The 69,916-nt window shown below is 49.2% G+C and overlaps 3 protein-coding genes across 22 annotated transcripts in view; 2 read left to right on the top strand and 1 right to left on the bottom strand.

The window, feature by feature from the left end:
• Nucleotides 1-2,755: 2,755 nt before the first annotated feature.
• Nucleotides 2,756-5,980, bottom strand: CETN2 (centrin 2). 2 transcript variants are annotated; one of them, XM_002763385.7, is made up of 5 exons: nt 5,931-5,980; nt 4,881-5,039; nt 4,432-4,560; nt 3,889-4,026; nt 2,756-3,323 (listed from the first exon to the last, which is right to left on the bottom strand). In XM_002763385.7, exons 1-5 carry the CDS (start codon nt 5,931-5,933, stop codon nt 3,234-3,236), a joined length of 519 nt encoding a protein of 172 aa, XP_002763431.4. In that variant the 5' UTR covers nt 5,934-5,980; the 3' UTR covers nt 2,756-3,233. The 2 variants fall into 2 exon arrangements, with proteins under 2 accessions (XP_002763431.4, XP_078219213.1); XM_078363087.1 differs by having other exon boundaries at nt 5,795-5,980.
• A 250-nt stretch (nt 5,981-6,230) lies between these two features.
• On the top strand, nt 6,231-33,991 carry NSDHL (NAD(P) dependent 3-beta-hydroxysteroid dehydrogenase NSDHL). Of its 2 annotated transcripts, none has more exons than XM_002763383.6 (8): nt 6,231-6,340; nt 14,039-14,189; nt 16,184-16,342; nt 24,985-25,131; nt 28,642-28,770; nt 31,360-31,502; nt 33,083-33,185; nt 33,412-33,991. In XM_002763383.6, exons 2-8 carry the CDS (start codon nt 14,082-14,084, stop codon nt 33,742-33,744), a joined length of 1,122 nt encoding a protein of 373 aa, XP_002763429.1. In that variant the 5' UTR covers nt 6,231-6,340; nt 14,039-14,081; the 3' UTR covers nt 33,745-33,991. The 2 variants fall into 2 exon arrangements, with proteins under 2 accessions (XP_002763429.1, XP_008988303.1); XM_008990055.5 differs by having other exon boundaries at nt 14,039-14,153.
• Nucleotides 33,992-60,557: 26,566 nt separating this feature from the next.
• ZNF185 (zinc finger protein 185 with LIM domain) overlaps nt 60,558-69,916 on the top strand; it is a 77,085-nt gene continuing 67,726 nt past the window's right edge. For 13 of the 18 annotated variants that reach the window (XM_078363509.1, XM_078363513.1, XM_078363518.1 and 10 more), the window contains exon 1: nt 60,558-60,717. The gene's annotated coding sequence lies outside the window, so the exon portion shown is untranslated. Of the gene's footprint in view, nt 60,718-63,255; nt 63,390-69,916 lie in introns of all 18 variants that reach the window. The other 5 variants (XM_078363510.1, XM_035288228.3, XM_078363520.1 and 2 more) reach the window with 1 other exon arrangement.

Here is a 69,916-nt window from a genome sequence, read left to right on the forward strand (position 1 = left end):
CTTGCCTCTCCCTACCAACAGCAAAATTGAAGGCAGGGCCCAGTCGTTTCACTCATCTCCAATACTGTCACCTCCACACCCCTTTCAACTCACCCAGTCACTCTCCCTACATCTCCCTGATCCAGCCCTCCCTCATGAACTCAGCTCCACTGCCTTTCCTTCCCCTTCCCCACCATACATCTCTGGTCCAGCTACACATGAACTAAGCTCCATTCCCTCTCCTTTCCCTTGCCCCACACTCTGGTTACCTCTGTAGATACAGCCACACATATGCTGTCCTCAGTGGCTTTTCCTTTCCCTGACTCTGCATCTCTCCAGTATTTCTTGGTACATCCTACATGAACTGACTTCCGCTCCCTGTGAGTGTCCATCGCCACTCCATCCCCCTCCAGCTCCCTGGACCAGCCCCACATGAACTGTGAACATTTCCCCTCATTCCCCAACAACTCCACTGTCCACATGAATAAGCCACTAACCCTACAAACCCACCCAGCACCACTCCCACAAAAACTCAGCTGCATGCTCACAGGAACTGATCACTGCTCCCTCTCACTCCCTTCCCCCCACCCCCACTCTGCGCACCTCTCCGGGATGCCCCATGCCCAGATCTCTTCTACTTCTCTGTCCCTATCCTCTGCGATTTCCCTACATCTCTTGGTTCAGCCCCACGTGGACTGACCTCAGTTCCCTCTCCAACCACATCCTCCCCCGCCTTCAGGACTCTTTTTCTGCCTCCATATGAACTGAGCCCAGCTCTCCCTCCTTCCCCATTTTCCTGATCCCCTTACAACTCTACTCCAGTGCCACTGACTCATGCTCCCTCTCTGTCCCCATCCCTTCCACTGAACGACCAGGCACAGATATGGTGAACATAATCAGCTTGTTTTCATACTCAGGGACAACCTATTACTTGCCACTCTCTGTCCTCCCTCAAGAGACTCCTGAGAGGTTTCATTTATGAGAATATTAAGCAGGAGGAGATAGCAATGTTTCCAGGAGTCAATTAGCTTAATTTAGCCATTCAACAATGTATACATCTCTCAAAACATCATATTGTACACCGTAAATATATACAATATTGTCAATTTCAACTTTTTTAATTAACTTTTTTTCCTTATCCCTGTAACTGTTTTTTTTTAATTTGTGATTTGCTGCATGTATCAACCCATCACCTAGATATTAAACCCTACATGCATTAGCTATTATCCTGATGCTCACCTTCCCCCCACATCCCCCCACTCCTTGGCCGCCACCACCACCATGGGCCCTGGTATGTGTTGTTTCCTTCCCTGCATCCATGTGCTCTCATTGTTCAGCTCCCACTTATGAGAACATGCCGTGTCTGGCTTTGTGTTCCTGGATTAGTTTGCTGAGGATAATGGCTTCCAGTTCCATTCATGTCTCTGCAAAGGACATGATCTCATTTAATTAACTTTTTTTAAAAAGAGTGTTTCCAGGGTTACAGTTCACAGTAAAACGGGAGGCAGTCTTTTATCCAATCATGTGCCTATTATAAAATCACAACACAACAGAGGTCAAATCATACTAGGAAATGCTATCAACTGACTTCGGGGAACAGTAATTATAAAAGCTTCGTGGACCTGTATTTAACAAGAAAGCTTATGTGATAACTGCAACAAAGGAATGGGAGTGAGACCGAACACCTTCAAGCCAGGTCCGCTCTGTAAGTGTGTATTTCACCTCCCCCATACAGACACAAAACTCCTGGCACTTAGACAAGTAGCTTGCCCCAAATTGCCCAGCAGGGAAGTTGGGGAGTATGTATGTAAGAAGCCGGGGTTGGGCCTAGTCTGGGCTGTTCCCCCAAGTATTTCTCAAGGAGCAGTCCCTCTGCATAAGGCTCATCTGGGCGATATGGTAAAGTTCATATTCCTGGTCCCCCAAGTCCTGCAGGGTATCAGGGTCCAGGCATCAGACCCAGGGCCATGCAGCCTCTGTAACATGCTCCCCAGGTAGGGTGGCCAGTGGCAATACAGGATGCCCATGTGAATTTCCATTTCAGATCAACAATGAATAAACAAAAAAATCCAAATGGGATATACTCATACTAAACAAAAACGCATTGCTGATCTGAACTGCAAATTTACCTAGGCTTTCTTTTTATTCGATAAATCAGGCAACCCTATCCCTAGGGGACTAGCCAACCCCTAGAAGTTTGAAAATCCATTTACTGCCTCTCCATGTGAACAAATGAGCTTGCCATGATTGTTCATTTTCTATTCTCCCTCACCCCTTCTATCTGCCCCCACTCCCACCCTGGAGCAGACACTTTGATGTCATCTACCAGGATTTCTCTCACAGGTAATCCCATGCAAGTCCAGGAAGATGGCTGGACAGGGTCACTCAGCCCAATCTACCTCCAAGAGTCTGCGAGATACCCTAAGCACGTAGATTCATGACAGGTTGGCTGAATCCATCCTAGTGTTGGATTAGCCTGGCTCTCCCCATTTCATTCAAGCACAAATTACTAACAAGACTCTTTTCCAGTCTTGCACTTTGCCAAAACTATTTTTAGAGCATCATTTAGGTTTACATGACATAAAAATTCTGCTAGTTTTACAAACCAGCAGGTTCCCAAGGCAAAAAGCAATTCATGCCAGGAGAGTAGCAAAGGAGTATTCATTTTCTGTCCACAGGCTGGTAAGGAGTTTTGTATAAAACAGGCTGCCTTCAACACAATAGTTGAGAAGATGAACTCACAAAGCTAAAAAACTCATCTCTAGAGAACACAAGGTCAAACTGAGAAAGGTTTTATTTTTAAGTTAAAACAAATAGCATTAACACACATCCAAATGCCAGTGCGAGAGTTCACTGGGTTGTATAAAGAGAAAACTGGAACCACTGAAAAATGACTGCTGCGTATGGTGACACAGGTACCACATGTGCTTGTCTAAGAAGTCGTTCTGTGTTTGTGGATATGTGGAAACGATGCAAGGCAAAATGGCAGGTGCTCGAAGCCTTAAGATCCTTTTCTTCACGCTAATGTGCTCTTGTTTTGCTTTTGAGAATTAGAATAATTAGCAGGTCATTTTACAAAGAACTGTCATATAAAAGAACACTTCCAAAAGGCTAAAATAGGTTCAAGGTCATTATTAAAGTGATACAGGGAGGTCAGTGAGGGAAACATTTGTGTTCTCAAAAGCCAGATTTCACACAATTGCAGGCACTAAATCTAGTTACATGTGCTTGCAGTAGAAAAGAAGACACTGATCTCAATAAAGGCTGGTCTTTTTCATGATGCGCAGGAACTCTTGCTCACTGACCTCTCCATCTCCATCTCGATCAGCTTCATCAATCATTTCCTATATGACAGTAAATATTCAGGTTAGCTTAATTTATAAACTAATTCAAAAAGGTGATTAAGGAATAGACTTTTTTTACAGTCAGGGTCTCTATGCTGCCCACACTAGTGCCAAATTCCTGGCTTCAAGTGATCCTCCTAACTCAGCCTCCCAAAGTACTGGGATTATAGGCATGAGCCACTGTGCCTGGGAAGCAATAGACTTTAATAAAGCTATGTGAAAAGATCATCGTAGTCCACCCAATGCCAGTATGCTACTCCTGATAATAGCCTGGTTCCTGAATAGTTATTTGAAAACCAAGTCATATTTTGTGAAACATATCACCTGGGAGGGAGCTTGAAGACTGCCTTGACTAGAGGGATTCCTGGAACCCAAAATAGTAAGTAAGATTGTGCACCTGTGCATTTTTCTAGAAGCAGGGCTCATAGGTTTGTCTGACTATTAAAGGGACAAGAGTCCACTGGCTTTCCTTCAAAGAGATGCTCACACGAGGAAAAATGTAACAGAAAAGGCACAGAAGGCTGAAAGGTGGGAATCTGAAGTTCCAGTGTGAGGCATTACAAACCTGCAGCTCCTCATCAGTCAGGTTCTCACCCAACTCCTTGGCCACGCGTTTCAGATTTTTGAACGAAATCTTCCCAGTTTCATCATCATCGAAGAGCTTGAAAGCTTTCAGGATTTCTTCTTTGGTATCTTTCTCAGACTTAACAAGTAGAACATAAAACACATGAGTAGGGAGACACCACGGTTACTTGTGTCCTGTAGCCCTGCCGCTGCCCAGTCACCCTCTCCTTTTTAACAATAACTCGAGTCTAGACTTGCAGCCAGTGTCAGGAAGCCCATTTTGGCCTCAGAGAAACACCAGGCAAGCCAGGCACTCCATCCAAGGTGACATTTGCTCCCTATCCCACATCTGTTTCTTAACTGGTTTGGAATTCTGTGGGATGAGGTATCTGCTTGGAAGTCTTGAGAGAGAAGCACAAGGTAACATGACGGGAGGGCAGGCCTGAACTGCTGTGTGCTCACATGACTGTTTTAACAGGCAGATGCCATGGGCCTCTGCAGATGACTGGGGCTCTGTACCATGCCAATTGTCTTAACTACTTACCATTTTCTGGGTCATCACAGTTAAAAAGTCACCAAAGTTCATTTTTCCTGTCCCTTCCTTATCAATTTCACTTATCATTTTCTTAATTTCTTCTTTCTTGGGTTCAAAGCCCAGGGCCCTCATTGCCACCTACAATGAAAACAGGATTGTCTCAATATACACATCTAAACTATAAGAAGCAAAAATAACAGTGTTGAGAGCATTAAGTCCGTATCTGATGTGATCATGTTAATATGATTCGGGAACACTTTAACACAGATCTAATTGATATCTGCAATCCATCTGATAATACTCAAGGTAAGTAAAGACAGGAAAACAGAGCACAGTACAACCTCCCCTGTTACTTACTGCAGGGAGAAGAGGGCAAAAGGGGTAGAGAGGTGATAAAGAGATGACAAGGAAGAGGGAGAGGAAAGGCAGGGCAAACGGCAGGAATGCATAGAGCTTGCCTTAAGTTCCTTAACATCTATGCTGCCAGTTCCATCTGCATCAAAAAGATCAAACGCTTCCCGGATCTCCTGCTTCTGCTCTTCTGTAAGCTCAGGCTTAGGACTCATTCTTTTTCGCTGGGCACTTGACGCCATGTTTGCCTTCTTAAAGCTGGAGGCCTTTATATGTTATGCAAATACATAAGCACAATAATATATAATACAGTCCATATTTACATAACATAGTTACAGACACCTATATGTATTTTTAAAGTCATTTATAACCAATTCCAAAGCTTTGCTTAACAAGAAATATCACAGGGTTTACTATTGTTTCTAGATGCAGGGAGATCATTTGTTCAGTAAGGATATCTCTTATTGAAAATCATCCCAAAAGAGAGCTAGTCAAGAAACTGACTGTGAACAACTAGAGATAATCAGCTCTTCCCGAATGTGGGGAACCTGGTTCTGGAAACAGCCTTAAAATGCCCACTGCCAGTACTCCGCTTCCTAGTAAGTACTCTGACTTCCCAATTACTTCTAGATTTGCCCAAATATTAGGAAGTTAAGATGTATATCGTGTCAGTATCTAATAATAAAACTCAATCCATCTGGCACCTTCGTGCCTTCTCCAAGAAGCTAAAGCATCCCCTTAATGCCCCTATATTTATATTGTAGAAAACATTTTCAAAGAAAACAATACACCTTCTCCCAGTTCTGTGGGGAAACTTTGGCAGAATGAGGCGGCCAGGAGGCCAAGGTCTGAGAGAGTCAGGGGTCTGTGAGGGATTCGAGTCTTTTTTGCCCAGGGAGGGTCACCGAGGGGACCAGGGAACGCCAGGGGAGCCTGAGGGGCGGGTGTGGGCCTGTCGTGGGTGAAGGGGAGGCAGTAGCGAAGCGCAGGCCCAGTAGGTTGGTTAGCGCCTGTACCCTACCCTTCCGGGAAAGAGCTCAAAGGAAGGACTGTACGCCAAAGCCGAGAAAGGCGCAGGAGAGGCGGCGTGGCACAGCCGGGGCTTGGGAAGGGCTCAACCTCTGGGCGTGGGGCGCGACGGAGCGGCCAGCACTCACCATAGCCAAAGGACTCCGCTGCCGGTTGTTAGGCAACCGCAGTATACACTGACTCGGCCCCGTTCCCACCGCCCCCTGCGCGCAGCCCCGCTCTCCATTGGCCGTCTTCTGGCCCTCGCCGCTCTCCATTGGTTCAGGGCCGAAGTGGGTGGAATTAACCTGGCAAAGCCCTGGACCAGCGCGGGGAGGGGCACGCTGGCGACACAGGCCAGTCATAACTGGGCAAGATCACGCCGCGAGCGCCAATTGGCTTAGCCAACGCTGAGCTGGGCCAATCCTCTTGGTGGAGGAAGCTCGGCTGATTCTCGTCTCACGCGGGAGGGTAGTAAAGGGTGGCGGTCTGAGGCTAGAGTTCGGTGGGTGCAGCCTGCTTGCGAGCTGAGGCCAGCCAGGGGGGCGCCTACAGACGGGTAAGAGTCGTGGTCTTGCCCTTGGAAGTCACCTTGTGTCAGCGACTGGGCAGGGCGGGAGAGTGAAGAGCTGCGGGGCCTCCCGGGTCGGGTGCTTTCTGGGCTGACCTCAGGCTGAGTTAGGGACCGAGTGCATCAGAGCCCCCAGATGCTACTGACCTTGCGTGTTGGAGCAGGGGCTGTACTCACGGGGCAGCTGAGACCCAGAGAGGGGAAGGGGTGTGCTGAGCGTCGTTGCAGAGGTCGGACTGCTGGTACCTAGGAACTGAATCCAGCCGAGGTTCGCTCTTTGAGGGTGGCCCTTCGAGAGCACTCCCAGACTGCCCCAGAAGTATAGGCCCCAGATCAGGTTCCAAGAGGGGATCACTTTAGGTCTCACGTGGCTAAAAGCAGCCCAGGACGGTGAACTGGGGGCTTTGGGAACGGACTTTGAAAGGAGTGAGGGGGATGTGAGCGAGCATGAGGGGCCGGGAGAGGTCATCAAAATATACTCTTTTTGACACCCACTCAAGACAGATAAGGAGGAGCATTCCAGGCCGAGATGCCCTCATAAGCAAAGTCCCAAGAGTTTTGGAAGTTACTGGTATGCTTGGAGAATTCAAAGGGAGCATGTGCAAGGGCTGTGGACTGAGATAGACCTGCAGAAAGGGAGCTGGAGGTCCAATTTGCCCACTTTCGCTATTCCCGTGGCTTTCGGCCTTCACCTGTCTTTCCTCCAGGCATTGGGGCAGTAATCTAGGGAGGCAGAGGGCAGAGAGTAAGTTTCTCAGGCAGAGAAAGGCCCGAGGCTTATTAGAACCTTTTAAATGGAGCTTCTGCCCTTTGCCCTCTTCCTTCTTCAGCAGTGAACAGATTCATCATCAGCCTCCCAAGTAGTCCGAGCCAGAGTTCTCACCATGCCCTCTGCAAAGCCTATTACTCTTCTCTCCTCAGGCTCACTCCAGCCCCACAATACTGGCTTTGTCGTTGAACCTCATGTGCCAGCCACACTCCTGCCTCTCATTTTTGTCCCAGTTGTTCCCTCTGCCTGCCTCCTCTTAAGCAGTCCCCGGTACAAACAAGCCACTCACCTTGCTCTACTTTTTTTCCAATAGTACTTACCACCTTCTGACCTACTGTATATTTTGCTTATTTATTTTGTTCTCTGTTCTCCCTCCACTAGAAAGCAGGCTGTCTGAGGGCAGGCATCTTTGTGGTATTCACTACTGGTACTCCAGGATCTGGAACAGAGAGGGGAACATATCAGGTGCTCAGTAAATCTTGGTCAGACAACAGATGAGTAGTCTCCTGTTTCCTACCTCTCACCTATCTAGTCCCCCCTGCTCTGCCAGGCTCATCTTCATAGTAAACAGCTCTGGTCAGGGCAGCTCCCAGCTCTTAAACCTTCAGAGCCTGTACTGTAAAGGGCTCCTTAGCCTGGCATGTGATCCCTCTGCCCAGTTTTGCCCCTGCTAACCCTTCTAGCTTAATGTCCCTCCACACCTTGCTTCCCCATCCATCAGCCTGCAGATTGGAAGCCTGACAGTACAAGGGACAAACAAGTTCTGCCCAGGTTGTGTGCAGCCTGTGTGACCTTGGACAAGTTGCTTAACCTCTCTGAGTCTGCTTCTCATTTGTCGAGTGAGACCAGTACTGTCTGCCTGATGGGATACTTTCAAACCTCAATGTGATATGTAAAGTGGCCTGATGTTGAGCAGGTCTTCAGGCAGTATTACAGTTGACCCCTGAACAGCATGGGTTTCAACCTTGTGGGTCTGCCTACAGGCAGATTTTCTCTCATCTCTGCCACCCCTGAGCAGCAAGATCAACTCCTCGTCTTCCTTCTCAGCCTACTCAGCATGAAGACCATTCACTCAATGAATAGTAAATATATTTCCTCTTCCTTATGATTTCGTAATAACATTTTCTCTAGTTTAATTGATGGCTGGAACACATATAACATACGAAATATTCGTTGATCAACTGTTTACATTATTGGTAAGGCTTGCAGCCAACAGTAAGCTCTATTAATAAAGTTTTAGGTGAGTTAAAAGTTCTACGTGGATTTTTGACTGCAGGGCTCAGTGCTCCTGACCCCCACATTGTTCAAGGGTCAAATGTAGTTTTTGTCTCTTCACTCTTGTCATTCCCCCTACCCAACATGCCCAGAGCCTTAGACTTGTCCAAAATCTCCTCCCCACACTGCTGCCAGGGTGACCTTTCCAACCACAACACTTACTCCTGCTTTCAACTTCCAGGAGCCCCAGCCTGTTTCACCCAGGGAACTCCTTAGCTTGGCACACAGCCCCCGTGGGTTCTCAACTTTGCTCCTGATCTTGCTTCACACTTGCTGTGACACAGCCTGTCACATTTATCAGAACTTGCTGTCTCTGTGCCATCACTTTGTCCTTCCCACCCCTGGCCATGGAATGTCTTTCAGGACACCATGCCCTCTGTCTGACTCACTCTTCTGGGGCCTTTTGAAGTCAGGTTAGGGGTCGCCTAGTTGGGGCATTGGTGCTCTGGGCTCACCCTCATCAGAGTGGAGACGCACTTCCTCAACTGTTTGCTCCTGTCTCCTACCCTAGATGGGACTGCATCTTTGTCAGCTTCTGCCTGACAGTGGCTGGCATTTAGTGACTTGTGAATGAGGGAATGAATGAATGAGGTGACACCTGGGGGTCCTTTTACAAGTTGCAGCTCCCACTTTAACCCTGGGGGTTTGTTTGAGCCTCAGCACCTCTAAGGTAGGCGAGAAGGTTGCTGTTTTACAGATAAGGCCTCATGACCAGTGGCACACGGTAGTTCACTCAAACCTGTCTTCCATTCCAGGCTGTCTGCTGGGCCTCCAGGGGCTCCTGGTGTCCTACAGGGTGCTACGTGTTAGGACGAGAGCAGAAACATGTGCTGTGGAAGTGACTTGGCTTTTCTGGGGAGAGGGAGGAATTTTCACAGAGCGGGCAGTTGAGCTAGGCCTTGAAGGAAGAGGGGACACTCACCGTGAACAGGAGAGGGGAGGTATTCCGTGCAAGGGAACAGCGTAAGCTAAGCTCACAGGCATACTGATGGGTTTCTGGTTCATCTCCCTCTCTGGTTTGAAACAGACTGTTCTTTCCTTTGGCCTCCAGGAATCAGTGGCCGGAACGTTCCCTAGCAGGAAGGATGAGGTTGAGCTTGCCTCTTCTCACTTCACCTGAGGCGGCACACAGCTTCCTTATGAATGTATTTCTTAGATAAAATGCAGCAAAGCAGGAGGCCTGTAGGAGCAAAAGTAAGGCCTGCCTTTCAGAATTCCAAGATGTGACACGGGAAAGAAAATACCCAGATTAGGATTAGGGAGGCCAGTGGCTAGGAGGGCACATCTCTTTAGAGGAATCCGTTTGGCCTTTATTTTGCTGGGGCAAGTCAGCCCAGCTTTGTGCTTCCGTGGCCCTGCACTATGGAGCAAGGTGCTGGGATTTTACCAGTACAAGATGGCTCTGTTTTTCTAGATTATTTTTAGCATAAGATTTTTGTCCCAGTGTATATAGTGTGTGCACATACTGGTTTGTAATGGATTAAATACCTAACAGTTTAAAGGAAAAGACTTGAGGCTTCTGATGTGCGAACCGTAACAATCCACCAGACCCTAGAACGTTGCTCTTTGGAGTCTTGTTTTCAAGAGTTCAGAGCTGTTCTTCTGTGTGTATGTGTGTAAAGTAGACATAATGGAAAATGTACCATTTTCACTGTTTTTAGGTGTACAGGGCTTCTTTTTTTTATTTAGACAGAGTTTTGCTCTTGTTGCCCAAGCTGGAGTACAATGGTGTGACCTTGGCTCACTGCAGTCTCCGCCTCCCAGGTTCAAGCTATTCTCCTGCCTCTGCCTCCTGAGTAGCTAGAATTACAGGCGTGTGCCACCAGGCCCAGCTAAGTTTTGTATTTTTAGTAGAGACAGGGTTTCACGATGGAGGCCAGGCTGGTCTTGAACTCCTGACCACAAGTGATCCACCAGCCTCGGCCTCCCAAAGTGCTGGGATTTCAAGTGTGAGCCACCATGCCCAGCCTGTTGAACATCTTTTTATGTGCTTTTTGGCCATCTTTAAAATAGATCTTCTTTGGAGAAATGTCTATTCAATCAGAGCCATTCTCAATATACGTGTTAACCCGACCATACATAACATGGTGAATTTAGGTAAGTAGGCCGGGATGGTGGTTGCCCGTGGGATCTGACTCATTTGCTAGGCTAGCTCTGGGCACTCCAACCCATAGAGACAACTAAGCTGTCACCAAAATTCATATCTGACTCATACTATTTACAAACTTTAAAATAATTGGTATATAATTTGAGACAAAAGAGATTTTGTTTTGACAAGAGGCTGGTTTGCAAGGAATTGTGTGATTATTATTTCAGCAGTACAGCTCTGTTGGAGCGAGACAGGTTTCTTCTTTCACCTCCTACACCCTCCTCTAGCAAACAAGGAGAGAAAAGGGCTCTCAGGCTTCTTGCTTTTGCTAGTAGTACAGGAGGATGTGTGGAATTGGCAGCTCTGCTATTTGGATTTCAGAGGGACTGCAGAGGATACTTGTATAGTTTGCTGGGTCTGCTGTAGCAGATGACCACAAACTGGGTGACTTAGAACAACAGAAGTGCGCTTCTCACAGTTCTGGAGGCCAGAAGTCTAAAATCAAGGTGTTGACAAGGCTGTGCCCCCTCTGAAGGATCCAGGAGACTCCTCCTTCATTTGTCCCAGCTTCTGGTGACTCCAGGTGTCCCTTGACTTGTAGCCACATCACCCTAACCTCTACTTCCATCTTCACATGGCCTCCTCTTCTGCCTGCCTTTCCCCACTGTATGTCTCTTAAAAGAACACTTGTCATTGGATTTTCAGCCCACCAGGCCACCAGGGGCTTCTATTGGCCCATTCTTTTCCTACTTTTCGTGCAAAACCTAAGGCTACAGGAGCAGTGAAACATTCTTTGGTTCTAATTTTTGTTAAGAAGAACTGAATGAAGGGTCTGGTGTTGTTATGTTGTTCTTTGAATGAGGCCAAAGAGGAAATAATTCTTTCCACCCAAGTTTGCTTGCAAGTCCCAATCTTTACACCGCTGCCCATGCTACTGCTGTACACATACTTTACAAAACAAGTCCTTGGCTGTTTGTTTGTTTGTTTGTTTATTTATTTATTTATTTATTTATTTATTTATTTATTTGAGACGGAGTTTCGCTCTCGTTACCCAGGGTGGAGTGCAATGGCGCGATCTCAGCTCACCGCAACCTCCACCTCCTGGGTTCAGGCAATTCTCCTGCCTCAGCCTCCTGAGTAGCTGGGATTACAGGCACGCACCACCGTGCCCAGCTAATTTTTTGTATTTTTAGTAGAGACGGGGTTTCACCATGTTGACCAGCATAGCCTCGATATCTTGACCTCGTGATCCACCCGCCTCAGCCTCCCAAAGAGCTGGGATTACAGGCGTGAGCCACCGCGCCCAGCCTCCTTGGCTGTTTGTTAGCCAGCATCTGGTTGTTGGCAACAACCCCAGGAGTTAGCCTTTAAAGCAGAACCTGGGAGTCATTTCCAGGGCAGATAGAATACCCCTGCCTATCCAAGCTGACACTACATGGCAGCAGGTTAAACAGGGTAGGACTAGAGTGGTGGAAAGACTCCAGAGAAGGCCCAAGAGGACACATGGCCAGGGAGACTCCTGCACAGGAAGCTGTGTTACAGTGATAATAAAATGACACAATCCTCATGAAGACCTTATGAAGCCATATACTTTACAGATGAGGAAAGGCAGGCTCAGTTCTTTTAAATAACGCCCACTCCGAGGGCTGCCTGCTGGTAAAGAATAGTAACTGGGATTTAAACACAGGCAGCAGACTCTTGTTTCATTCATTTATTGCCAGCTGTACTGAGAAGTGGCGTGATTTGTGATTTTCTCAGGCATAGAGGGTGAGCAGAGGCTTACCAGAGCAGAACTCCGCAAGGGTGGGCTTGCTTAGCCCGGCTGGCCTAGTTGGTCCATCATGTGGTCCTGTCATTGCCCCAGGCACACACCCTTCAGATCCCCTGCCAGCAGAGGTGAATAAGGCCTTGGTGGAGTCAGAGGCCAGATGTGGGCGATCTCCTTGCCCCTGTAGATGCCATCTGCCTTTTCATTGACTCATGTTTCCCTGAGTATCTGGGGAAACTGGATAAGAAGCCAGCAGTGGACATTCGTGATTGTATCATTGTGAAATAGCAGTAATTTGCCCCACTGAAGCCCCTGCCCCTTAGATGGGATATGCATGTGCACAATGGAGAGCAGCATCGGGGCTTTAGTGGGTGTGTCCACACGGCAGTCTCATGATCCCAGGGTGATATGGGAGTGCCCACTTCATGCTGGGCACTATGCTTCATGCCCAGTTTACAGCAGTGGGCAAGACTTTCGTGCAAGGTGCCAGAATCCTTTTTCTCTACCTGCTTTGGTCCAGATACACATAGAGTCCCAATGAGTTCAATATGAGCCATGTGTTTTTCAAATGAACAGATGACAGGGCCCCTGACAATGTGAAGGGGATTATGGGAAAAGGGAGGGACAAGGCAGGTGCAGAGTTACAGATTGACTTTAGTGCATTCTAAAACTGGCCACGACAAGTCTTTATAATTTTCAGTATGAGTTCAGAAAAATGGTCCCCCCAAATGGCCCCTCCAGACATTGAGGGTCTTACATCCATTTCAAAGCCATTTTGGCCTTCTACATGCTCGTAAAATCAGTCCCCACTGGGACACATGATCATGCCCATTCATTAAAAGTGGCGAGGAGTATAAAATTTGAGGTATAGGGTTGGATTGGAGCAATGACAGCAGGTGGAACCCCAGTGCCGCCTGCCTGCCACCTCCTCACTGAAGAACCCCTTCTGTGAATCTAGCCTTTCATGAGCAAAGTTAGACTCTTTTCTTGTGGGTTTTGCCATCTCCAGATGTGAGGGGATCCATGACTAAGTAAATTGTCAACTACAATTGTCAACTACGAAAACAGACACCAGAGCAATTACATCATAGTCAAGTGGCTTCTTTGTGTTTGCAGTTCAGTATTGTGGGTGACGAAGGAGAGGAGCACCCTAAGGGCTGTCATCTCTGGTAAAATTTTTGGACTTCATTGCTACCGTACTCTGACCACTTCCCAAGGGTTTCTGATGGCCCTAGATACTCTTGAGTTCCTCCACCCGTCATCAGGGTGGCTTTAAGTCAGCCAAGCAGAAGAGCTCCATCTCCCATGCACTCCACTCATCCCTCGTCCCAGCATCCCATGTCCTGAGCTCCTGGACATGAGCCCTTGAGCCCATTCATTGATCAGAAAACTGAGCTGCAGCAAAGGGAAGTAACTGGAGCAGATCCATGCAGTTCATGGTAGGACCAGGCCAGGACTCCCTAGGCGTGGGCACTGCCACACCGTAATGAGCACCACAGGAGAAATCAAGGCTGACTGAAGCATGGGAGAACCGTTTTATGTTATAATTGATGAGTGAGCTTATTTAACTGGCATCCCATGCTGCCTCTAATCCAACTGTATGGTAGGTCGTGGGTCCAGTCATGCCTGCATTACAGAAACATTAACGTACTGTCTCCTCGAATGGCTGTAGCTATGGTTCAGCTGCTTGTAAAAACTAACAGGGGGATGGCATCTGCACAAAATACTAACTGCTAAAGATGTTTTGACTTAGGAAACATTAATGTCTATCTCTATGTCTTTAAGAAAAGAAAAGCTAATTGCAAACGGGACCATATTTTGCTTTGAAATGGAACCAGCAGTTAGTGAGCCGGTGAGAGACCAAGTTGCATGGACGGATTTGACAGAGGATATTCCCAGAGTGAGTACAGACATAGAAAAGGTTAACCAGAATCAGGTAAGGAGAAAGTAGACACGTACATAGCAACAAGCTGTTAGTATTTACCTGTGCGTTAAAAGTTGTGTATTTGTACATGGATTAATCAATGTTGGGTATTGTTATTTTATTTTTGTTTTTGAGATGAAGTCTCGCTCTGCCACCCAGGCTGGAGTGCGATGGCACGATCTTGGCTAACTGCAACCTCCTCCTCCCTGGTTTAAACCATTCTCCTGCCTCAGTCTAGCAAGTAGCTGCAATTACAGGCACGTACCACCCCAGCCAGCTAATGTATTTTCTTTGAGACAGAGCTTTGCTCTTGTTGCCCAGGTTGGAGTGCAATGGCGCTATCTTGGCTCACTGCATCCTCTGCCTTTTATTGTGATTAGTCACAATTAAAGTGGTGAAATGAAATCGCACTAGACATAACAGCAAGGTTATTTGTTGTTTGAAAAGATTAGCATCCTTTAAAACACCTGTAACTAGAGATGCCAATGACATAAGCAAGGCAGTCTGAAATCGCTCGTGATGCTCTCAAAACATATCTAGTTCTAACTGTCTTTGTAAAAACTGTGGAAACCCAGGTTGGGAAACAGGCAGCTCAGTTCTTCTAACTAGCTACAGTTTGCCTGTACAGCTGACTTGGCAGGAGGGGAGAAGAAAGGGATTGCTAGAAAAGGGACTGATGGGAGTTTTGTATTTAATTTGGCCATGACCTGAGGAAATATATCTCATTCATGGTACAAATCATGTAACCTGGTGTGACTGCATGTGTATAGGAATATTCAGAATAAAGCCTAGGAAAGAACAGGTTGGGAAGTTAGTTTTGGGTGGCAGAAGAATAGTGAGGCCGATTTTGTTAGTAGGTTGCACATGAACAAATGAGGCGGGCCTGGTGGAATCCAGTATGAAACACCCCAACTGGGAAGGAGGCAGATATGTAGAGGCTGTCTGGTCCTGGCATTCCTTCAGTCTCTTGCATAGTTCAATTGTGTTAATGTTGAAGGGATAAGTAGGGACATTCGTTTGTTTTTCTAATCAAGAACATAATTTATTTAAGATCTTTCATTTCCACACACCCAACTTGGATTTACTGTATATGAGCTAAGGAAAGTGGAGGTTGTCATCTTAGGGAGTCCCAGATTCAGTTTTAAAAATAACCTAGAGCGGAAGGCTGTCACGGGTCCTTCTTACAGATACTCGCAGCCACAGTTTGGCACTGACATCCTGGAGGGAGGATACTGAAGGGCCTGCATGTGCTCCTCTGTCCTTGCATTATGCCCAGGCACCAGAGCTGCAATTACCGGAGGAATCGTGCATGTTGTGGAGGCTGAGACATAAACGCCATGGCTCTCCCCATTTCTTCAACTTCCTTGCAGTTTGGAGGAGGCAAAGCAGAGCCCTGGGCTCACCCATCCTCACTGCAGCCCCAGTAGGAGAGCCCATGAAGGTGGTCTTAGATTTCTAGGCTGAGGCAAGAAGGGGTCAGGTGACAAGCCCAAAGCAACACAGCCCAGCCCTGCTGTGGTCAGGGAGGAAAAGGGACTGACTGTCCATTGAGTATGGAGACTGCTTTCTTCTTTCTGATGTTTTCAATCCAAGCTATCAGCTACCAAATGGCTGCCTTTTTTTTTTTCTTGTCCTTAGAGAAGCACCCAGGGATCAGGAACACAAAGGTATCACAGGTTTGTTTTTTTTTAAGATTGTCCAGTTTTGGTTATAGGTGGTTTAATTTCCTTTCACTAAATACAAAGCATGGATCTTGTCATCAGATCCAGCCAAAGGCAATCTCAGTGTCATTTGCTGTCTTTCTCCCCTCCTTACTGATCCCAGGAGAGAAGGTTACACTAGTGATGGAACACCAGAATGATATAAACCTTCCAACTTGGCTCAGGAAGAGCTATAGACAAACAAGTGTATCTGCCATTGCAATGGCTCATGATATGGAGGTCTGGACTCTGCAGCTTCCAGTTCTCACCACACTGGTCTTCCCTACCATTCCTCTCTTTCCACAGGCTAAGAAATGCACCGTGATTGGGGGCTCTGGATTCCTGGGGCAGCACATGGTGGAACAGTTGCTGGCAAGAGGATATGCTGTCAATGTCTTTGACATCCGGCAAGGGTTTGATAATCCCCAGGTGCAGTTCTTTCTGGGTGACCTCTGCAGCCGACAGGTAATGGGCCATGCAGCCTTGCTGATTTCGCACAAACCCATGAGGGGGAACCACGATACTTCCCTTGCTCAGATGCCAGCCAAATTGTTTGAAAAATATTGTTGCATTGTGAACATTTTCAAAGTTATAGGAAAGAACATCACATTCTTACACCAGAGTGGTTAGAACGAATAACCATCCTCTCTGTCGCAGCCACTCAGCTCTGTCCTGGTAGTACAAAAGTAGCCATGATCAGCACTTGAATGAACAAATGGATGTGGCTGTGTGCCAGGGAAACTGGACTTCAAAAGCTCTCCATGGCTGTTTGGGCCAGCTGCAAAAAGTGTGGGTGCTGGGCCACAGGATCATCATTTTTTTCGATTAAGATATAATTCATTAAAAAAAGATACAGTTCATGTACCACCAATTTCACATTTTTAACATGAAATTCAGTGGTTTTCCGTATATCCAGAAAGCTGTGCAACCGTCTCCCATGATCTAACTCCAGAATATTTGTATTCCGCCAGAATGAAATCTCACAGCCATCCCCTCTCCTCGCCTCCCAGACCCTGGCAGCCACTCATCTGCTTCCCATGTCTATGGATTGGCCTCTTCTGGACATTTCGTATAAACAGAATTATGTCATATTCACACGTCTGTGTCATATTTATATTTTTTTCACTTAGCATGATGTTTTCAGCTTCCTCCATGTTGTTCAGGTATGAATAGCTTGAATTTTATTAGATGTTGCCAGATGGCTTGAAAAGCTGCTATTTCAACTTCGCCTCACACCACAGTGTGGCAGAAGCCCCATTGTTCCACATCCTTGCCACCGTGGGGCATAACTAGACTTTTTGGTGTTGCCGTTCTGAGGAGTATGAAATGGTGCCTCGCTGATGTTCAGAGCCACATGTCCTCCCTGATCACGTAACCAGCCACTCTGTCACTGGGTGATCAGCTTTCAGGCTTCCTCCTCTACAAAATGTTTGTGTCCTTTGCCCCTTTGTCTTTGGGGTTGCCTTTTCTTCCTTGTTACACTAGTTGGAATGCCGATCCTGTGCCTGTGTCCTTGTGGATGGCTTCCCTCAGCCTGTCACTGGGCTCTTAGTCTTGGCTTTGGTGTCATTTGCCATATGGTTTTTGTTTATGAAATATTAAGACCATTGCTTCCGCTGCAAAGTTATGGCTGTTTTCTCTTCCACACTGCTCACACCTCTGGACCTGGAGACGGGGTAGACATCTTCCGTACTCATCATAGCTGCCTCCAAACCATTCTCCTTCATGCTGCTCTAAGCCCCTCCAGCTTTGAAGAGGTTACCCTCAGACTATACAAACCCCAGCACCCTTCCTTCCTTGTGATGGCCACCCACGGCCATCTGTTCCCCTTCCCAGGTGACTCCACTTTATTCCTTAGGATTTCAGCTCCTTTCTGGCATTATGATTTGTGAATTCAGTGTTCACGTAGATGACCCTACCGATGCCCTTGCCTCTCACATCTTGGCCTCCTCTCACCCAGTGATGCTGCCCTCCTGTCATCACCAGTAAGCATGTCTTCTCCTTCATCCCAGTTGCAGACATTCTACTCTGAGTACCAGCTCCTCTCTGCAGCTCATGCCCTCTAGTGCCTCAGCTGTCCCGATTCCTTGACCCCACGCAGACACGCAGCCATACCCGCTACAGCTTCAGTTCCATGGTCCACTCATTCACTTGCATAGTCTTCACCCCCTTCCCCTTTCTCTTTTGGTTGTATGTATCCATAAAGTTTCTCCACAGAAACACCCAGCAGGGCCAGGGAGAGAGATGGGGTGGGTGAGAGGGAGAAAGAGATTGAGTTTTTTTTTTTTTTTTTTTTGAGACAAAGTCTTGCTCTTATCGCCCAGGCTGGAATGCAGTGGAGCGATCTCAGCTCCCTGCAGCCCCTGTCTCCCGGGTTACAGAGATTCCCCTGCCTCAGCCTCCTGGGTAGCTGGGATTACAGGCACAAGCCACCATGCTCGACTAATTTTTGTATTTTCAGTAGAGACGGGGTTTCACCATGTTGGCCAGGCTGGTCTGGAACTCCTTACCTCAGGTGATCGGCCTGCCTCGGCCTCCCAAACTGCTGGGTTACAGGTGTGAGCCACCACACCTGGCCAAGAGATTGAGATTTAACTCACAGAATTGGTTTACATGATTGTGGGGGCTGGCTAGGCAAGCCTGAAATTTGTAGGGCAGACCAGAAACTCAGGCAGGAATTGATGCTGTGGTCCCACATCAGAATTTCTTCTTACAGAAACCTCAGATACTCTTTTAAGGTATTTGAACTGATTATATACTGCCTGTCCAGAGTATCAAGGGTAATCTCCTTACTTAAAGTCAGCTGATTGTAGATGTCAACCACAGCTACAAAATGCCTCTACAGCCACACCTACACTAGTGTTTAATGGAGTTACCGGGGACTAGAGCCTGGCCCAGGTGACGAATAAATACCACCACAGTGTATTTCACATTGTAACCCCACCCTGCTTAAATCTTGCCTTGTGCATGGCCACAGCCCTGAAGCAGACCTTTGGTACCACTGAGCACCATCTCCACAAATGTGCCCACGTCCACGTCTCTAGTCGGCCTCCCCTGCTGTTCCCGAGGATGCCTCATCCCCACAAAAGTGCCCATCCTGGTGCCAGCTGGAAGCCACCTCCTCTTCCCTACCCAGAGATTCAGATAGGACCCCTCTCCCTGGCTGCCTCTGATTCCTTCCATCTGTTATCTTGTGGAACCACTCCAGTTAGGTCTCCCCCAAACAGCCCCTATCACTGCCACCAGGGGCCTTGAGGCAACCATATCCGGTGGTTGAATCTCCGTCCTCCTGTGCCTTGACTTCTAAGATGCCACACTCACTCCTTTCTCCTCCTGCCTCAATGATTGTCCCCGGTCACTATCATTTCTAAACTTTGCAGGCTCCAGGACTTCTCTTTTCTTCTTCAAGTTTAGACAGTGTCCCCGTGACTCCATCCCACCTCATGTATTCATTACTGTCTAGAAGCTAGTGGGCTCCCTGCTTGGTATCTCCACCCCCTAGCTCTCTCAGCCGTGTGTGTGTGTGTGTGTGTGTGTGTGTGTGTGTGTGTCTCAAAATGCCTGCTGGGCATCCCTGTTTGGATACCTCGTGGTCACTTGAAGCTTGCTACATCCAAAGTTAAGCTCCTGTTTCCCTGATGCAAGCCGCTCTCCCACCACAGCAAACCTACTTCTGCTAAGTCTTCTCCAACTCCATAAATGGCCTGCTCTGCTTTTCCAGTTGCGTTAACCAAAAACCTTTGATTTATCCCTGCCAGATTCCTTTCTCTCTCATTCCCTTCATCCCATCCATCAGGAAATCTTGTTGACTCCACTCAGAACAGACCCCCAACCCAGCAACTTCTCACCCCGTCCATGGCTGCCACCCTGGTCCAAGCCACCATCACTGTCACCTAGATGTTAGAGGGACTCTTAATGGATAAATCAGATCATACCACCCTCTGTACAGAAGCCTCCAGTGGCGTCCAGTCCCATGTAGAGCAAACAGAGGCTTGTGTAATCACCAGTGAGGCCCTGCACAGCATGTCCCCACTACCTGTCCAGCCCCCTTCCTCCCACACCCACCTCATGGCTCTGCCCCAGGCACACTGGCCACAAACCAAGTTTCTGCCTCAGAACCTTTGCACTTGGTGTTCTTTCTGTCGAGAACACTCTTCCTGAACCTAACTTCCTGTAAATCTCCAACCACCCCGTGCTAAGGAACCAGCCCCTGCTCGGCTCCCTTACTCTGCTCTAGTTTCTGCATCACACCTGCCAGCCAGTTTGGACATCCTCTAGATTTACTTGTTTCTTATTTGTCCTGAAACGTGACTGATCACAAGTGGATACAGAGCAAAGGAAATCTCCTATGAAATTTGTCCTCTCTACATAATCTCCACAAAAGCAGGGATTTTGTCTTGCGATCACTGCTTTGTTCCCTCCAAGGAGGTGAGAATCCTTAGCAGGCTTTAACTTCTCTCCAAAAGGCTCCCCAGCTGCCATGCTGTTGTTGCTAATATATTATTTCCAGCTTTCCTTGAGTACAAATTTAAAGGGAGACCCTCAAGCATGGCATGTTGCTCTGCAGCTACACTCAGCTACTCAGCTGCAGGCATGGAGAAGAGGCGAGTTGCATTTAACCAGGGTTGGCGTTTGCTAGACAAATTTAATAAAGGGAGAGAGGAACAAAGCAAAGGTGGTGCTGATGGATCATGAAATCTAAGCTAAGTCCAAGGTGGATGTGATGTGGGTGAAACACATGGCAGGAAAGGACTTTTATTTTTACGTATTATTTATTTTTTGAGACGGAGTCTTGCTCTGTTGCCCAGGCTGTGGTGTAATCTCAGCTCACTGCAACCTCTGCCTTCCAGGTTTAACTGATTCTCCTGCCTCAGCCTCCCTAATCAGGTGCCCACCACCATACCCAGCTAATTATTGTGGTTTTAGTAGAGACAGGGTTTTGCCATGATGGCCAGGCTGGTCTTGAACTCCTGACCTCAGGTGATCTGCCTGCCTCGGCCTCCCAAATTGCTGGGATTACAGGCATGAACCACTGCGCCCGGCCGGGAAGGACTTTTAAAATGTGCTTTCAGCTGGGTGTGGTGGTATGCATTGCAGTCCGCCTGCTATTTGGAATGCCAAGGTGGGAGGATCACTTGAGGCCAGGAGTTCAAGACGAGCCTGAACAACATAATGAGACCTTCATTTCTTTTTTTAAAAATGTGTTTTTATAGTCAGTAGAGAGAGAGGGGAGAGAGACAGATATGCATACATACATACATACATATAGATAAAGTTTATATATATATATATATAGTTATATAGTTTTATATACACAATATAAAAGTTGTATATATAAAAACTTGACTCTTCTAAGTTTACAATATATATTACATAACAGTTTGTTTTTTGGACACAGAGTTTTGCTCTGTCGCTCAGACTGGAGTGCAGTGGCATGATCTCGGCTCACTGCAACCTCTGCCTCCTGGGTTCAAGCAATTCTCCTGCCTCAGCCTCCCGAGTTGCTGGAATTACAGGCATGTGCCACTATGCCTGGATAATTTTTATATTTTTAGAGACAGGGGTTCACCACATTGGCCAGGCTGGTCTCGAACTCCTGACCTCAAGTAATCTGCCCATCTTTGCCTCCCAGAATGCTAGGATTCCAGGTGTGAGCCACCATTGCCACCACGCCCAGCCTATAATACTTTTTAAAATCACCCCATTCTTGTGGCATCTTTTGCTGCTAACTCCCAGCCTGGTTGCTGTTTCTTTGTAGGTTGTCTGGCTTTTCACTCACAGCTTTTAGGATTTGATTTTTTGTCATTTATAGTCTCTATAGAGAATATATCTGAGCCTGAGTTCTAGTTTTGATTTTAAATCTTACTCAACACCTGCTAGGCCTTTGCAGTCTAAAGATGAATATCTTTCCTCATTTCTGGAAAATTCTTCAAAGACTCTACTCTTCTCTCTTTCCTCTCTTTCTGGAAGCCTTGCTGGATGGATGGTGGTCGTTCATTGTGTTATTTGTCTGTTACCCTCTCTTTCTTGCATTCCTTCTCTTTCTCTTGTTCTATTTCATAGCAGATTTCCTCTTCCCTGCATCTGCCCATGGCCAGTCATGTGTCACCTGTAGTGCCCTCAGATGATGTTGAAGCCATTCATAGGCATCATATCATTTATCTGTAAATATTTCATTATTGATCTCTAAAAGATAAGGATTCTTTTTAAAAACATTGACAGTAGTTCTTTAGTACCTAGCTAGTGTTCAGATATCCCTGAATGTCTTATAAATGTTTTTGTATTATTGTTTTTCCACATAAGGAACCAAGCAAGGTCAAGACTATGCATTTGGTCGAAATACTTAGGTCTCTTTTAATTTGCCGTTCCCTTCATCTTTTGAATAACTGATGTTTAATAGGAGCCATGTTTGTGGGGCTGTAGTATTCCCCACAGTCTGGGTTTTGCTGATTATATCCCCATGATGTTTAACATGCCCTGCTGTCCCCCAGTATTTTCTGTGTACTGGTAGATCTAGGATGGTACCGTCCATTAAGGCAGCCATTAGCCACATTTAGCTATTAGGCACTTAAAATGTGGCAAGTCAGAATTGAGAAGCACTGTACATGTAAAGTCTACACCAGATTTCAAAACTAAGTACAGAAAAAAGGAATGTAACTATCTCATTCAAGTTAATTTCACCTTTCTCTTTTTACTTTTTAATGTCATTACTACAAACTTTAAAGTCACTGTGGCTTGTATTATGTTTCTACTGAACTACAGACTGGATCAAACTCGTTCCGGTTTTTCCTCTGGGGTATTACTACTTTAGACACTCCAATAGTAATAAGCATGCCTAATGCTCATATTTGGGTTTCCATATACCATTTCTCACAAAAGGAACTAGGGCCTCTTGGGAAAATTGCTCATTCTAGCACCCTAGAGCAGTGGCAGTACAAAATCAGTCTGGAACATTTTCTTAACACAAAATGAATGAGGACATGTAAAGAAGACACAAGAGCCAAGTTAAAGGGCCTCCACTGGCCAAATTTGGGACACTTTGAGCCTTGAAAAACATAATAGTAGTGGATTATAATGCATTGATTTAAAAAAGAATCCATAGGTCTGTAGAAATACTGAAAATAGGCCAGGCGTGGTGGCTCTCACCTGTAATCCCAACACTTTGGGAGGCTGATGCGGGTGGATCACCTGAGGTCAGGAGTTCAAGACCAGCCTGGCCAACATGGTAAAACCTGTCTCTACTAAAAATGCAAAAATTAGCTGGGCATGGTGGTGCCCGCATGTAATCCCAGCTACTTGGGAGGAGGAAGCAGAAGAATCATTTAAACCCAGGAAGCAGAGGTTGCAGTGAGCTGAGGTCATGCCATTGTCCTCCAGCCTGGGCAACAAGAGTGAAACTCTGTCTCAAAAAAAAAAATACTGAAAAGAACAGTTGGGATCAGGGAGAAAGGGAAGCTCTACAGAGGAATTCCAACTAATAAATGTAAAGAGCATGAATTAAAAAGCTAGACTTAGAATGTCACCATTTTGTACCCAGTACACTTATTACTGTTCCAGGCAAGGACTACCATTAAATGCTCGGGTCAGTCAGTGGAATTAACATGCTGCAGATTACTTATGAATTGCAAGGGAAAAGGTACCTTTTTGATGGCCAGAATCTGGCAGCCATCATCATCACCAACTTAATATTACCAACAGTGGGACAAAGTTGCACCTCCTAGGTAATTCCCTGAGAAGGGCAAACCACCACTGATGTGGTATTCTTGCCAAAACCATTAAACCCGAATCTAATCTTGAGGAAACAGACTAATCCAAACTGAAAGACTGTCTATAAAGTAGCCAGCTGGAACCCTTAAAAAATGGCAGCATTAAAAGAAGACAAAAAAGAAAAGATGGGAAATTGTTTCAGATTAAAAGAGATGAGGAGTAAATACTACATGTCATGCACAGTTGGATCCTGGACCCCAAAACAAAAGGCTATAAAGGACATTACTGGGACAATTGGGGGAATTTGAATACAGACTAATTATTGGATAAGAGTATCATATCTGTTAGGTTTCTTGAGTGTGATCATTGTTTTATGGTTATTTAAGAGAATGCTTTTGTTCTTAAGAGATACCTGGTGAAGAGTTTAGAGGCAGCATGAGGTCTGCAACTTACTTGAGTGGTTTCAAAAATATCATTGTTTGTATGTATGTAGAGAGAGGAAATTGTGGCAAAATATTAATTGGTGAGTCTAGGCACACAATTGTCTTTTCTTTTGGTGACAAGCATGAATCATACTTAGATCCTGTTAATTAAGATTTGGCAAAATGGTGACATGCTATTACTTCTTCATTTAGTAGCTGCAGTGTTTATACCTTTTGCAGAATCAAGGTCTGGGTTTTTTTCCCTTTATTTACCAGTTTCAGAAAGAATTTTTATTCTTACTTGTGGTCAAGCTGTCCTTTCTTTGCCCAGTGGGAACCTCTTCAGGCCGGCACTTGAGTGCTTTTAACATGACCCCAGTAGTCTTAGCTAGCAAGCATCCTCACTTTCTGGTACAAGGTGTGCCTGGTTCTTCTTGTGTATTTCCTGTCCCAGATCTGCAATCAGCCATTTCTCTCAGGAGCTCTTGTTCCTTTTAGCAGTAAATCAAACAGACCTGTTTTAAAAATCCCTTTCAGGTTGCTGTCTTGTATCTAGTTTCACAGGAAGGAATATCCCTGCATATCGGCTATTTATACTGTCTTTAATGGTGTGAAACTTTTTCATATGATTCGTAATTTCTATCTGAGTTCACCTTCCAGGGGAGTTTTACCCTCTAGGTGCCCGCCCTGAACTACCCGAAAGGGTGTTGCCTCTGTGTGGATCGCACAAGCTTCTCATGCCCCAAACCCCTTTTCATTGGGGACTAGTTAGTGGGGAGAAGGTGATTAAGTGGACGACTTGGTTTCCATCCCATGTACTTAAGTATTATTGAATCTCTTATGAGAATATGTTTCCATATTGATTGTAGAATTATAAGATAAGGAACCTACAAGCCACAGGTTGGAGAATGAAAATGTGGGAATGCTACTGACCTATCAAAGCAGGAATGATTATTTTCTCTTCGTTTGCTTTTCCAGGATCTGTACCCAGCTCTGAAAGGTGTAAACACGGTTTTCCACTGTGCATCACCCCCGCCATCCAGTAACAACAAGGAACTCTTTTATAGAGTGAATTACAGTGGCACCAAGAATGTCATTGAAACTTGCAAAGAGGCTGGGGTTCAGGTAAGGGGAAAGCTGGAGTGAGTGCTGTCAGGAACGTGTGATGGCCCTTTCTAAGGGTGTAAGGTCATAGTTCTTGCAGTCTCCCCAGGCCTAGGTAGGGTTGCTTCCTAAATTGTTAGGAAGATGTTAAAAATGAAGGCCTGGGAGTCACTGAGGATTATGAAGTTCTGCTTGCCAAGGCCGATTTGAGTTGTAGTATTGTAACTGCACACAAATAGAACATCTGAGGACCTCAAGGCTATTAGCCTTCAGTTAAAGAGCTGCAGAACTTAGACATTGCTTATATTTTTATTATGATAAAATATATATCACATGCAATTTACCACCATAGCCATGTTGAAGGGCAGAGTTCAGTGACATTAGTACACTCACAGCATCGTACAACCATCACCACCATCCATCTCTAAACAGCTGCTTCTTCCCTAATAGAAACTCCATCCCCATTAAACAAATACCTGTTCAAGTCCCTGTTATCACTTCTTTTGGGCATATACCCAGAAGTAGGGTTGCTGGATCATATACTAGTTTTATGGTTAACCTTTTGAGGAACCGCCGCATCGTTTTCCAGACCTTGCTTATATTTTAAAAGAAAAGCAAATTATGTTTACCCTTAGTCAGTAGAAACCTGTCATAACTCAGGCCTGAGGGGATACGAATTTCTGTCACATTGTTACCAGTCCTGGTTCTTAGGGTTTTCTTTATAGGACTCCAGCCACTGGCTGAAACCCTGTCAGTTCAGCCACAGATACTACATAAATTAAGAGAAAGCTTGAAGCAAGCCAGGGGTTCCTCACCCAACAACCTCTCCTGGCACTGTCTGGTCCCCAGTGTCCCCAGCATCCTCAGCCAGCCCATTAGGGCTGCAGCTCTTCTGAGCTCGAACCCTGGAAAGGATCACTTATAACTGACCCCTGGCAGTTGACAAGATGCTTTGTCCTGCTGCAGTTTTTTTACCTAATTAGCTCTTCATTAGGTAACTACGGGCTAAACAATGTCTCTTAGCTAGTAAATGCAAGAGGTGGGGTCAAAGTGGATTCTCCAAATCCCAGACTTTGTGCTCTGCCATGCTGATGTAACTGCAGCCCTGGGAAGGGCCCTACTGCTCTTTGTTAAGTGGAAGGTTCCAGGCATACAAAAAAGATTTGCACCCCAGGTGTGGTGGCTCACATGTGTAATCCCAACACCTTGGGAGGCCAAAGCAGAAAGATCTCTTGAGCCCAGGAGTTCAAGACCAGGCTGAGCAACATAGCAATACCTCTACAAAACTTTTAAAAGCCAGGCGTGGTGGTAGGCACCTGTAGCCTCAACTGTTTCGGGAGGCTGAGGCAGGAGGGTCACTGGAGCAAGATCCCAGCTTAGGCAACAGAGCAAGACCTCGTCTCTTAAAAAGAACAGCAACACAAAAGCAAAATAAGATTTGATAATAAAACAGCAGCCCTACACTAACCCGGCATTTAACAAACAGCATGACTGGCGTGTGTGACGTGTGCCATCCTCGATGCCATTGCTGTCTTCTTTTAGCCATGGGTAACAATTCGGAACTTGGATTTCTCATTTCCATTTGCTCCATGTGCAGCCAATATAAGGTATTGGATTGCGTGTTCGAAGATTTTATAAAATGGTATCTGATTGAACAGATCCTCCTGCAACTTGCTTTTTTCCCTAGTGTTACATTTTTCTTTGCTCATCCTGGCATAAGTAACTGGTTCATTTACTGAAGGGGCAGAGTAGCTCAGTGGGTCAGGGTGCAGAAAGTGATTTCTGTGTTGTATTGAAGGAACATTTTCCAACACTAAGATCAAAAGATTATTTCATGTACTTTCTTTTCTCAGAGGTTTTAAGTATTGTTTTCCACACTGAAGTCTTTAATCCCTCAGGGATTTATGTTTGCACATGGTGTGAGATAGAGATCTCACTTTTTGCTACGTGTGTAAGCAGTTCAGCACCATTTCTTGCATATCCTCCTTTCTGCGTTGTTCCACACCATCTGCGGCTTGTCTTCGGTGTTTGTGTCTTACATGGGCCTGTTCCCAGGCTCTCCCCTCTGCCCCATTGACCTGTCTGTCTGCCCGTGCAGAGAGGCTCTGCCTTTTTAGGACAAGCCTCAGTGTACGGTAGGATAAATCACCCCTCACTGATTTCTTCGAAATTCACTTGGCTCTTCTGAACCCTTTGTTCTTCCACATATGTTTGGCTTAACCAGTTCCTTGCTAAAGCCAGCTGGGACACAACTATTGTAATTGCATTGAACACGTAGGTAATTTTGGAGATAATTGATCTCTTTCCAATATCGACTGTTCCTGTCCATAAATATGGGATCTTTTTCTGCTTATCTCTCTCTTTAATGTCTTAAATAGAGTTTTATACTTTATTTCATCAAGATTTTGCATCTTGTTAAGTTTATTTGTATGTACTTCCTTTTTTATTTAATAATTTTATATAGGGCCGGGCGCGGTGGCTCAAGCCTGTAATCCCAGCACTTTGGGAGGCCGAGGCGGGTGGATCACGAGGTCAGCAGATCGGGACCATCCTGGTCAACATGGTGAAACCCCGTCTCTACTAAAAATACAAAAAAATTAGCTGGGCACGGTGGTGCGTGCCTGTAATCCCAGCTACTCGGGAGGCTGAGGCAGGAGAATTGCCTGAACCCAGGAGGCGGAGGTTGCGGTGAGCCGAGATTGCGCCATTGCACTCCAGCCTGGGTAACAAGAGTGAAACTCCGTCTCAAAAAAAAATAATAATAATTTTATATTAACATCTTCAATCACTGCTAGTATAAGACTACTTTTTGTATATTGATTTTTAATTCAGCAATTTTGCTGAATTCTAATATTTTCTACATATTTGTCTGTGTTTTCTGTGTAGATTTTTCTGTCATTTGTAAGTGATGCAAGTTCAGTTTCTTTTCAGATCATTATAAATTCTTGTTTATCTTACCCCAGCACTTTGGCTAGAGCTTCCCATACAATGTTGAATAAGGGTTGGAAAGATATGATTCATGCTAATGGTGTCCAGTGTTGGATGAGCTGCTCTTAACCCACAGGCTGGACACTGGAGACCCTCATGAGAGAGTGTCTTCCTTTAGAATAGCATTTCTTAAGAGGTCTTGTGGTGTGTCTTCATATGTGTGTTCACATGGCCAGGTCACTATCAGAATAGACAGTGATCTTTTTGAAACAGATATTCTCCTAGAAGTTTGTGGGCTGCCCTTCCCCCACAGAGAATCACTGTCATGGTGAGATACCATGAATGAAAGTCTGTTCTATCCCTCGGGTGTGATCGGATAGAAAAAATGTGTTATCCCTTGTATTGGAACCAGGATCCCTTGGTGATATTTGGATTATTTAAGAAGGAATGAGAAGCAAAGGCATTGCAGCAAAGAATTTGTGCAGTGCCTCGAGTGTGAGGGCAGCAAAGGGATGCCCCTTGATTCTCTTTCATACAGGATCATTGCACTCTTTGAATCGTGATAATTTCTGACTTATATTCTTTCTTACGTTCGTCTGTCAGAAACTCATTTTAACCAGTACTGCCAGTGTCATCTTTGAGGGCGTCGATATCAAGAATGGAACTGAAGACCTTCCCTATGCCATGAAACCCATTGACTACTACACAGAGACTAAGATCTTACAGGAGAGGGTATGTGCCTTGGAACTCGTTGAGTGCGCAGGCTGAAGGGTTTAGAATCCTAAGAAAAATGTTTATGAACTTACGAAGTTCATATTCTGAGGCCTAAGTACTTGACTTGGGATGTAAAATTTGTGGATGACATTGAATTTAAAAATACTGTGAGAAGCCAGGCACAGTGGCTCACGCCTGTAATCCCAGCACTTTGGGAGGCCGAGTTGGGCGGATCACCTGAGGTCAGGAGTTCGAGACCAGACTGGCCAACATGGTGAAACCCCATGTCTACTAAAAATACAAAAATTAGCCAGGCATAGTGGTGGGCACCTGTAATCCCAGCTCTTCAGGAGGCTGAGGTACGAGAATTACTTGAACCCGGGAGGTGGAGGTTTCAGTGAGCCGAGATTGTGCCATTCTACTCCAGCCTGGGGGACAGAGAGACTCTTGTCTCCACAAAAAAAAAAAAATACTATGAGAACAGGTTTACATGGCCAGATGCTGTTTTGAGTGTTTTCCAGTATTTGCGTTGTTTAAAGGTCACAGTTATCCCATCGTCACCAGATGACAGATGAGGACTGTGGTGCACAGAGAGACTCGAAAGCTTTCTTAAGCATGCAGCTGGGAGGTGGCTGACCCAAGCCGTCTGTCTCCAGAGCCTGCACTCTCACCCTCGATGCTATGGGAATTTACAACGGGGGTCGCAAATGTGCAGACAGGAATCAGGCTGGAGGCACCTTCCTAGTGGCGCTCTTGCCCCCTCCCTTACTTAGAAAAACAAATAATGGAAGGATCTTGCTTTATTTTAAGGAAAAGTATTTTTCCATTTGGCAAAGCAGCTTCATCAAAGGACACCTGATTTTAGTGTGGTTGGATTCAGCTGCAGTTGCTATCAAGCCTTCAGGCTGCCAGGGCTGCTGTGGGGCCCCTGACAACCGCTAGCTGCAGATGGGGATTGTCACCCTGAGGCCATCCTAAGCTGCAGGCCAGGAGTGCTCCTGAGCCTGAGATAGCTCGCCTTAACTGGGTAGCTGTGAGTATACCCCTCCCAGGTGTGTGCAGCGTATCACACCCACTGAGGTTTTCTTTCAAAGCCAGTACATACTGAACTGGGGCCGGACACTGACCTGTCTACCTGAGAGCCAGCGACCTCCCGGCTGTTTGCTGCTGCTTCAACTCAGAAAGTCCTGGCAGAACTGGTCCACAGGGAGACGAAAGGGCTGCCCAGACCAGGGGTGGAGGCGTGGCCTTTGGCAAGCTGCGGTCCTGGCTCCAGACTATGTCTCACTCCTTGAAGCACTAAAGCCTCCCTGTGCCTTGCAGGCAGTTCAGTTACCATGGAGACCTGGGCATCCTCAAGCCAGCACCCCTGGGACTTTCTGCCACCAGCTCTGGGCCCATCTAGGCTCAGGAGCTTCAAATGATGGCCTTGACCCAGCCCATCAGTGGCTCGCTTATATCAGCTTTTGACTTTCAACTGGAAACAAGCAAAACCTGCAGATGACTCCAGTAGTAAGTCACCTGGAGCCTCCTTCCAACCAAGGTCAACACCCACTGTTGCCTTTATAACCTTCCTGCTGATCAGAAACCAAATGCGATGGGGAGCTAGGACTCCTTCACCGCTCTGCCCTTCAGTACTAGAGATGAGCCTTGGTGGAGGCCATTTGAGGGTTTATTTAGTCATTCCCTCCATCACTGTGGAGGCCTGACGGGAAGAGGAGGGGAATCTGTTGAAAGAGGCAGCCTTTCCCTTGTTGACTGGCTTAAGATCACCGGGGCCAAAACATGGACCAGCACTTTGCCACCATAGAGTAGAAACCCGAGGTGACATGACAGCAGTAACTGTGCTTACCAAGCCTACAGAGGCGCACGGAAACAACTGACACGGGCCATCTCGTGTGTTTCCCATGCCTTCACGATTACCACTTGTACCCATGATAAATCCGTTCAGAAGTTTTGTGCTTTAGGCTCTTGAGTTCTAGTTTGTCCATGAAGTCACACAGAAAATACCTTTTCTGTCTTCCTCGTAGTGGTAGCAGGAGCACTGGCTCCATACCAGGCACTGCTCCGAGGACTTTACATGGCTCAGCCTCCTTCACTCCCTAGGCATGGTCTTCAGACCCTTCACCTTCTCTGAACCTTCTGGGCCCGCTTGGGTTTCTGAGAGAGAGCCCTCCCTCCGGAGGTGGTACTCAGAATTGCCTGGAACAGCCTGGTGGAAATGTGGGCGGCACATGCAGTTCGCCAGAACCTTCGGATCTTTTCCACAAACCGCTGCCGAGGCGTGTCTTCTGGCAGTGTTGGTGTGTTTTAGCCTCTGAACCCAAACCTGGGTCTTGTGATTTGATCTTACTGGGTTTTGCCCAGCTGTCTCTCCAGCAGTTTCAGATTTTGGTGGGAGGGTGGGTGGCGTAGAGAGGTAGGCAAGATTTATACCAGCCACTGATGTAGGTTGTCAGCTCAAGGCAAACCACTGCTCGGTGGCCACATGCCAGCAGAGTGTGTCATCTCTCTGTCCCCCACGGGTGGTTCTACTCACCCAGTGAGGCACTGTCTTGGCTTGGGCCGAGGAGTTTGCAATGGACATCTCCTCCTGCTCTCCTCCAGGCAGTCCTGGGTGCCAACGATCCTGAGAAGAATTTCTTAACAGCAGCCATCCGCCCTCACGGCATTTTCGGCCCAAGGGACCCCCAGCTGGTACCCATCCTCATCGAGGCAGCCAGGAATGGCAAGATGAAGTTTGTGATAGGGTAAGTCAGCCCACAGTGGCTCTTCCCACTCCCTCCTGGTCCATGACCTCGTGTTCAGAGAGCACTTGGCAGGAGCCAAGCAGCATTGTACCTCTTTTCTTATGTGACTGTCTTGTTCCATGCAGGCTGCCGTAACAAAATACCTGAGACTGGGTAACAAACAACAGACAGGTTGGAGGCTGGGAAGTCCAAGATCAAGGTGTTCCCAGATTGGGTGTCCAGTGAGGCCCTGTTCCTCATGAGTGGCACCTTTTCACCATGGCATCACATGGTGGAAGGGGCAGACAGGCTCCCTTGGGCCTCTTTTATAAGGACACTAAGCCCATTCCTGAGGATAGAGCCCCCATGACCTGATCACCTCCTAAAGGCCGTCTTCATAGTACCATTGCATAGGAGATGAAGCTTCAACATGTGAATATTGCAGGGATACAAAGAGTCAGGGCACAGCAGTGACCTTGTCTGCTGTCCTCTGTATTCATTTCCTGTAGTTGTAACAACTTGCCACAAAGTAAGTGCTTAAAACAACAAACTGATCCTGTCACAGTTTGGGAGGCCAGAAGTCTGAAGTTAAGATGTTGGCAGGGCTCGTGCTTTCTGGAGGCTGAGAGGGAGCGTCTGTTCCAGGCCTCTGCCTAGCCTCTGCTGGCTGCTGGCCATCCTTAGCATCCTGTGCTGGGAGAGGCATCACTCCTGCCTCTGCCTCCCTTTTCACATGGCTGTCTCCCTTGGTTTCTGTGTCCAGATTTGCCTCTTATAAGGACATGATTCACTGGATTTCAAGCCCACCCTACTCCAGTATGAGCTCAGCTTAACTAATCACATCTGCAGAGCCCCTGTTTCCAAATAAGGTCATAGTCACAAGGTTCAAGCAGACAGAAGCTTTGGGCGGATCTGTTCAATCCGGTGTACCCTCTCAGGCAGGCTGGGAAGATATTTGTGACCCTGTTTGGAAACTGAGGAACCTGAGGCTCAGAGGGAAAGAGTGGGCCAGGGTCAAGGACCAGGGCTCGATTCTCCTTGCTTCTAGGAAGGCAGGTGGGAGCATTACACTGCTCCTTGGGGAAAGTGCAGGCAGAGGGAGGAGCCTCTGCAGGGACCAGCAGTGTGGCTGTCTCCCAAATAGGTCTTCTCTTCCTTCATTTCCTTCTCTGCTCTCTCTCTTTTCTCCTTTTTCCCTGTGCCTTGCCTTCTTGTTTCTCACTCAGCCTCACTGCCACCCTGACCTGTTACCTTGAAGGATTACAAGGAGACCGGTCAATAAACAGGAGACCAGAGCAAGGCGCTGGCCCCGTGTCTCCTGGGAAGGGACAGGAGAGACAGCACCAGTGTCGGCCATGCTGGAATGGGGTGGGCAGGCCACCCAGCTTTCAGATCCCACTCACCCTGAGGACCCAGAAGCCCTGGCCCAGTGTGCATCTTTAGCCAGTACAGGCATCCGTGAGTGTCTGGGCTGGCCTTGCCAAAGCAGGTAGCAGTCATTCTGCAGATCACAGTCTCTCAAATGCCAGGACTTGGGAGCGGCGCTGGCTTTGGTACAGGGACTCCCAGCACACATTCCATCATCCCTTGTGCACCTGCAGGAACGGGAAGAACCTGGTGGACTTTACCTTTGTGGATAACGTGGTCCATGGACACATCCTAGCTTCAGAGCAGCTCTCCCGAGACACAACCCTAGGTGGGAAGGTAAGGCCCACTGTTCCGTCTCTGCATGTGTGCCTTTCTGCAGGTTTCTTATCCCTGCATCATGGAGGCTCTGCCTTAGGACCCCCTGTGCCAAGGTCAAGCCCCTGTGATAGAGCATCACTTGGGGCAGCCAAAATTAGGGAGCCGATGAGCTGGGATGGAACAGACATTTAGGACATGGTCATCCGTGGCTGTTTCTAACTTCTTGTTCTTGTTCTCCTGCCAGGCATTTCACATCACCAATGACGAGCCCATCCCTTTCTGGACATTCCTGTCTCGCATCCTGACAGGCCTCAATTATGAGGCCCCCAAGTACTACATCCCCTACTGGGTGGCCTACTTCCTGGCCCTCCTACTGTCGCTGCTGGTGATGGTAGTCAGCCCTGTCATTCAGCTGCAGCCCACCTTCACACCCATGCGGGTCGCGCTGGCTGGCACATTCCACTACTACAGCTGTGAGAGAGCCAAAAAGGCCATGGGTTATCAGCCACTAGTGACCATGGATGACGCTCTGGAGAGGACCGTGCAGAGCTTTCGCCACCTGCAGAGGGTCAAGTGAGGGACCTTGGAGGCTGGGCTCTCTCGACACATTCCCCAGCCAATAACTCTCTCCCCTGTGGACTTAAGACATAACATCCTTCAAATGATTTATCTTTGAGTCTGTGACTCCTCTCGCTAGGTAGAGAGTGCACCCTACCCTTTCCATAATGACAAAGACAGCAAAAACAGACATTTCTTCCTTCATGGAATTGGATTTGGGTTTCTTAAAGCAGGCAGCTTCATATTATACTGATTTGTTCTCTGTCTTTTTGTGTCTCTCTGTATACCCGCTCCCTTGCCGCCTCTTCTGGGTTACACATTTCATTCCAGTGTCCTTACACATAATCAAGGAAGCTGTAGGAAGCTACAACCCATTTATTAGTTGCAGTGGAGAACTATTTCCATGCAGATCAATACTAGAGGGAACACCCTAGACTTTGCTCAGATACTGCATCTTCAAAATATGCCAGAAGACAAGCAGGTGAGACTTTACGTGTACGTTTCATACTGACAGCTTAGAGGACAAACTGAAAGTCGAAATGCCCGTAATTCCTCCCCAGGCTGTGTTGCTTGTTCAGCTCCTTATATGCTCACACGTTCTGTGCCTGCCTGCGTTTTTGTTGTTGTCATTGTAGAGACAGGGTCTGAGTATGTCTCTGTTGCCCACGCCCAGTCACACAGCATTATAGCCTTGAACTGTTGGGCTCAAGCAGTCCTCCCACCTCAGCCTCCTGAGAGCAAATGTGCAGTGTTTCCACAAAACCTTTCTCCTATCAACAGACTTCTGTTGTTTTTAGAGGCAAGGCAGTGATCCAGCCCAGTGGCACGCTGTTTCAGGTGTTCAGCTCCTCTCCTAATGTGGGACACTGTGCTGGGTGACAGCAAGCCAGAGAGCAGAAAGGGCTGCTTCCCTGCAGCTCATCCTCAGAGCCCTTCAGGCCAGTTTCCAAAGGGCATAGCACAGAGAATTCCTCTCAGTGAGGAGAGACTGTGCTGCACTCTGCTCATGGGGCGGGGGATATAAACATAAATAAGACAGCCTTTGCCCCTAAGAAGCTTCGAATCGTGGACTTCAGATATGTTCTGAAGCCTGTGTAATGCCAGGCAGGACGTGATATACACGCCAAAGACACAGTGGTACACGTTCAGCTTCTGTCGGGGAGGGGATGCCTTGAGTCAGACTTACTGTTGGAGTTGCCATTTCAGGCCAAAGATATCAGAGTGTCACTGTCAATGGCATGTTGTAATCTAATTAGCAGCACGTTGTGTTTCTTAGTGGTCTATGAGATAATGGTGTCTTACACATTCACTGATGTGTCTTAGATTCAGTGAGAGACAGACATGGCAGCCTGGTTTGTGGGGGAAGCAAGCCAGACTGATTGTGCAAAGCTGCAGGGGGATGAACTTTTATCTCCTAGGCAGTGGGGGCCAAGAATCAAGAAAACCATCCTGGCTCTTACATGGAGCCTGGAAGATCAGACCAGAAGCAACAAAGGGCCGCGCAATGGTGGCTTCATTTCTAACCCCACCCTGCCTTGCAAGAAATGACCTGGAAGGGGTCAGAGCTCAGTACCTGATTTCCTGTGGGGACGGAGGGAGGGAGGAGGTCAGGCACAGCAAGAAAGGACTCCACTCATGCTGGGATGAAGCCGCAGAGCAGCTGTGAGCTGGTGGGAGGATGGTCTCGGGCCCAGAGAGGGTGAGGCCAGCAGACCTTGCTGATGAGAGGAAGAGCCAAACTGCCCTAGGCTTTGACCTAACCGCTCACTCAGAAAAATGCTAGCTGCCATCTAGACCAAAGATGTCCCTAGTGGAACCTCTTCTCTGCCCTCTGTTCACTCATGCAGACCACACATATTCATTGGGCCCCACCCTGCCCCGCCCTGAGCTTCAGTGCTGAATAAAACACACAGCCCACAGACCAAAAAGAAAAGTGCTATGAGATGGAAAGGGCTGCAAGCAAGCCTGGCCCAGGTGGCCATCATGGCAGAACAGTTGCGGAAGTATCTGCTCAGATCCGAAAGATGAGGCTGTGCACAGACACCCTGAGTCGCCAGATGGTTCAGCCGGTGCCCTCCTCGCCATTCCTTGTGTTTCTGTGTGTTCCTGACCCAGATCTATCTCAACCGACCCATTTTGAGCAACTCTAACTGCAGGAAACCACAACCTCATTAACCCCCGAGAGCTTACTAGAAGCCATCAGGCCCCATCCCAGACCTACTGAACCGAGACTCTGGGCCTGGCCCAGTGCTCTTCACAAGCCCTGTGGATGGTTTCTGGCCAGTGAAAGAGCCTTCCTTTAGGTCACTGAGTCCAGCTAGAACCTCCTGTTGGCCGCTGCAAGACTGAACTTGCCTACTCACAGGCCCAAGGCCTGGGGGCCAATTTCTTTCCTGACGACTAATGGTTTGCAGCACACTGTCCTAAGATGGCATCCTGGAGTGTGGACCCAGGCCTTTGCCTCATATCACATCCCATCTGGAGAATTGGGGCCAAGGGAAGGCAGTTCTCTCCTAGATTGGGGACAGCTAAAAGCCCCATTGCCAACTGCTGTGTGTCCTTTGGGATGATCTCATTCAATCCCTCTTCCTTCCCGTCCGTATTGGCACTGACCTAGTTCAGCACCTGACCCCATCTGCACCTAGGTCAGGTGTCCTGGGACAGCCGACCTGATCTGTCTGCTTATTCTTGCCCCTCCTCCCATCCAGCGGCTATGTGTACACCCAGGGTGTCCTGCATCTCCTCTGCTAAAAACACTTCAGTGGGTCCCAGTTTTCTCCCAGCCCACATTTCCAGCTTCTTCCACTGGGCTTCACGCCCACTGTGTTGTAGCCAGACGGAACCATGGTTTCCTGTGCATGCCCTGCTCAGGCTGTCATGACTGCATACAATGTCCTCTCCCTCATGTGTCCCAGGCCCAGAATGGCCTGCTCCCTTCCCCTAAAAAGCCGGGCCCAATCCTTCTAGTTGGAAACCACGCGTTTTCTCTGGATTCCTGGCTTGGGGCTGACCTGTGCCTCATTTTGTGTTTCCTATTTGTGCTTTTTCCCACCGTCACCAGGCCAGGAGTTCTTTTTTTTCCGAGGTAACCCATGTCCCCACAGCATAGTGGGTGCTCAGGAAACCTCCCTGTCTTGGAATCCTGGAGTCACAGTGGCAATGAAAGAAAATGGCCCCAAGAATGGGGAAAGGCACAGCCCATGAGACTGGCTTGAAGCAGAGAGGTTCCCAACCTGACATTCGGGTGGGGACTTAGGAAGCCTGTGAACTCCATACATTGGATGCAGCCTTTGGGGTGTGCGTGTGTGTGTGTGTTGGCATGAGAGGGCACATGGCTTTCACCAGCTTCTCAAAGAGGACTGTGGCCTAATAAAAACTATGAGCGAGTGGAGGGGACCAGCAGCTACTGGGGGAGGGGCCAGGAGACATCGCAAGGGCAAAGTGGAGCTCCCAGGCCTCACTGTCACCTCTGACCGTGTGTTTGGCTGACTGTTCCATCATGGGGTCCATGGCTTCAAAACAGGGAAGCACTGGAATCCACAAGAAGGAGGGCTCAGCCGACAGGACAACAATGGTCAAGGCCTCTGTCCCCAGCCCTCTGGGCTCTGGTGCCCACTGCCCCTGGAAGATTCTTAGGTTTCTGGATGAGACAGCCCTTGCTGGTAGAAAGCTTCACCTTCTGCTGAACTGAAACACCATTGGATGTGACTTCCCTTTTCCTCACTCATTTCGTCCCCTCGCCAAACTCCAGCAAGTGCGGCTGGCACAGGTGCTGTTCCCTACGGCTATCCCGCAGCTCCCCAGCAACACCCTCTTCTGCTCAGCTCACCTGCCTCAGGGCACCTGGACTTGCAGAGCCAGCCACTCTCAGACTCCATCTCCTACACCATTTCTTGTTTGCAGCTGTCCCCCAGAGGTCTCTCTGGCTTCATACAATGGCTGGCCCACATCTCTGTCAAAGCACTTCCTACACTATGGGGCAATCAGCCACTTAGCTGCCCAGATAGAGCTCTACAAACTGCTTTGCTCCTCGAGGGCTTTTGATTCGTTACCTGTTCCAGCAAAGTGAGTGTGCCCAGCTCTTGTGCCAAGACTCCAAGGGCATTTACAGGAGAAAGCCAGCAACTCCACATTGGCCAGCTGGGGGAGCCCCAGAGCAAAGAGGCCATGACCAAGGGCACTCAAGGGCAGTTAGCAGAGCCAGGCCTGGACCACTAGCTCCTGATCCCCTAAGCCAGCACACCCCAGGTCACCTATTCAGATCCAGGCCCAGGCAGCCTAATGCCACCGAGGTGCCCATGTGTGAAGGAGGCAGCCAGGACACGGGATCCAACCCGAGGTTCCCTAACATGAAGGGCTCAAAAAGTACAAATAGATCATTAGGAACTGTGAGAAAGAAGATGTGTTGGGAAGCACTAGAACCTTTTATTCCAGTATGCACCTCTTTTCACTAGCACTGCCTAGTCATTGCTCATGGAAGGCTCCAAAGGATGGTGGATCCAAACTCCAGCCTCTTTGCCAGTTCTGCCTCATATCAGCCCCAGGAGGTTTGTTCATATTAACTCATTTGGCCCAGAGAATTTCCCAGAGAACTTTCTAGAGTGACCGGAGTAGGGGAGAAAAGGAGGGAAGCGGGTGAAGGCCTCTCAGCTTCTTCTGTGCTGTACCGCAGCCTGGCTCCCAGTAACACTTTTCCGATGCCTCTTGTAGCAGGTACTGGGAGACATGTACGCCGCTGGCTTTGTTCTCCATGGTGGGCAGGGGGAACGTCAATTCAGAAAATGTTGACTGGGCACCTGCCATTTCCAAAGGGACGCAGAAGTGACCAAGGTAGAGCCCTTGCTCTCCAAGAGCTCGCAGCCCCATAGAAGAAATGAAACGCAGAACTGCATGGCCCAAGGGCTCCTTCCTCTGACAGCACAGGTCATCAAATAGAACTCAGGCGCATTTTGACTGGCCACTTGCTTTTATAACTATGCTTTGCTGGCACACAACCACATCCGTCTATTTACATATTGTCTAAGGCTCCCTTTTCACTATAATAGCAGATGTGAGTAGTTATGACAGAGGCCATCTGGCCCACAAAGCCAGTCAAAATACTGACTATCTTGCCCCTCATAGAAAAGGTGTTGTGATGGAAGAATGAGGTCAGAGAAAAAACAGAAGAAAACTAAAGGTTTGTCAAGCCCTGCTTAAGAGGGACTGGGAGGCCACGAGCACATCATGCTCAGCATCACTAATCATTAAGGACGTGCACGTCAGTACCACTGCAGTAGCCTCACCCCATTATGATGGTTACTATCAAAACAAAAAAAAACAGGCCAGGCACAGTGGCTCTCGCCTGTAACCCCAGCACTTTGGAAGGCCAAGGAGGGTGGATCCCTTGTGGTCAGCAGTTTGAGACCAGCCTGGCCAACATGGTGAAGCACCGACTCCACTAAAACTACAAAAAGTTAGCAGGCATAGTGGTGCCCGCCTGTAATCCCAGCTACTCAGGAGGCTGAGGCAGGAGAATCACTTGAACCCAGGAGGCGGAGGTTGCAGTCAGCTGAGATCATGCCACTGCACTCCAGCCTAGAGAATAGAGTTGGGACTTGATCACTCCCTGGAAGGTGACATGGTGACATTTGTGTTTACATGGCAGGGAGAGTATAGGGAGAGAGATCAGAGGCAAGGTATCAGTGGGGAACTACCTCTGTAGTCCAGGGCAGAGACGATAAGAGTGTGTCTGTCCCGAGGAACTGACAACAGGGCTATGGCGCAGACATAATGGAGAGGTACTTCTGTGCCAGAATGCACCATCCATGGTGATTGATTGGATGTGGGGCTAAGGGAGGGGAGAGGTTAAAGAGAATTAGGAGGCTGAAGCTTAGAAGAATTGGTGGCTAGTCATGCCTTCTGCTGAGGTAGGGACCCAGGAGAGGGCGAGATTTGGGCAGCAGCAAGGAAGAAGCCGAATTCTATTCTGGCCATAATGAGTTGAATGAGCCTTTCAGTTCTCAGGTGGAAGTGTGTAGAAGGCAAGAGATAGATATTTTGGAGATCTTGGCCTATTGCTGCTACCAAAAGCCACAGGAAAAGCAGGAGGATGAAAAATGAGACCCTGAGAATTCAGAGGTAAACCGGGAAATGTCTCTGAAATCTAACACGGAACACCCACTTTGTAACTGGCCTTATGCTGGGAGTAAGGGCCACTGTGGTGGACAGTCAATACAAGAGCCTTTCCAGAGCTCCTGATCTAGCCGAGGGAAAGAACCACAGTTGATTCCAACCGAGCTAAGCAGCCCCAGGGAAGCCGGAGCACCGCCCACTTGGCAGCACCCTTGTGCCCACCATGGATTTCCATACTCTGCTCGGGGACTTGTGTCCTTCCTTCATCCTCCCTTTCTTAGACCTTTGGGGACCCTCCCAGCTCCTGACCCAGAGAGTGCCAGCCAGGCAGTGGGCACTCCAGGTTGGTTGAACCGTTTTGATGGGAGAGAATTAAAGGAAGAGCTGAGCAAGATGCCAGGAGCAGGGCTGTGGTCATGCAGTTTATCCTTCGATCCTCAACAAGCCTGTTGAGTCCAGCAAGGTCTCCTGTGATCCCCACTTTGTATAAGGAAACCCAAGGCTTAACACAGGGAAATGGGATTTCTGCAGATGCACACCAAGTTGGGGTTAATGCTGAGTGGCCTGAATTCCTTGCCTCTGCACTGGGTGGGAACGCTGAATGTATTCCTTTCCTATGACTGCTGTATCAGATAAAGAACAGTTAAGTGGCTTAAAACAATGCAAGTGCATTATCTTACTTTTAGGGGCCAGAAGCCCAAAATCAGTTTCACTGGGCTAAAGACCAGGAGTTGGAAGAACCGGTGTCTTCTGGAAGCTCTGAGGGGAAGTTTCATTTTCTTTCCTCTTTAGAGCTTGCGATAGCCATTTGTTTTCCTTAGCTCGTGGGCCCTTCTTCCATCTTTGCTTCTATGATCACATTTCCTGCTCTTCTGTAGTGAAATCTCCCTCTGATTTTCTCTTACAAGGATACTTGTGATTACACTGAGGGCCCGCCCAGATAACCCAGGATAATCTCCCCGTTTAAAGATCTTTAACTTGGCAGGGCACAGTGGTTCACACCTGCAATCCCAGCACTTTAGGAAGCAGAAGCAGACAGATCACAAGGTCAGGAATTCAAGACCAGCCTGGCCAATATGGTGAAACTCTGTCTCTACTAAAAAAAAAAAAAAAAGACAAAAATTAGCCGGGCATGGTGGCGGGCACCTGTAGTTCCAGCTACTGGGGTGACTTAGGCAGGAGAATCACTTGAACCCAGTGGGCAGAGGTTGCAGTGAGCCGAGATCACGCCACTGCACTCCAGTCTGGGTGACAGAGCCAGACTCTGTCTCAAAAAACAATCTTTTTAACTTAATCGTGTTTGCAAAGTCTCTTTTGCCCCGTAAGGTAAAAAGAGTAACAGCTCTCAGGGGTTAGAATGTGGACGTGAAGCTGGCTAAGAGAGGCAAGCCCTTGGGTAAAGTGTCACCTCACAAGGCACCCTGCTTGGCTTCAATAGGCTAAGGACCTTGAGCAAATTCTGCTAGATCCCTACAGCCCTGTCTGCCAGAACGATCCAAATCATTCACTGTACAGAAGTCACTAATAGGACGTTGCCAACTTAGAAAGTGCTAGAAAATGTGGGCCCAGGGCACTGTAGGCTGTTCAGGTGAGGGCACCTCATGCCACTGTGGAACCAGGAGCTCCCAAGACCCCTGTTCTATTAGCATGATTGTCTGATTGCTCCCTTCTCCAAAGCCAGCTGTGGCTCAGAACCCTGGGTGTTGAGACACTGCCTTCAGTGTAGAGGGGCCCAAGATAACCTCTGACATCTACAGTCCCTCTGGGCAGTGCGTCATGGTCAGTCTGCTCAGAAGCTGAACAGGGAGGCCTCTGTCTACAATGCCTCTGCCCTGTCTGCCTCCCACATGTATCTCTATGGGATCCCTCCACCATCACACCAGCCTGGGTCTTGTACCTGCCTCTTTCTAGACCAAGGAGTCCTCAAAGGCAGGGCCTGATGAGAGCTTCCCTGTGACCCTTGCAGTACCAGCACAGGCATTCATGCCGTGAGTTCAACAGAACTGAAGAGAAGGCAGAAGCTTCCTGGGGGTGAGCAAGAGGAGGACTGAGAGCCCAGGAATCGTGAGAAAACAGTAATGGCCCAGGGCTAAAGGAATCCTCCAGAATCCAAGCTATGTGGACCCAGGTTGGCTTGCGACTGTCTGAGGATGGGGCAGACCCTGCCCAGAGGCCTCTCGGAGCCAGCCTCCAGCACCTCCTCAGCCTGACCTTCGTCCTCCAGTGTTTAGAGCTCAGAAAGTAGGCTGTGGGGCATGTAGTTCAGCCCTGCACTGCTTGCACGAGTGGGCCAAGACTCCAAGAGGAGCTGAGATTTGGTCAAGGCCTTTGAAGAAGGAATACCCATTCATGAAAGAAGAGCTATTACAACTCCCATTTCTTTCCAGCTCCTCCTAGAAGAGTATTACCCTCTCAGTCAGGAAGGAAGCACCCATTGGCCACTGGAGATCAGATGGGCACTATTATATGTTCGGTAGTATTCCTCCAAAAGATATGTTGAGGTCCCAATCCCCAGTACCTGTGAATGTGACTTTATTGGGAAAGAGGATCTTTGCAGATGTAATCAAGTTAAGATGAGATCTTTAGAGTGCGCACTAATCCAACATGATACTGTCCTCATAAGACACAGACACACATGGAGATGGAGGCCACCAGAGCTGGAGGAGACAAGGATCCTCCTCTAGAGGCTTCTGAAGGAGCATTCCCCTGCTGATACCTTGTTCTTAGACTTCTAGCTCCAGAACTGGGACATAATCAGTTTCTACTGTTTCCAGCCACCCAATTTGTGGAACATTGTTCCAGCTACACTACCGAACTCATACAGACACTTTGACAAATGTCTCACAACAGCCTCGCAGCCAGACAGAGGTGGAAGCATGGGCCCCGTCTTCTCATTATAATATCACCTCCTTGCATTACCTTTCGAGGCTTGCCACCGCCCCAATGGTGAATAAACAGTGCTCCTCATCTTCAAAGCACTTTGGAAATACTAATTAACTCTCGGTTAATTGGATGAAAGAACATGAAGCTCTAATGACATCATCTCCATTCTGTGCCCAGATCTAGCCACAAGCGAAATCTGGGACTGCTGGGCTATGAGCCTTGTCTTGTGGGAACATGTCGTGCCCACGGAACATGGCTGGGGATGGCGTTCTACTCACTTTAGCTCTATGGGCTTCAGAAAACGGCCAGCTGTGGGTACACTTAGCCAGTCAAGCACACATAACACAAATGATTTCTGTGATTAAGAACCTCTGCACTCTGCACATCACCAAGATTGTCTTATTGGCTGTTCTTAATGGAAGCTTACAAAAACACATGCACTTTCTCAAATATTCCTCGGAATGTGTCCCTGTGACCCTGAGGCACACCCCCTACCTTGTAGAACCAAGGAGAAGAATCCCTCTGTGCCCAGGCCCCATGGGCTGAGCATCGGTTGGGCTGGGAAAGTAGCTGCTTGCAAGGCCTGGAGGCAGGAGCCTGCAAGTCAGAGGCCGTCTGAGCCAGAAGCCAGAGTTGAGAGAAATTCCGACCAGGGCCAGAAGGGCGTGATGAGGAGGCGCAGGGCTGGGGCTGTCCCCACCACAGCAGGGTCTTTGGTGGGCAGACAGTGAGCATGCTGCAGTGAACAGAGTCAGGAGATGAGCATTAGAATCCTGCCTTTAACTGTGCCACTCATTAACCTGGACAACAGTGACAGGCCCATTCCAGGTCTCCCTGACTCCGTGCGGTCTCTCCCTCATCCTCCACCCTGTGGCCAGGAGCACTATCCATGCACCAGACAGATCTGCTCCTGGCATCGACCACTAAAAACCTCAGCCGTGTGTCCCAGGGTATGAACTTGGACATTATGGGTAGTACAATGACCATCTTTGTTTAATAGCAAAGAAAGAAAGGGCATTTCTGCTCAATTATCTTTCAATCCTTCAGATCATGAAAAATAAAATAACTTAAAAAACCTCAAAACCTCAGAGTTCCATGCTCTCGTGTTTTTTGACTTTGTACTGAAGTGTAATATACACTTTAAAAAGTGCATGTCATGCATAAGTATATGGCTTGATGGCTGCTCACAAAAAGAACATATCCATGTCACAGCTCCCAGACTGAGAAACAAGATGGCCACTACCCTGGCATCTAGCAGCAGGAATTAGTTTCGCCAGTTTTTCTGTTTTATTTAAAAGAAATCGGCGGGACACGGTGGCTCACACCTGTAATCCACCTCAGGAGGCCAAGGAGGGCAGATCACCTGAGGTCAGGAGTTCAAGACCAGTCTGGCCAACATGACAAAACCCTGTCTCTACTGAAAATACAAACATTAGCCACATGTGGTGGCATGTGCCTGTAATCCCAGCTACTTGGGAGGCTGAGGCATGAGAATTGCTTGAACCTGGGAGGCAGAGGTTGCAGTGAGTCGAGATCTGGCCACTGCACTTCAGCCTGGGTGATAGAGAAAGACTCTGTCTCAAAAAATAAAAATAAAATAAAATGTTGCAGAGCATTACATTGTGTGAAGAGAACAACACGATTTACTTGTTCCTTCTACCTTAATGGGCATTAGGGGCTATAACAAATAGTTCTGCTCTGGGTATTTTTTCTTGTGTATATGTTTTTAAAAACGACTGTAGGGTATTCTATTGAGTGGGAGCCTGAAAGTGGGATTACTGAGTCAGAAAGTATGTGTGTATTTGGCTTCAGTGAATAAAGTGAGTTTCCCAAGTGGTTGTACCAATGTACCCTCCCCACCAGTAAAATATAAGTATTCTAGTTGGCAATAGTTAGTATTTTCTGTCTTCTTATTTTTTTATGTAGGTATTGATTTTTAGACGCACGGTCTCACTCTGTTGCTCAGGCTGGAGTGCAGTGATGAGATCTCAGGTCACTGCAGCCTCCAACTCCTGGCCTCAAGCGATTCTCCCACCTTAGTCTCCCAAGTAGCTGAGACTACAGGCGTGTGTCACCATGCCTGTCTACTTTTTTATTTTCTAGTTTTTTGTAGAGAGGAGGGTCTCGCTATGTTTCCCAGGCTGTTCTCAAACTCCTGAGCTCAAGCAGTCCTCGCACCGTAGCCTCCCAAAATGCTGGGATTAAGTGCCCAGCCTGGAGTTGTTTGTGTGATGTATTCTGGATGAGGGTTTTGTTGAAGATGTGTCTTGTGAAGATGTCCCACATGTGGTATCCTTTCACTTTCTTAACAGTGTGTTTCACTTTAATATGGTTCAATTTATCACTTTTGGTCACACTTAGCACTTTTTGGGTCACATCTAAGAAACCTTTGCCTGTTGCAATTTCACAGACACTCGCCTGTGTTTTTCTTCTAAAAGCTTTATTGTTTTCCCTTTCACGTCTGAACTGATCTTTTTATATGATGTGTGCTTAGGACTCATAGACTTTTTTTCTACATGGATACCCAATTAAGCCAGCACTTTTTGTCAAAAGGCCATTCTATTCCCATTGTCCTGTGTTGGGAATTGTGTTGCCAGTGTATCTTGAACTTCTCAAATACTTGCTAACTCTCAAAAGAGTTCAGACCCCAGTTAGCAATCAAGCACTTACCTAGGTGTTTTGCAGATATGATACTCTAAGTATGGAGATTGTCCTAGATCATCTGTGGAAGACTCAGCAAATCAGTTGGAAGGATTTAAGAGCAGAGCTGAGACAGTCCTGAGGAAGAAAAAATTCTGTCTGCGGATTGCAGCTTGGGCCCACATCCAGGAGTTCCTGCATGCCCTTCCTTGCCAAAGATCTCTTAAGATGTATCTCCTACTGCTTTTCTTTCTCTAGTGAAACCCTGACTGATACATGCCTCCTTCTCCCAAACAAGACCCAAATGGTTTCAACAGTCATTTCAGTAGCCATTCACCACGAAAGACAGAACCCTCACTAATGGGAGTGGAATGGAAGAGGAAAATGACAATCTAATCTCAATCATGAACATAGATGCAAAAAAAAAAACTCAACAAAATCTTAGCCGAGTGGCCATATTCAAAGGATCTCATGCCATGACCAAGTTCATGTTGGTATACATTGCAATTGCAAACCAAGTCTTGCCAGGGCCACTCATCTTAATGTAAATGATGAAATTAAATTGAGAACAGTGGCACGCCAGCAGTCAAACTTTTGAATGAAATGCACTTTAAATCAATGCCTCATCCTTGAATATCTTCATATCTTTATTATCCTTGGACTTTCATGCCCTAGGACCCAAAGCTGAGGAACCAGGTTGAGAAAGCATCCTGGACCCACAACTGATTTGGCTCCACCCCTACATCTCTCTCCTGGAACTCCCTGTCTTCCTGTGTCCACCCCACTCAGAAGCAGAAATCCTCAATCCTTTAAACACACCTGAGTCTGCAGGGATACCTATTAAAAATGTAAACTGTCTCCTGGGGCAGGTTAGTTGACCCAGTGGACTCATGTCTCTGAAAGGTTCCAGATGACTTGCATTCATGGCCAGGATTACCCACTTTGCAGCTGTGTGGCCTTGGGCAAATGACCTCCCTTCTCTGAGCCTCAGCATCCTCTGTGAACCACATGGCCTCCCTTGCCCAAAGGGGAGGGAAGAGTCCTACCTCCTTTGCCCACCAGGCAGGGTGCCACATGGTGGTAAGGGCAGCAGCCAGTGGGGAGCAAGGGAGGATACCCTTTGGGCAGCCTGGGTCCAGGAAACTCAGCTCTGCCTTGCTTAGCCCCAGGAGGAGCTGCACTTCTGCCAGGCTCTCAGCAGATTGAACAGGAGCAGCCAGGCTAAGCTCACATCCCTCTGAAAGAAATATAGCCATGGGGCATTTCCTGCTGGGGACCGGTGGAATGAAGTCCTTACTCTCCTCGCAAGCAGCCAAACATTCAAAGTGAGATGGCCAAGTTCAAGTCATCCTCTGATCCTTCTAGAAATGTCCTGCTAAAAGCCAATCACATGCTTTCTTTCAAATGTGGCATTTTGTACAGATGTTTAAACTTCATTCTGGCAGAAGGATTCCAATAATGTTGACCAAAGAAAGAAAGCCTCCTTGCAAAGTGGCAGAAAGAAGAGGATCAAGACCTCAAAGAGGGCTTTCTCAGGATGCCTACTAACAGAAGCACTGAGCATCATGCATAGCATGTAGAAAGTCCTCAACAAATGGTAGCTTTATTATTAGCGTTGCTAGCACAGCTCCCACGAACAGTCCCTGATGCTGCATGTAAGTGGCTAATTGAGCAATTCGAACCCAGTGGGGTAATAGTCTCTGAAGAGTCCAGGCTCTAGAGAAAGACAGCCTAGGTCCAAATCTCAACTCTACCACTCACTAGCAATGAAACCTTAGACACAAACTTACCCTTCCATGCCTCGGTCTCCTCATCCGTAAAACTGGGATAATAGTAGTATTTATGTTGTAGGGCTGTATAGCAAGACGGAATGCGATGCTTTCAGTATAGTGCTTGGGACAGCACCTGACATAAAAAGCATTAAGTCAACATGGACTCTCAAATCTCCCCCTTCAGCTGAGCTTTGTTAAATCAGCCTTGCCCATCTATGAACAGAATGTATTAACAGAATCTGGGGCAAGTTTCAGAAGTTACTGGTGCCTTGCAGCTGTTAAAACTCAGACCAGATTGAAATGTCAGTCTCAGACTCAGTTTCATTCTTCTGTACCCAATGCAGTGCAGCTTCCCTGAGCCCCTGGCAGCTCTGAGATCCTCCTGACACCCCACATTGTTTAGGACAATGAAAGGACATTGGCTGTCTCATGGAAAAGGGGAGGAGTGGGGAAAATATGTGAACGCTTTTGAAGGCTCTTTGAGACTTGAGTAGGTTTCTGCTCCTTGCCTCAGAGGCATCTTGACAAAGGTTACTCCTGACACTTTCCTGTAGGCTCCTTTCGTGTGGGGGATCTTTTTGAGGGGAGCTGGTTGGAGCTCTTTCCTGGCCTTCTCTGATCGTCCAACACACGCTGAACCCATACTGCCTAGGTGGTGTCATGCCCTCCCGTGGCCTCAGGGGCTTATTGCTGGCTGCCTCTGCTTCCATAAGCTTGGCCTGTACCCTGGACAGTCCCTCTGAACCCCTGCCCTGTAATGTTCTGGTGTCAGCTTATCTTATCCACTTGGTTGTCAGACAGGCCCCTCAGTCTCACTATTTCCCAAGTGAAAATTAGATCTCTACCCTATTCCCTTCCCCCACCTGTTGCCCGTTCTGTCTCTCCTTCCCAGCCCAGACTCCCTTTGGGCAAGGCTAATTTCTCACTATTATGCACACCAAACACCTCTCCTTTCATTTGGGGCTGCAGCAAACAGTTTAACTCCCCAGGCTTAGGAGGAGAGGTCTCCCTTGTTGAATATGAGAGTGGAGGCCAGGGAAGGGGGAGATGAAAGTATATCCCAGCCACGTAGGAACATTTCTGCTGGTGCAAGATGAGCTAATAGAAGATGGATGAATATGAGTCCACATTTATTGTGTTTTATGTGGAATCGTGACCATGTAGAGATGGAAGGGCCTGCCTGTGCCATTCTCCTGCTCCCGCCTTTTTTCCCAAGCTGATGGAGCAAGATCCCCTCCCCCTTGGGTCTTGGGGTTGACTTTATAGCACTTGAGGTTCTTATCTCTTCCTTCTGTCCTTTTGAAGTATATGTTGACACTCTCTACTTCCTCCCCCCTTTCCCCTGGGGAAATATAAGAAAGGAATAGACTCATTCATCTGGAAGAAAACTTAGTTCAACTTTTACAAGTAGAGAATAAACTATAAAGAACTTCGATCTGATGGTTGACTTTCACTGACAAAACATTCCTCCTTTCCTCTCCATCTCTGTCTCTCCCTCCCTCTTTTTCTAAACATCTTCCAGCCCCCTTATCTGCTATGTAAGTATAGCCCTGGCTAATACCTGTGACTGGAGGAGCTCTCAGCCACCCAAGGTACACGACATTTCACCACGTCAGGATGCAACCTGGAGGGGAGGCCTGAGGCTCAACAGATCTTGGAATCCCCCTCTAAATTCAGGCTCCCCTTCCCGTCTGTTCTTCCGAGGACCATCTCTTTCTATTTTTCCCCCAACACCCTCTGCCTCCCCAGTGACTCCCTGTCCCATCCCCACGACTCCTCCATCCTCTGGCTACTAGTTCTTGCTTCAGTACTCAGGGTCTGGGCCTGGCTCAAAGCAGGTGCTCAGGACACAAGTATGGCCCACTGGGTAGTGAGCAAGGAGTAGGGCTTCAGGGAGCATCTGCGGGAATTACTTCATACAATCCTGTACAACTCTGATATTTTAAACAAGTAATATGTATGACGTTTTAAATGTCATATAAAACACGATTTAACTTGTCTTTAAAATACACCAGGTATTTATCAGGTTCCTACTTGTGAGCAAATATTGTCTTCATCCAAATGTTAAGAATGGCTAAATGCCATCATGTTCCCTCCTTCAAAGCCACCCTCTTGGAAGGGACAAATTTGTCCAAAGAAGCTGCCTTGGCCTAGAACCCAAAGGACTTTGTCACCTCTATAATTTGGAGAGGCAGCATGAGCAAGCTTTACCTGCCACCCCCCACCCCCACCCTGAGTCTGGCATACTGGGCCATTGCAGATTGGATGGCAATAATGGGAGACACCAGGTGTGACTGTTGACCTTGAGTTTAGAAACATGGGCATTTGCAAAACGGAAGTGATCACCTTCTGTTCCCTGCAATGCTGGTTTCTGCCTTCTAGAGCTCAGGAGCTGTCGGGTAGAAAGAGGAACACCCAATCACCACCACATGATGTGTTCATGAAGGGGCGGAGATACGTGTGCTGGCTTGGCAGTCTCTGGTAGTTCAGAAGGGCTGCCATGAGGAGGAAGCATTTCCTCTGGTGGTCCTTGAGAAACAACCTCTCTACACTGTCACCAAATACAGCAGCACCTGCCTGTGTCCCTTCACCTGAGTGAAGTCTTTGTTTTAGATAAAATTCTTTCTCAGTTTAGAGTGGCCCCTGATTGTGGGCAAGTTCACGTTCAGTGGCTCTACGCCTTTCTGATTTCGTAGCCTTTATTTCCTTTCAGCTTTCACCTTTATAGACTTCAAAGTACTCCAGTGGAAACATAGGTCGTTTGTTATTGGAGTTTTTTGGCCTCTGACACCCCTTTGGCTCCTTGGTTGTGCTCCTCAATTTTCTCTGGGCCTTCTGGGGGGCTGGCTTCTCCTTCCCACATGCTTTATAGGGGTGACACATTGTTCTTGGCTCAAGACACCACCCAGAAGCAGAAGGAACTCTCTCCTGGGCAGCCCAGTTACTGGCACGGGCTCAGCAGATTGAAAGGTCCCCAGCCAGAGAAGATGTGCCTTAGCTTGAGCAGGCTCTTTGGGAAGTACTTCAGAACCACAGAATGGCTGGGTGGGCTGGGCCCACGGCAGCAGGGGATGGCAGGGCTGGCTTGAGTGTTAAGAATAGCTCTTTTCTATTGTTGTTTTAATTAGTGCTTTTTTATTGTGAAGTAATACACTGCCATAAAAATTCAAAGAGTACAGAAGGAAATAAAGAGAAAACTCAATGCGTCTCCCCACTCAGCCCATACAAACCCACTTCCTAGAGGCAGCAGCTATGATGTTTCATGTGAAACCTTTAAGATAATTTTTATGCATATGCAAATGTAAGAAATATAAGAATGCATTTTTTTCAAATTGCTTTTCTTTAAAGGAAAAAATATATCCCCATTTTTTAAAAAGTCAAACATTACAGAAAATACAAAATAAAACACAAAAAACAAATCAAGGAAAAGACAGCCTTCAAAGTCCATGTGTTAGAGGATAGCGAGTGTTGACAGTCTGAGAGGTTTTTCTCAAAGCCTTTGGGCAATCTGACAGAAGTGAAAACAGGCTACTGAGGCTGCCATGTAAGTTTAGTCTTCTTTGATGCAAACTGCTATTTCCCTCTGTCATTTGATGTTTATGCCCCTAATTAGAGATCCAAAATCATCATCTTGATTGGCCACGTACTATCCTGCTATAACTTTGGAGTGGTTCTTCTGATGGAAACTTATCTCGTAATGACTCTATCATGATGTGAAACCGATACACATTCAGTAGAAACCAAAGTTGGAGTCTTATACAACTATTCTGTTTTTCACTTTCGGTGCAGTATTCAATAAGTTACATGAGATATTCAACACTCTACTGTAACATAGCTTTCGTGTCAAATGATTAAGTGTTTGGCAGGTTACGTGTATTAAATGCATTTTCTACTTTCTGAACTTATGATGGAGTTACATCCCGATAAATCCACTCCAGATCTGGAAAGGTTAAATGCTACTTACATGTCCAGTAAAATGCAAACTGAAGACTGATCGTTGGATTTAGTGACAGACACAGCCACTTCTGTGTAGTGATGGGAGTGAAAGAGAAGGGAGGAAGTGGACTCTGAGAAAGTGTGGAGAACACTCTGAAGGATTGTTGCTGTAAAGGCAGGAAGGGGAATGAATGGACAGTAGCTGGATAGGAGTATGGGGTCAAGAGAAAGGGTTTTTCTTAAGTGGTAGGAAGACTTACAGCACGTGTGCATGCTGACCAGAATGATCTGGTCAAGAGGGAATAATTGATGGTGCAGGAGGAAGGGAGAAATGTTGCCAAGATGTTCCTGAGTAGGTGACAAATGGGATTTCGGCCTTTCATCTGCTTCAGGACACACCACTCCCTTGTACCAATAGATAATGGTGCTGTGGGGTTAGGGGACAAAGATGTTTATATGCATCACATTTAGTATAACATACATATGTACGATTTTTATATGTCAGATAATAAAAAGAATTTTAAAATGTTAACATTGTTGAGTCTAAGGGATACCTCATCGTTCATTTTGTGACATATTTTTAGATCACCACCCAGAAGGTGGCCCTGACTTATCCTCCCACTGTTAGAGCCCATGGGGCATGAGAATGCCCGTTTTCCCACACCCCAGGTAACCCAAGGTTTTGCAGACTTGTTTTAAGTTTGTATGTAGAAAGCTGAAGCTGCCGTGGAAACAGTTGACTTACTTTGTATTTCCTTCACATGCTAATTGGCGACTCCCAAATCTTCTTTTGTGGTTCTCTGTTCCCTTCCTTTGTTCTTTGCCCATTTTCCTACTGGGTTGCTTTAAAAGGTTATGCCTTTTGCTGCCAAATTAACAGAGGGAGGGATAGAGGGTAGTTTCTAATGTAGTGTGTGATCAAGGTGGCATTTTGAATCAGTGAATTCAACGTGTTTAATTCAAGAGATCGTGTTGGAATAAATGGTGATTTGGAAAAATCATTTATGACATTTATGGTGGATTTTGCCATCCCCACCCCGGGTTCCTTCTCAAACTTTTATGGTTTTATTTTTTTTACATTAAATTTCTAAGCCATCTGGAGTTTATTTTGGTGTGGAGAGTAAGGTAGGAAATCTAGCTTGTTTTTTCAAATCACCATTTATTCCAACACCATCTCTTGAATTATACACGTTTAATTCACTGATTCAAAATGCCACCTTGATCACACACTACATTAGAAACTACCCTCTATCCTTCCCTCTGTTAATTTGGCAGCTCTTCCTGTGTGTCTACTCAGGCATCATACCGGCATGAGGTGTGTTTCCTACATCCAGGAGGAAGGGAGAGGAGACAGAGGAGATAATGACCCTTCAGGGTAATAAGTGCTAGGTCGGAAGGAGGTGGAAGAGGCGCTTAGCTGGGTCTTGATAGTTACGGACGACTTCCTGTAAAGGCAATGATCTCTAAACTGAGACAGGTGTATAGTAGCAGTTAACCAGCTCGAGGGACCTCAGTCAGCACTAAGGTCTAGAGACAGAATGGAGACCTATGTGGGGAATCAGCAGGAAGTCCAGTATGGCTTCAATATGACAGGAACTTGGTGCATGAAGAGACTGGAGCCATAGCAGGTACCAGACTTGGATGGCAGAGGGGAGAAGGAGTGTCAGATGGTGCCCCTGTTTCTAGCCTGGACCGCTGGACATGGAGTCACCTTATTATCCAAGCAGAGCATAGGGGAAGATGGCTCTGGCTGCTTTGCAGAAATTAGATGGCAGTGGGCCAAGAGTAGAGGCCAGGAGACTGGGGAGGAGCTGATCAGGGACACTAGTGTGTCGCAGGATAGTGGCAGTGGAAGTGGATATGTTTGGCAGCTGCAACCAGGACTTGCTGCTGGATTGGACATGGGAGTCGAGGGAAAGAAGAAAATCAGTTAAACAACAAAGCCTTGGGAGGTACTTTTCATGATGAATGAAACTGAGGGAGGAGAGGCTTGGAAGTTGCAGGATGGGGGAACAAGAGTTTTGCTTTGAACATGTTTCATCTGGATTGACTCAGACATTCATGTGGTGATTCCAAGTAACAAAAGTAGCAATAGTAAACATTCACTGAGCACCACCATGTAACAGACTCTATTCCAAGCACTTAGTGCGCTCCATCCCTTGTAATCCCACAACAACCTATGAAGGTAGATGCTAGCACTGTCATCGCTGTTGTACAGGTAAGAAGGTGAAACTCAATGGGCATTTTACTTGAAAGGTCACACAGCTATTAATTGACACAGTTCCGGAGTCTGTGCTCATAACCTTCATGCCTCCAGATAAGTGGGGTGTCAGGGAAGCCAAGAGAAGGAAGCTTTTCCGGAATGGGAAAGCGGAGTGATCGACTGTGGCCACAGGTAAGTAAAGGCTGAAATGTGAACACTGGGTTTAGCAGCGTGGAGATGATGTGAAGGGAGTGGTCGGGTTGAAGTCCTGATCGGGTGAGTTTACGAGTGAATGGGAGGAGAAGTAGAGACAGTGAGTCTAGACAACGCTTTGGAGGAGTTTTGCTCACTAGCAAAGTGGTGACAGATGGGGCAGTAACTGGAGGTGGGAGTGTGGTCAGGTGAGATTCTTTTTTTTTTTAATGTTGATGGGAAAGCTACAAGTGAAACAGACATTTTTATGATGTAGAAGAGAAAGGGATAATTACAAAGAGGGAAGAGCCTGTGAAGAGGAGGAGTGGAATCCAGAAGTTACATTGGCACCATTCTGCACAGTTGTGTGACCTCTGCCAGCATGACTCTTTGCCTTGGGGCAAGCAGGAAGAAAGTGGACGTTTAGCTTTGTCCAGATTTGATACCATTATCATCAATAGGGTGAGAAGATTAGGATGTTCACAAGACAGCAGTTAAAGTGAAGCGATAGGCCACTGACTGTAAGCTGGATAGGGAGGGGAATGAAGAGACGAAAAGGCTAATGAATGGAAGGAAAGTGGAGGAGCCAGCAGTTAGGAGCTTCAAAGATAGTTGTCACAGAAGTGGTTGAACAAGCTTGCTGGAAAGAGAAGAAGTTTGGGGTGAGAAATGGGAAAGCCTGCATTCCCAATTCCGGAGGTAACAACAGCAGGCAGGCTGCACCTGTGGGATGAGGTGACTGTGATGGAGCTGACGGGGTCTTTGGAGATGGCTGGGGAGCCTGAGGGTTGGGGATCACTAAGCCACAAGCATGGATGCTCAGTTCACACACTAACTACCCCACATCACTGCTCTTACCCTCACTCTCCCAGCCACTTTCTCACATTCAGGGCTAAGACCTGCCTGAATGTCAGGTGGGGGATGATGTCATCAGTTGGCCTGAGCCTCAAAGGAGGGGAAACTTTCATCCAATGGGAGATGGGTCTATTCTGAGGTAGCTGGGGCATGGGAGAAGGAAGAGCCTCCTCTGGATTGGGCTGCACGGAGGAAGGGTGCCTGGCTTCAGTTAAGGAGGAAGTGGATATCTCCCTCCAAGAAGGGTAGCATGTGAGGTGAGCACTTGAAATGTGGCCAGTGTGACTGAGGAACAGAATTTCCTATTTTATTCCTTTATAATTCCCTTAAATTTAAATAGCCACATGTAGCCAGTGGCACCTGTCATAAGCAGAGGATCTCTAGAGACATGTGCTGGTTACAGTTTACAGAGCTGCAGCCCCTAAGGCCTGGGATGGGACAGGTGGGGGAAGAAGGGGAGGAGGAAGAGAGGGCACAATGCCGGGAAGCCTAGAGTTATTCAGTCGAGTTCAAGATCTCCAAGTACAGGTTACTTGGGCCAAGTGCAATCAACGTGAACCAAATGCATCCCCAGCCAGGCTGGTCCAATTCTCTTTGATGAGAGCCAGCCCTTTCCCTCTATGCTGAGAAAATTAGAGTTTTCACCAAGCGAGGCTTTGGCCAGCAGCAATGTGGGCAGAAGAAGAAGGAAAGCAGCAGGTCTGACTCCAGAACATCAGGGACCACAGTTCACTCAGTTGGACAAACTGTTCTCCCCTTTAATCTCTTAAAGGCTGCTCCCCATGAAGAAATCAAGGCAGCTAAGCACCCAGGGAGGTTTCTGGAAAAGACTAATAAAGAAGCATACAACCTTTAAGAGCTGAAGCCCAGTAACCTTCCCTCCCCTGTGTGAAGAGGACTTGGATTTGCAATGGCGTTACAGGGGTCCACTGCATTTCCCCTTCCAACCAAAAGGAACAAGACTGGGCATGGGGGCTTATGCCTGTAATCCCAGCAATTTGGGAGGCCAAGGCAGATGAATGGATTGAAACCAGGAGTTCAAAATTCAAAATCAGCCTGGGCAACATGGTGAAACACTATCTCTACAAAAAAACGAGCAAGGCACAATGGTGCGTGCCTGTAGTCCCAGCTACTAGGGAAGCTGAGGTGGGAGGATTGCTTCAGCCCAGTTTGTTGAGACTTCAGTGTGCCTTAATTGTGCCACTGCACTCCAGCCTGGGTGACAGACTGAGACCATCTCAAAAAAAAAGCAAGCAAGAAAGGAAAGAAAGAAAGAAAGAAAGAAAGAAAGAAAGAAAGAAAGAAAGAAAGAAAGAAAGAAAGAAAGAAAGAAAGAAAGAAAGAGAAATCCACAACTCTTGGAGCCAGACAGCCCCTCCGGTTTAGCCACACCAGGCTTAGCAGGGCTCCAGAGTCAGAGCTCCCTCCCTCTCGGGACAGATCTAGCTGCTCAGAAGTCAGCAATCACCTGCAGTCTGCATCTCTCTGCCAGACCTCCAACCTGGGGCTCCCGAGGGGTCTGGGGCGTGCTCACAGACCCCAACACTGGCTCTGGCCTTCCCATTTCTTGAGCATGTCTAGCTTCCAGGCCTTTTCTCTTCCAGGCCTACACTTGCAGTGCCTAGTGAGCATCAGTCCTGCCAGAGGGCCTCGGATCCTGGGCTGCTTCTGGGGCAGCAGCAGGGCCTCTAGGGGGGCGGGGTTGGGCCCAGCTCAGGGGGAAGAGCTCCCAGCTGAGGCTAGACAGCCTCCATAGTCTCCAGGCTGAGAACCACGGGGCCCTCATCATGGCCTCTTTGCCAGCAGTAGCTAAGCTGAGCTTGATGGGGATGAGGGGGCGCTGGGCAGGGAGCCCACTGTCTCCTCCTCATGACTTCCCTTCCTCCTTATCCCAGGAGTCTCCCTGCCGTCCAACTGTACTAAAACTCCGGAAAACCATGGCGGGGAGGTTTTCCAATTAGAACATTCTTTTTCCGATCTGTGGATGATTCTTAAAGCAGCAAAAAGCCATTCTTCAGGGCAGGGATTATCTGCCAGCGAGGCCTGGCCTGGAGCTGCTTCACTGTGAGACTGATGGCTGCATGTTTCCTGGGCTCATTTGAAGCAGTAGATTCAAACGGCAGTGGGGATCCAGGCCACGCTAGTGGCAGATCTCAGACCAGCCAGCTACTCACTTTATGACGGGGCCACTGCTCCCAATGAGGCCACTGTTCATACAGCAAACAATCCCCAGGCATGGATGCTGTCCCTTGGAGTAGAAGTCGGCTGCCTCCTCCCTCGGACTGGGAGCCACTACAGGCCAGGATAGGGTCTGACTGGTCTCTGGCCACGGTGGGGGTGGCAGTGCAGTGGGGCAAATAAGAGTGTGTGTGCAGCCGGGCGAGGTGGCTCACACCTGTAATCCCAGCACTTTGGGAGGCCAAGGCGGGCGGATCACGTGGTCAGGAGTTCGCAACCAGCCTGACCAATGGTGAAACCCCATCCTTACTAAAAATACAAAAATTAGCTGGGCGTGGTGGCATGTGCCTGTAGTCCCAGCTACTCGGGAGGCTGAGGCAGCAGAATTGCTTGAACCTGGGAGGCGGAGGTTGTAGTGAGCCAATATCGCGCCACTACATCTCAAAAAAAAAAAAAAAGAACGTGTGTGTGTGCCAGAGAGTGGGACCACAACCCCTTAGTGTGGAGTGCAGGTGCAGAACGGGGGGAGAGAGGCAGTCACTCCATGTGCTGAACAGCTGCGCCAGCTCTGAGTAAGAGAGCTGGTTACAAACACAAAGGCCTAGCCTCACAGGTTTCAGGCTTCATTGGGCCCATCCTACTTGCAGTCACACCTGGGGCCTCTGCCTCTAGGGCGTCCACCATACTTCGAGTAGACAGAGTCACCCAACAAGTGTAAACCAGTTGAAGAGCTTAGGAGGATGAGGTGGCAGGGTGGACCCTGGCAAGGAGGGGATTAGGGCCCAAGCAGGACCCCAGCCCTCCCCAAGTGTGAACGTGAGCACCCCAGCTTCTCTCCAGCTGGGCAGGGACTGCCAGAGCAACTGCATCCCCAAGTTCTAGGCTCTGCTCTGCCTCAGACTAGCTGTGTAATCCTGGCAGTAACCTGTCCCTCTGTGGGCCTCTGTCTCTCCATTTGTACGACTGAAGGGTTGAGGCTGGTTGCCTGTCTTCAGTCCCCTGTAGCTGAAGACACTACCTGGGTCAGCTTTGGGACCTGACAGCTTCCAGGGCCCAACCCCTCTTTCCCCTCTCTAGTCTGGAACTCTTTGTTTTCTGTATTTTTTGTAGAGATGGGGGTCTTGCCGTATTGACCAGGCTGGTCTTGAACTCTCGAGCTCAAGCGGTCCTCCCTCCTTGGCCTTCCAAAATGCTGGGATTACAGGCATGAGCCACCAGGCCCAGCACCTGGCCTGGGAACTCGGGCTAGATTACCTCGCCTGAGTTCTGTTCCCAGCCCTGGAGCGGAGGAGTGCTGCTGGCCAGTTCTTTCCCCGGCAGCGACCTGTCCTGCCACCATCTTATTGGTTTGATGCAGCCTCCCAGAGAAGCTGCCTCTACTGCCTGCTCGTGAGCTATGGCTTCCCCAGCACAGGGCTCATCACCTGCCACTCCCTGCCTCAAACTTTCAGCCTCTTGCCTGCCCAGACAGCCCAGCCTGGGCCTACCCTCAAGCCCCAACCTCTCACTTAGAGCCTTGCTGAGGACCTACTTATTGGTGGGAAGAGACTGTCCTGTCCCCTGGAGGTAGCACTGCCAGAACCAGGGGGTGGGAGGTAGTCTATCTTGGAGCTGGAGGTGGGGGCTGAGGTGCAAGAGGAGATGTGAAAAGGAAAAGATAGGGCAAGCTCAGTCCAGGCAGGGACAGAGCCCAGTCTGGAGGCAGCCAGCAGCCACCACAGCCTTGGCCTAGACCTTGAGGGAGGTCTAAGGAAAGGTTCATAAAGGAGATAATGTTGCAGCTGAGAGTGAGTGGAGGCCATCTGGTGTCCCTAGGGTGGAAATGTGGTTCTAAACAAAGGGAGCGTCTTGTGCAGGATCCTGGTGGTGTTTGAGCACTTGGTCTATCTGGGTACATGTCATTTGGGCATGTCTGGTGTTGACAAGGCTGAGGTGGCTGGAGGTGCCTGGCAGGGCTGTTGGGGCAGTGGACAGGTAGGAAGGGCAGGGCAGGGCAGGGCAGTCACTGTTCGAGTCAAACCCGTTTGCAGGCAAGATCAGCTGCAGGGCCTGGCAGCCTGGCAGGGAGGGAGGGGATCAGCGAAGGCTGGTCCCTTTGGCTGGAGCAGTCGTGACAAATCTGGCCTGGGCAAGGACTGAGTCACCTGGGACATGGGAAGAGCTTGAGGCCCTGGGGCTGCCCAGCCTAAGGCAGTCCTCACTGGCTGGCTGTGCCCTTGGACAACACGTTTGCTCATGATCTCCAGCTGCGACCCCCTGGAACAATTGGCCTTTTCCTTCTTCCTTTCCATACATCTCACCCACTTCAAGTTAGGGCCCAGACAAAGAGTATGACACAGCCTAAGTCAAACAGTGAGCATGTTTAGGAGGTAAGATGCCACCAGTAGCCACAGTGGGGGACGGGAGGTGTTAGTTGCTGGCCACCAGACAGGGGCATACAATATTGGAAGCAGAAAAATGCTTGCTGGCAAGAGACAGACATGAACAGAAGTGACTTTACATACAACCCCCCAAGCACACGCAGGGTCACCTTCTCCCTGTCTGAAGAAGCCCAAGAAAAAAAGGATGAGGACACTTTCCACACTTCCTTCTGCAAATTCTTCAGATGTCCTGTACTGGTCTCTGTGACCCAGGGATGAATCAGAAGGGGCCCTGCCCTCCCAGAGCCCAGGCTCTAAAACAACTGGGGAGTGCACAGAAGGAAGTGATCAGCTTGACTGGGTGGCAGCAGGGGAGGCTTTCCGGACACTGGGTGGATGCTTGAAGAATGACTAAGAGCCCACTAGCCCAAGAGGGACGAAGAGCATTCTAGGGAGTCCAGGGAGCAGGAGCAAACACCCCAAGCTGAGGGCCATGTGATGTATTCAGAAGACGATGGGAAAAGGCCATTGTGGCTGTGAGGTAGAGAACAAAAGGAAGAGTGACTGGACTTGCAGCAAAGGGTCATCTTGAGGAGTCTGGTTTTTACCCTGAGAGCAATGCGAAGCCTTCGAGGAGATGTAAGCAGCAGAGCACGTGATCATATTGACACATGTGAACTATTAACCTGACCTCTGTGCAGAGACTGAGGGGAAGGAAGGCAAGGGCAGACGTAGGGGACGCCAGCAAGGAGGCTGGTCTTCTGGGCCACGTCTGGACAAGGGTGGTGGCAGCAGGCACAGGGAGAAGTGGGTGTTCTGGAGGCCCATGGGATAATCACACTGGCAGGCCTTGATGAAGGAGACACCGCTGGTTCATTCATTTGAGCCTATCATCCTGGCCAGCTCCATGGCACTTCTGGGGCTAGCTTAATTGTCTCCCTACCTGGGAAGCCGTGGGGTGAGGGCTTTCTCGTCCATGCTCTCTCCATCCTAGCCCAGCCCAGGGCCTTGCACACAGTAAGAACTGCCTGAGCACCAATGCGCGACTCACATACATCGAACCGCACTGACTCTGGGGGTCTGGATGTATCTCGTTGCCCAGCCTGGGAGGTAGTCCCGTTGGCTGTGCCTTGTGAGCCCGGTCCCTCACACGATGGCCTTCCACGGTGAGCGGCTCTCTCATTCTCCTTTCCTGCCTCCAGTACTTCCTGGATGATCTCAGCCGCCAACCCCCCGCCCCCCTCCCCGCCCCTGTCTGGGATCTCCATCTGTAAAATGGATCTAAGAATAGTAGTTCTCGATTGAATTAACCCGGCAGCATCTGTGGAAGTCGTTGGCCCTTTGCCGGGGCCAGATCGCGCAACTAGGAGCGGGGGCCCTTCACGTGGCGGAGGCTTCCTGGCCTGGGGGCCACCGGCCGGGAGGAATTTGCCTGGAAGTTTTCCATCATCGCAGAGCCTTCTGGAGCTCGCCCCGTGCTCGGCGAGGGGAGCCCGGGACTTGATTTCTCCAGCAGCCCCGCGGGGCGGGGCCAAGAAGGGGCGGGCAGGCGGAGGACGCTGGCGGGAGAATGTGCGGAATGTGCCAGGCGCCTCTACCTACCCCAGGAGGGGCAGAGGAAGGGGCCGGCCGAGGGGAGGAGCGAGGGGCGAGGCTCCGGGCAGCCAGGGAAAACCTGTTTGTTCTCCTGCGGGCGGAGCCCAGTCCGCGCCTCCTCGCCTAGCTGTGCGCTCCCCGCTGCGCCCCGCGCCCTGCGCCCGCCTCCCAGGCCCGGCCCTGCCGGGCGCAGCCCACCCGAGGGAGCCCGCGCCCCGCGACCGCCCGACCCTCCACCCGCCCCACGAGCCGGGCACCTGTGCCAGGTAGGGCTGTCGAGTCGCCACGGACGCGGCCCTGCGGGGAGGCAGCGGGGGACACCCAGTCCGTGTCCAGCTGGGGACAAGTCAGGGCCTCAGTTTCCCCATCCATAACCCTTACTGGCTCCAAGCATCTCTCTCTGGGTCGCCCTGGGGAGGCAGTGGGTTTCTGGTTTTCGCTGTTTGAGTGAAGAGACTGGCAAACAGAGGAGGCCAGCGTGCCCTACTGAGGCAAGTGTCCCCCTCGCCAGCCTCAGCCCCCTGGCCTTCCTTTTAGGAAAGATGCAGTTTGGTTGCCACGATGCTCTGAGTTGACTGTAGGCCTGTAAGAATCAGGGAACCTCACATCCCTCCATCTCCCTGTGTCCATTTTATAGATGAGGAAACTGAGACCCAGAGGGTGGCTCACACAGAGGATTCCCCCGATGGCTCTAGGGCCTGTGATGGGCATGTGCTGGGTACAGGACAATCTTAGGGAGGGCCATGCAGTGGTGGCTGATCACACTCAGACAGAAGGCACCGAATCAGGTGTCACTGGGTGTTATCGCCCTGATCAGCAGTGCACCAGCTCTGTGGCTGGATTGTTTTGATGGGTGCAGCGGGAGCCAAGAGTCTGTCCTTTTTGGAAAGGTAGAGGGATATCTTGCCTTAGAAAAAGGCCGAAAGCTCAGGTGCTCCTGCCTGCTCTGCCACTTGTAAGCTGGGGACATCTGGGTACTCTATCGGTTTAAGGGGGTGACACATCAAGCTGCCTCCCACCCAGGGCTGCTAGGGACTTAGATAAGGTAGGTGGTGGCTGAGCCATGCACATGGAGCCTTGACACTGTGGAAGGCTGTGCAGCAGCATCTCAGGACCCAAAGCTAGGAGCCCCGAGAAAGAACCTCTCACACTCCATCCAACAGTGCTCAAGGCCTCAGAACCTGGGCTAAGTCCTACGTTGGTCTCATGGCCCTTCAGACTCACCTGCCCCTCCCATTAATTCCCAGCCCCTGGCTGGGCGCAGTCCATTCAGCCATGTGGAGGTGACTGAAGGCACTCAGCGCAGGGCAAGGCATGCAGCAGGTGCTCAAGGTCTGTTCATTTCCATCCTCTGGACACTCATGAGTCAAGCACCAGAGGTGGCACTTAGGGTGTTGCTGCTCTGTGTAGCATGAAAACATTAGGGGCTCCTAGGTCCCGGAGCATCAAGGCACCCCTGGCTGGGAAGATCAGAGAAGGTTTCCTGGAGAAGGGCTTGGAAGCAGGAGGAGAAGCTCGGCAGCCACCAGGTCAAGGCCTGCACGTCCTTTGGGGCTGCTCGAGTCTAACCTCCCCCTTTCTCCTTAAATATCATAAACCGCTTCTTGCTGAGCTCCTGCACATGCGGGCCCAAAGAGAAATCAGCCCTGAGGAGTGACAGAGAGGCCATCTGTCAGTAAGGAGTTGCCACCTGAAGGGAAATGGCAGCAGTGATTGTCCACCTCACTTCCTGCTCAGCTCAAGTCCAGACTCCAGAAAAAGCCTTTCCCATGTGAGGGCAGTTATGCCTCCCTTAGCCTGACTTGTGCTCCTTGTCTTCCTGCTCATTGTCCCCCAGGACTCCTCAGGTCTGAACTGTCGTCAGTTGCATGCCAAGCAAAGCCCCCCAATTCTGGCTCAGTGCCTTCCTGCTTCCCCACTCCTGCCTCCACAAAGTGACTGATCACTTTGGTGTGGGTTTTGTTTCCAGCCACAGCTCATAAGGTGCCAGGTCACATGTAACGCAAACTTTCCTTCTCTCTCTCAGCCCCGAGGCTGCCCCCACTACCAGTCCCTGGTGGCATGGGACAGGGCCAGTGCCAGAGTGGAGAGCTGCCTTTCAGTGCTCTGGAGCCCTCAGTGACAACCACGAGGCAGTCCAGGCCTTTGGGTCCTCGCGTTTAGGGGCAGTCCAGGGGCTCTGCATTCATTCCCACTGTGCCCATAGTGAACCAGCTGATGCCAAGACAAGGGCAGTGCCATGGGGAGACCAGTCCCTGAGACATGGTCAGGAGAGGTTGCCATCATTACTTCCAAAGACCAAGAAGAGGAGCAGGTGTTGAACTGTCCCACAGCTGGTCAGGTGTGTGGCAGGTGAGGGTGGCATCTTTATAGCCTAGTGGTTAAGAGAATGGCTCAGAGGTCAGACTGGGTTCAAACTCTAGCTCAGCCGCCATCCAGTTGTGCAAACTTGGGCCTGTCTTGCAACCCCTGGAGGCCTCAGTTTTCTCACCAGTACAGAAGGGCGGCTGGAGCCAGGAGCACCTGCTGCACCGGGTGCCTGCGAGCGCCAGGTGCCTGGCAGGGAAGGTGGTTGAGCCAGGACTATGGTGCCCTCCTCCAGGGCTGTGGTGGCAAGGAGCGAGGTGGGACTAGGTGGAGAGAGATGCTGGCTGGGATGTGGGCCCCCACCTGATGCAAACGGGATCTACCCACATTTCAAATGACTCACTGAAGAACACTTAACTCTTAGGGTGATTTCTCATGCCTACCAAAGTCTGATTCATTTTCTTTTTGGTTTTCGCTGTTTTTTTTTTTTTTTTAAGAGCTGGGGTCTTGCCTTGTCACCCAGGCTGGAGTACAGTGGCTAGTCACAGGCACAATCATAACACATCGAGCCTTCAACTCCTGGGCTCAAGTGATCCTCGGGCCTCAGCCTCCCGAGTAGCTGGCACTACAGGTGAGTGCCATCATGCCAGCACTGTTGTTACTTTTCATCTTTAAGTTTTTTTTTTACCTTGATTTAAAACTTATAGAAAAGTTGTAAGAATCGTGCAGAGAACTCCTGAAGCCTTATCTGAATTCCCGCTGTTAATATTTTGCCACATTTCTCATTACCTTTCTTCACTTGTAGCCTTTGGAGGGATTAGAGGGTGGGCAGGGCTGGTGTCAGCTCATTTTTCCAAAGGGAAACTGAGGCACAGAGAGGGACTTGCTCAAGTGCCTTTGATTAGAAACTGAACCGGATTACCTTCTCTCAGGGACACACATGCATGCATTTGGCAGGCGTTTCCTTGATCACTTTCTGCAGGGATGTGGGCAGGGCAGGTCTGCGTGGAGAAGAGACTGGCAAAGGAAAAGCCAAGAGGCCCTATGGGTATCATTCTCAACGTCGGAAGTGGAATGCAGAAGGAATCTGCAGCTTAAGCGTGTGTCGCAGGGAATTTGACTGCCAGGCGGTCCCAGAGGCCACTTTCAGAAACACCGTCTGGGCTTTTCCTATGGGGAGTGTGCTCATTTCCCATCTCAAAAGGGAGCTGGGAACTGGGAGGGTGCCTGCCTGGAGAAGGGAGATGAGTCCAGGCCAGCCAAGAGAGCAGCTCCTCACCCACTCATCAACGCCCACTGAGCCATCCCTCTTCCCACAGAGCTCTGAAGCCACGCCCTGGGTCAGAGAGGAGACATCGCCTCTGGAGCCAGTGGTGGGCAAGCCTGAAGCTGCTGGTGGTTGCTGGCGGTGGTCCCTGGCTTTGACCCCATCTGTGGGCCCAGCTTGGGCACCCAGTCCAGATCCCTTGATGTAGTCCCTGTGATCTTTGGCTCGGCATGCCATTTTCTGATGACTAGGTCAGTTTCCCAGACAGCTTGATGTGGCAGAGAGTTGCTATGGAGAGAGCAGGCACAAGGGTTTTAATCACAAGAACCAGCATCCCTGGTGAAAATGCTTACATCAGGCAGTGCCTGCTTTAAACTGGAAAAAAAAAACGAAACCCTAAAACCAGGCCTTGCTTCACCACTCATGCCAGTGATCCCCTACCCATGCTTTCATTCCTTCGGGCCTGAGCCTAGGCACCTCCTTGGAAAATGAGTGCTCTGGTAACACCCCGCTAGGCCCATCTCCCCGGCACCCGGCCTAGCAGTTAGCACTATGAAAAGGCAATGCAATCTTGGGCAAGTGCTTTCTCCTCTCTGGACTTCCTTATTCTTATCCAAAAATATGGGCCGTGTTAGAGGTAAGTGTGGAGTTGAGGGGACTCTGGGCCTAGGGCAGGCAGGACGATGAGAATGAGGGTTGTGGGAGGGGAGAAGGATGGGGAGCCAGCGCTTCGGGGGAGGTGGGGAGGTGGCTGGCTCCTTCTGTTCCTTTTGGTCCTCACTAGTGATCACCCACATCTGGGACAGAAGGATTAGCTTTGGCTGATGTTAGTCAAGGGCAAGTAGGGGTGACTTCCTATCACTGGCCCTGCTCTGGCAAAGACTGAATGGATGGCAGCAATGGGGTGTGTGGCAGGGGGAGGTGTTCCCAGGGGAGAGGGAAAGAGGGTAAAAGAAAGTGGCTCACACCTGGAATCCCAGCACTTTGGGAAGCCAAGGTGGGCAGATCCTTGGAGGTCAGGAGTTTGAGACCAGCCTGACCAACATGGTGAAACCCTGTCTCTACCAAAAATACAAAATTAGCCAGGCACGGTGGCAGGCACCTGTAATCCCAGCTACTTGGGAGGCTGAGGCAGGAGAATTGCTTGAACATGGGAGGCAGAGGTTTCAGTGAGCCGAGACGGTGCCACTGCACACTCCAGCCTGGCGACAGGATGAGACTTCATCTCAAAAAAAAAAAAAGGAAGTAGGGGAAGAGGGAGAGAGGTACTGTGGGTTCCATAAACCCTGAGCCTCCTCTTCCCACTTGTCTGCAAATGGGACTGGCATCTCTGCGTGACTGGGATTGGCTGAAGCCCACACTGCTTCCCTGGCTGCAGAGACAGCTGCAGGATGAGGAGTGCAGAAGCAGCCAGGCCCCCGCAAGAGGGTCCCCGCCCAGCCCTGTGTTCTCCACAGACATCTTAGAAGGCCCTTGAAGCCAAGCCAGCCCTGAAATGGCCCTGTTCCCTGAACAGTCGCTTGTATCTGGCTCTCTGAGAACTAGAAAATGGGTGCATGAAAACCAGGAGGAATCAAGGAGTCCCAAGGAGTGGTAGGTGGCGGGGGCGGCCTTCTCTCCTCCTGCTGGCCCCCAGGTCTCCACCATTGGGCAGGAGCTGGCCTGCCTTAGATGTCTGCCTCCCAGGGCCCGTCCAGCACAGATGCCGAGATGTCTGGATGCTGCGGTGTTAGGGGCGGGATGGGGAGAGGTGAAATTCCAGACCTTCATGCAGAAGTCATTTACCTGTAAAGCACATTTACAAATACCACCCCCCATGCATCTTTTTCCATATTCTGTTTTTTCCCTCTGCAACCTAAGTCTCTTTCAGCTCGTTTTTTCCACTTGCTGCGCTTTCTTCCTGCCCCCCTGTTGGCCTCCAGGCAAAAGCCCCTGGGACTGGAGCATCCTAGGCAGGTCGTGCACTCTGGCTGTGGCAAGAGGGGTCCACCCTGGGCCTGCTGGGAGCTTCACGAGGAGCAGCAGACTAGGAGGCTCAGCCTGGGTCCAGCTGCTCAGCCCTGCCCACGGTCCCTGAATCACCTTTGAAGGGCCCATCCCAGTTGCAGCTACAGCCACTGCAGCGGTGGCTGCGGTGGCGTCTGCTCCATTCCCTTCCCAGAGGAAAGCAACCTGTCTGCTGACTGTTGCCTTGCCAGCTGCTGAGACTCCAGGGCAGGGCACTGGGAATCAGAATGTCCTGATTCACCAGACCTGGCCACAGGGGGCTTCTTGATCAAATGGAACGTTTCATCATTCCAGCCGTTTCAGTCCAGAACATCAGCACCCGCGCCGGCTTAAATCAGCCTGGGTCCAAAGTGAGTCAGCCAAGCGCGTGCCTTGAGAAGGTACTGGGCGAGGGCATCTGAGCGGGCGTGGAGGTCGCACTTCCGGGCTTTTATCATTCCTCAGCCCCCTCACACTCCCTTCCATGACCCGCACTTGGAGCGTGCAGGCTTGTCCCTGCACTTCCTACGGCCGCCTCCAGGGGGAGTCTGTGCCGCAGCCAAGGCGCTCCCTACTTTGCTAGGCCTTTGACCTCAGCCCCCTCCCCGGGAAGGAAGTGGTATTGTATGGGGTCCTGAGGCCCTGGTGATGACTGGAGGGGCTGCACTGAAGCCTCTACCTTTCCCACACAACCAGGTGCAGGGTCCAGGGAGCATTGTGAGAATAGGGCTTCCTGAATCCCGTTACCCCTCCCATGGGCACAGAACATTCTCATTTACACTGAAAGCTAGAAGCGAAGGTCAGGGAGGGTGAGTGATGTGTCCAATGACTAAAACACAGGTCCTTGGACTCCTTGTCAGTACTCTTTCCTTTGCTCCAGAGTTGGGAGAGCCAGCATGGATGTGTGGCTTTTCGGCCTTGACCAAGCCCTCCCCGGCTCTGAGGGCACCACTGCCCGTCTCATGACATGACAGATGATGAGGCATGCCTGGCTCTGCACGGGCCTTCTGAACACGCTGCGCCCCTACCTTCCCCTCAGCATCTGCTTCTGCTGCTCCATGCGGGTCAGGGCTGCAGTCCGGCTGCAGAGAGGCAAGCTCTCTAAGGAAGGAGAATGGGCTGGGAGAAGCTGTCTGCGGCCCCTTGTTTAGCAGGCTGCATTCTCCAGCAAGCCAGCTCTGATGATCTGTTTCACCCTCCTCCTGGTCACCAGCCCTCCCTGTTCCTAAGGCAGCTCATGACACTGCGATGAGTTTGTGAAGGATCCATATGGGAGGGCCCTTACTCTGAGCGCACAGGCATTTGCTTGAAAGACAGCCAAAGAGGACCTAAGACATGGGAACTTTTCTTTGAGTCCTTTTCCTGACACTAGGGCCACTGGAGGCTTTGTCCAAAGAAAATGCTTGCAGTGAGAAATGGGCAGGAGCCTCAACGCCCCAACCCTTTACAGAATTCAACCTCACCACTATTTACCAAGGAAAGTCCTCCAGCAAGTGAAGCTGTCAGACAGGCTGGGAGGGGCACAGTCTGGGAGGGAGCTGCCCCCCCTCACCTCTTGCTGCTGGTGCTGGTGGTTCCCAGGTTGAGCTGGACCAGAACGGAGAGGTGGAGGGACTCTGGCCAGGGAAGCTACCTGGACTGACTGGGCTCTGAGGCTTCGGCAACCTAGAGCCTTGGGTTTATAAAGCTCTTGTAGGAGGACATGTGTTTTCTGTGGTTTGGTCATTGCCACCCTTACTGAGTGGTGGGGAACCAAGGCACCCTGAGGGGAGAAAGGATTTGCCCAGGGTGGCAACCTGGGATGAGTCTCCTTCCCACAGACCAGCCATCTTCTCCGAGGGTCCCAGCAAGCAATCACCCGGCAGGTGTCTAAGCGGAGGGATCAGCACTGTCTGGGTCCACCCATCTCCAGGAACAAGTTCTTGGGATACAAGGGCATTATCCCTTCACTACTTCCCTCATGACAGATGGGAGTGCTTATGTTTCTGCGGAAGTGATGGGGGCAGGCCTAGGTGCTGGTCGCCGGCTCTATTCTGGGCCTCTACCTCCATTAAAGCTCCCTTGTCCCGCAGCCACATGAAGGTACTTGCAGACAGAGGTTTCCTAAAACATAGCAATCGGCCTCTGCAGCGGGCAGCCCAAGTCTTGTACTTGCCACACCCATGTTTGCGCTGTGCCCACCTTCTTGCCCTGTCCAGTTGTCTCCTCATGTTGATGCCTAAGCCCCCGAAGGATCTACACAGATCCCAGCTGTTAGTGATCCCTGTGAGCCTTGGCACATGTGGGGAGGCAAAGCTGGGCATCTGCTCAGCTGCTGGGTGCAAAGCATCCCAATTCACCTTTGGGAAAGAAACCCTTCCGCTTGCACCTCTGCCTGTGGCACACCCGCTCCTGCCTGTGCATGGTGGCCAGTGCCTGGCACACACGCACTGAGACAAGCCCTGACATCCGTGCCCTCTGGCTGCATCTTATTCAGTGCTCCGGGATGGTAAGGCTGAAGGCGTTTCGCTCCTTTGCCCTCCCAGTTTGCTTAGGAGGCCCTTGCCTGGCATCCTGCTTCCCTTCTGCACAATTTGGGAGCCATCCTAATCCCCTGGGAGCCAGCTTCTCTGGGAGGTGCTTCGCTTGGGGAGTCAGGCAGTGGGGAACTTCTACAAAACATTCTCTGAGTTAGACCTCTCATCTTGGAGGCTGAGCACGTCCTGTGGTGTGACAGGGAGCCTCTTCTCTCGCTCCCGTCTGCATCCATCTCCTCCCACTCCAGCACCTGCGTCATTGCCTGCTGCCACCCCCGCTCCTTCAGCCAAGGGAATCTGCAGGCATCAGCCCCCTGCGGCAGCTCCCCTCTCACTCCACTGGCTGATGACACACCAGGCTTGCTGTGGTCGGGATAACAGGCTCCATGCTGCCACCTCATTGGCTCCTCGCTCCTATCCATCCAATCAGATCCAGGGGCCCCTTCCTTCGAGGCAGACAGCGGCAGGGAGGAGGTGGAGCAGGAACATGCCCATGGGCATTTGGCGGCCATCTGAACTCAGAGAGGGCCTATCCCCGTCTCCCACACCCAGCCCTGCCAGGGACACTTCTCCTGATTGCCATCTCTCAGCCCAGTTGACCTGAGACAGGAAGAAGGAGAAAGGGATGAAGGGTGGGCCGGGGCTCCTGCCTGGTGTCTGAGGCAGCTGGGCCTGTGCAAGAGGACTTGGACTTGGTCCTGAACTGCCCTGGGACAGGCTGGTGTTGTCTGAGTACAGGGCTTTGCTCAGAGGCAGCACAGAGATGGGTACTGTGAGGCGTGGCCACATCTAGTGGGGCTCCAGGGGTGCGCCATGAGGGACAGTTCATGCAGAAGGTGTCAGATAAGCCAGCCATGCGTGTGGCGGCCCAGGCCAGGCCTAAGCAGAATGATATGGAGAGTCCCGAAAAACCAGAAGTCTTCTCCCAGTCAAGGTAGAAATGAGGGCCATGGCACTGACCAGAACCATGCTCATGCAGGCCATCGAGACACCCGTGCCGTGGTCTGAGAAATCCAGAGAGGCACATGCTCTAGAGTGGGATGTCACGGCCATGTGAGGCCACTCAGGGAAGAGGAGCAGAGATGTAAGCACAGGCCACAGCCCATGGGACAGTGTTTGCTTTCGGGCTGTGTGGCCACTCTGGATGTCAGGGCTAATGGACTTTAGAAGAAGCCTGAGTTCCCAGAGGAAGAGCAGGACTGGTAGACTTGGGCATGTACAGGTCCCTGGACCCACTTTCAAAGATGGCTAAGGAAGGGACATTTACTCTCCGTCTTCTCGGCCCGAGTTACAGCACTTTCTTTTTCTTCAGGAACTTTTTCTGAATCTTGGATCTCAGGCACAAGCGCAGAGGCATGAGAAAGCTTGGCATATTGGACTCAGATGGAA

Source organism: Callithrix jacchus, chromosome X (assembly GCF_049354715.1).
Source record: "Callithrix jacchus isolate 240 chromosome X, calJac240_pri, whole genome shotgun sequence".
Classification (NCBI taxonomy): Eukaryota; Metazoa; Chordata; class Mammalia; order Primates; family Cebidae; genus Callithrix; species Callithrix jacchus.

What these genes read in the sequence shown, in the direction of transcription:
- CETN2 (XM_002763385.7), bottom strand. An exon ending in TAGATGTTAAGGAACTTAAG is followed by an intron (nt 4,561 to 4,880) that starts GCAAGCTCTATG and finishes TTTTCATTGTAG; the next exon opens with GTGGCAATGAGGGCCCTGGG. An exon ending in CTGTGATGACCCAGAAAATG is followed by an intron (nt 4,027 to 4,431) that starts GTAAGTAGTTAA and finishes CTACTTGTTAAG; the next exon opens with TCTGAGAAAGATACCAAAGA.
- NSDHL (XM_002763383.6), top strand. Translation starts at nt 14,082, where the DNA reads ATGGAACCAGCAGTTAGTGAGCCGGTGAGAGACCAAGTTGCATGGACG. An exon ending in AAGATGAAGTTTGTGATAGG is followed by an intron (nt 31,503 to 33,082) that starts GTAAGTCAGCCC and finishes GTGCACCTGCAG; the next exon opens with GAACGGGAAGAACCTGGTGG. An exon ending in ACACAACCCTAGGTGGGAAG is followed by an intron (nt 33,186 to 33,411) that starts GTAAGGCCCACT and finishes TTCTCCTGCCAG; the next exon opens with GCATTTCACATCACCAATGA.